The sequence below is a fragment of the Melospiza melodia genome, chromosome 3 (assembly GCF_035770615.1).
Source record: "Melospiza melodia melodia isolate bMelMel2 chromosome 3, bMelMel2.pri, whole genome shotgun sequence".
Classification (NCBI taxonomy): domain Eukaryota; kingdom Metazoa; phylum Chordata; class Aves; order Passeriformes; family Passerellidae; genus Melospiza; species Melospiza melodia.
The window spans coordinates 136,144,252-136,213,404 of NC_086196.1; the positions used below are offsets into that span (position 1 = coordinate 136,144,252).

At 44.7% G+C, this 69,153-nt stretch overlaps 6 protein-coding genes, 1 long non-coding RNA gene, 5 other non-coding genes and 1 pseudogene across 12 annotated transcripts in view; 5 read left to right on the forward strand and 8 right to left on the reverse strand.

The window, feature by feature from the left end:
• Positions 1-2,111: 2,111 nt before the first annotated feature.
• Positions 2,112-4,867, reverse strand: LOC134416864 (gallinacin-2-like; annotated as a pseudogene).
• Positions 4,868-8,772: 3,905 nt separating this feature from the next.
• On the reverse strand, positions 8,773-10,446 carry LOC134416865 (gallinacin-7-like). Its single transcript, XM_063153543.1, has 4 exons — positions 10,410-10,446; positions 9,453-9,542; positions 9,243-9,366; positions 8,773-9,009 (listed from the first exon to the last, which is right to left on the reverse strand). Exons 2-4 carry the CDS (start codon positions 9,508-9,510, stop codon positions 8,994-8,996), a joined length of 198 nt encoding a protein of 65 aa, XP_063009613.1. The 5' UTR covers positions 9,511-9,542; positions 10,410-10,446; the 3' UTR covers positions 8,773-8,993.
• Positions 10,447-11,088: 642 nt separating this feature from the next.
• LOC134416632 (gallinacin-8-like) lies at positions 11,089-18,954 on the forward strand. The gene is given in 6 exon segments (XM_063153387.1): positions 11,089-11,133; positions 11,704-11,770; positions 11,773-11,786; positions 16,489-16,579; positions 17,058-17,191; positions 18,455-18,954. Coding segments are annotated over 6 exon segments (360 nt in total). The 3' UTR covers positions 18,464-18,954.
• A 1,875-nt stretch (positions 18,955-20,829) lies between these two features.
• LOC134416473 (gallinacin-9) lies at positions 20,830-23,702 on the reverse strand. The gene is made up of 2 exons (XM_063153160.1): positions 23,543-23,702; positions 20,830-20,963 (listed from the first exon to the last, which is right to left on the reverse strand). Exons 1-2 carry the CDS (start codon positions 23,598-23,600, stop codon positions 20,830-20,832), a joined length of 192 nt encoding a protein of 63 aa, XP_063009230.1. The 5' UTR covers positions 23,601-23,702.
• Positions 23,703-32,160: 8,458 nt separating this feature from the next.
• On the reverse strand, positions 32,161-34,748 carry LOC134416474 (uncharacterized). Its single transcript, XR_010027275.1, has 2 exons — positions 34,610-34,748; positions 32,161-32,544 (listed from the first exon to the last, which is right to left on the reverse strand). It is a non-coding gene; the product is annotated as an uncharacterized LOC134416474 (long non-coding RNA).
• A 12,845-nt stretch (positions 34,749-47,593) lies between these two features.
• Positions 47,594-47,665, reverse strand: TRNAW-CCA (transfer RNA tryptophan (anticodon CCA)). The gene has a single exon. It is a non-coding gene; the product is annotated as a tRNA-Trp (tRNA).
• Positions 47,666-49,364: 1,699 nt separating this feature from the next.
• TRNAR-ACG (transfer RNA arginine (anticodon ACG)) lies at positions 49,365-49,437 on the forward strand. The gene has a single exon. It is a non-coding gene; the product is annotated as a tRNA-Arg (tRNA).
• Positions 49,438-50,857: 1,420 nt separating this feature from the next.
• TRNAR-ACG (transfer RNA arginine (anticodon ACG)) lies at positions 50,858-50,930 on the reverse strand. The gene has a single exon. It is a non-coding gene; the product is annotated as a tRNA-Arg (tRNA).
• Positions 50,931-52,232: 1,302 nt separating this feature from the next.
• On the reverse strand, positions 52,233-52,305 carry TRNAR-ACG (transfer RNA arginine (anticodon ACG)). The gene has a single exon. It is a non-coding gene; the product is annotated as a tRNA-Arg (tRNA).
• Positions 52,306-53,957: 1,652 nt separating this feature from the next.
• On the reverse strand, positions 53,958-54,029 carry TRNAW-CCA (transfer RNA tryptophan (anticodon CCA)). The gene has a single exon. It is a non-coding gene; the product is annotated as a tRNA-Trp (tRNA).
• Positions 54,030-58,221: 4,192 nt separating this feature from the next.
• Positions 58,222-61,357, forward strand: LOC134416633 (gallinacin-11-like). Its single transcript, XM_063153389.1, has 3 exons — positions 58,222-58,279; positions 59,861-59,989; positions 61,230-61,357. Exons 1-3 carry the CDS (start codon positions 58,222-58,224, stop codon positions 61,355-61,357), a joined length of 315 nt encoding a protein of 104 aa, XP_063009459.1.
• Positions 61,358-62,600: 1,243 nt separating this feature from the next.
• On the forward strand, positions 62,601-63,991 carry LOC134416476 (gallinacin-12-like). Its single transcript, XM_063153163.1, has 2 exons — positions 62,601-63,036; positions 63,546-63,991. Exons 1-2 carry the CDS (start codon positions 62,904-62,906, stop codon positions 63,692-63,694), a joined length of 282 nt encoding a protein of 93 aa, XP_063009233.1. The 5' UTR covers positions 62,601-62,903; the 3' UTR covers positions 63,695-63,991.
• Positions 63,992-64,050: 59 nt separating this feature from the next.
• Positions 64,051-69,153, forward strand: part of LOC134416475 (gallinacin-13-like) — an 8,591-nt gene continuing 3,488 nt past the window's right edge. The window contains exon 1 of the mRNA XM_063153162.1: positions 64,051-64,185. The gene's annotated coding sequence lies outside the window, so the exon portion shown is untranslated. The remainder of the gene's footprint in view (positions 64,186-69,153) is intronic.

Below are 69,153 nucleotides of genomic sequence, written 5' to 3' on the forward strand. Positions count from 1 at the left end.
AGTTTCTCCTTTTTGGTGTTGCTCCAGACCCTGGCCCAAAGTCCTTCTCCAGCTCTTTTGTATCTCCTTGAGGAGATGGGATCCAAGGTCTCCCCAACCCCTTCTCTTCTCCAGGCTCGACACCCCCAGATATCTCAATCTCTAGAGTTTATGTCTTGATTTGTATGAGCCTGCTTTTTGAGTAAAGCAAAAAATGAAAAACCCTTTTGGGCCTTCTGCTTCATAACTCCATCACTGGGCAGAGTTTTGCTGCCAAAACCATTGCCCTGAGAGAAATATGAAATATTTGAAATATTAAGGATGAATATTGAATATTGAATAATAATTAAATATTAAGGATGTCATGTGTTTTGGAGAAAGACATTTGCAGGATAAGAGGCATCTTCGTAGGAAGTGGGAGGTGGATGAAGTTCCCCAGTGAAACAGGATGGTTGTAAATCCCAATAAGCAGCAGCCTGGCATCTCTGCCATGTGCTTCATACCTAGCTGGAAATTTGGAATTGGCCAGGGTGGCATCCTGGGATAGAGAAATCTTTACCAGTAGAACCAGAGGCACTCGTTATGCACACACGTGTTCATGGATCATGATCATGGAGGCATTTTCCACAGAGAGTGAGGTCAGCCTCAGCAGAGGAAAGCCATTCCAACCTCCAGTTGTGTCCAGGTGAGTGGAGAGGAGAAGACCCCCAGCTCCCACCCTGCAGGGCTACCCAGGTTACCCATCTGATCCAGAGGCCCCTTTGGGATGTCACCTGGACAGCTCCCCTGGGAAATCTATTTTACTCCAAGGTCCACAAAGGTGTCCTTGAGGTGCCCCCATGGGATCATCCCAGGTGCTCATGAGGGCCAGGGAGTCCCTCACTGCCATGTGGTGGGATGGGGTGGGAGCAGCACAGCTCCCAGCTCCTGGCAAGGAGGGTTGCACCGGGCCCAGGGTCTCCAGGTGGGGAATGAGGGGTTTTAACCATTCCTGTTTTCCCAAGAAAATATTTCTGCACAGTAAGAAATAAGGGGTTTTGGCATCTGAACACATTCTGACAAAGGGAAGCTGAGTTCTTTTAGCCAGCCTTTCTCCTGGCACTGTAGGTTAAGGGCTGGGTAGACCTGTGTAGAAGTCCATCCGAAAATCCTTCATTTTTTGCCTCACAATTGTCATGAGAAAAGACTGCCGAAGGGTTAAAACTGCTGAACCAGTTGGGAAAGAAAGTCTCCTGCTTATCTAGTGTGTTCACAAGTGATGTTTGCAGAACATGCCATGCTGTACTCGAAGGGGGCATGCTGCCCTTTTCTGGACAATTGAACTGGACTTTCTTCCAAACTCCTGACCTGGCTGGACTGAGCTCTGGGGTGGCTCCTCCCCACTCCATGAGAAGACACCTCTTGCCTGTCTTCAACCACCGTGACGGACCAACAGAGATGCGAATCCCCTCATCAAGGAACCAAGAACCCCTCTGGCACCCTATTGGTACCCCCATGGCACTCCCATGGCACCCCCCTGGCAAACTCCTTCCAGAGACTGGGACTGTACTCCCTCCCAACTCAGGGAGGGGGAAAAACCTAATGTACCTGTGAGCATTTGGCCATGAAAACAATGGAACTGTCTCACCCCCTCCTCCTGCTCCTATTCTTCTCCCCTCCATGGAAACTTAATTTCAGCCACCCTTCCCCCAACCAAGGACAGCGTATATATTGGGGTTCGGTTCGACTGCCCTTTTGAGTACTCCCCAAGACATGTACCAGCGAGTTTTGGCGGCGGGACCCCGAAGACATCACGTTTTGGTAGCTATACCCCATTCCCTGACCTTCTTTCCTCCCTTTTTCCTTGTCTTACCCTTCTCTTCCCCGGATCCCTTAACCAAACGCATATTCAGCTGTGGTTATAATCAATAAAATTGCACCTTGTTGATTTGTTACTGCAAAACCCCTGTGCCTTTTGTTGGTTATTTTTGCACCCAAAAATCATTCGTCACCCGTTCATTTCGGGCGGACCTTCACAACCTGGAGAGCTGTATGGCTCAGAAAAACTCAAATTAAAGGGCAGTTTGCACCATCAATTGTTGCCCTCTGGGGTTTGTGTCAAACCCAAGGCAGAATCATCACACAAGTTTCAATGACCAATGCTAACCAACAATTTATTTAGAAGGAAGAATAGCAATGCAGAACACATTTGGATTTACTCTATATTTTAAAGCCTTTTGCATAGGTAGTGAAAGGAGTGTGAGGCTTTGCAGCAGGATCCAGTGGGTTTAGGAGTAAGGAGATTCCAATCAAATTTGTAGGCTTAGAAGAAATTTTCATTACTCTTCAATGAATGGCTCGTCAACTTCTCTTACATTCCATGGCCTGCAGAAAGGAAAAAAAAAATCAAATTTTCTTTCTGCTTATATTCCCTCCCCACTCACTCTCAGCCCATGCTTTTTTTCCTCCTGGACACAAATTTTTCCCAAAATAGTTCATGTCATTTTTAGTCATGTTGCAACATGCTCTATGCAATCATACCTGTGAGTAAGGAGACTGTTTCCCCATTGTTTAGGAAAAGCAGTCAATTAAATTGATATCCCCAGATTTTGAGGTGAGCTCATTCACTCCTGAGTAAAAATAAGAGGCTGTTTTTCACATGATAATTTAATTTTACAAAAAATTGTACAACAGAAACCTCACCCTGTGCCTGAGAGCATTCTCCAAATGCTTCTTGGGCAACATGTAACACTTGAGTCAACACAGAACACCTGACTGTGCTCATGGCATAATAGCTTTTTTTTTTCCTTATAACCTAGTGTAAATATTCAAGAACACCTTGGGGTTTAGGAGACAGGCAAACTATTTACTACTTCTCTGCTCATCCTGCAGATGAGCCTTGGTGAACACCAAACTCACGGTTTGCAGCAGGAGCGGAACCCAAAGCATTTTCCAACTTTCACCAGGTGGAAGGGACATCCTCCAAAGTGACAGCTCCCTCCTCTGCAGAAAAGCATTTCCCTCCGGGGTGAAGACAAACCTGCAACAAGAACCAAATATTTCCTTCCTCCTTCCTCTGCAGGGCAGGGAATTGCAGTGGAAGGGTTTCTCATTCTCAGGTTACAAAGCAGGTCTAGCACAAGCACTGGGCTAATTGATTAATTCCTGACTGGCTTCTAGCAATTTGGAACAGAAGTGGTTAAAACATGCTGGGGATTTTTCTTCAGGTGCACAAAAATCCCTTTCTATCATCCCTTTCCCATCTTACCTGGAGAGACTTGGAGAGCCAAGAAGAGGAGAGAAAAGAGCAGGCAAAGGGTCTTCATGGCTGAGGATGCGCTGTGGCACTGTTGGAAAAGGACCGAGGAAGATGTAAGAGACAGTCCCTGAGATTAATAAAAATTACATTTATGTTAATTAATTTATTTTTAATCTTCAAGTTTTCAAAAAAATCAGTAAAACTCTGACTATTGTGTGGGACAAAATGTTTTCTGGACATGGGATCATTAAGTTACTTTAATAGTTTTGTTGCTCAGATTTTTTTTCCATCTTGCAAAACTTCCTTAGCCATAACAGAATCCCAGAATGGTTTGGATTGGAAGGACCATTGAAATTCATCTTGTTCCAGCCCCTGGGGCTGAAACACCTTCCACTAGACCAGATTGTTCAAAGTCCAATCCAACCTGGTTTTAAATTCTTCCATAACTTTATTTTTAGCTAAATTATTTTATCTAGTAAATAAGCAACATAAAGCAAAATTAGGTGATAATACTAAAAATACTAAAAATTACAAACTTCAGGGAAAAAAAGTTCATTTTGTAATGTTTAAATTTATCAAGAGGTCAATTTGCTCAGCATCTCCAGTCTTGGTCTACAGCAACAGTTCTAGAATGGAAATGTACAATCAAATAATCAATTCCCATTTGAAAAGAAATTTTTAAAAGTAAATATATGATACTTTCATTGGAAGAGTTTCAACTAATATTAGGATTAACTTTATAGGATAAGATAGTCTAGAAGGGTGCTTATGGATAAAGAAGTGGCAGTTAATGTTTCATATTAGGAATTATTAGGAATTAAGAATGTTCTGATCTGTCACAAATGATGGTCTCTCAAGCAAGGAATGGGAATGAGACTGTGCTGAAATGTCGTACTGCTGAGAACAGAATTTATAGAGGGTGACCCAAAACTGTTTCAAAATTAATATTAGAAATTTACACAAGTTCTTATACATTTGAAAGTATCAGGAGAAATGAGGAGATGAAGTGAACAATTCTGAAATTGAAATAAGGATTTTAATGTAGACACATAAATAAAAAATACAATACATAAAATATGTATTATATACTATACTAAATATATAAATATACAAGTAATATCTTACACCTATTATGCATTACAAAAATATTGTATAACTATTTATAATATGTTTCTATTAAAAGTCTATATATTTAATGGAAATATATAGATTTAGACATGTAGCTTTCTGCTGAGAGGTCACCAATTTCTCTGGACCACAGACATCTCTAAAGCAACCTGAACCAATCAAACATTTATTTTTCCTAGAACTTAGGAGGCAGAAAAAATTATTAAAGCATTCTAGGTATTAGCATATATTTGAATCACTTATTCAACATGTTCAATTTTCTGAAATCTTAGGTTTACTATTTTAGTTACATACAAATTAAAGTTAATAACACAGAGGTTTGGGAGTTGGATTTTTGAGGAAAAAACAAAAGCTGACATTGAAAGAAAAGAACTGAGACATTACCAGGTATTAGGTGAGCCCTGAAGCCAAACAAGACTTGCTCTTGGTCCCTTCCCTCCTGAAGACTTTGGCTCTGGCACTGGGATGCTCTTTTATAAGGTGAATCCCAAAAGAGACTGACAAGGGCTTTCTCTTCTTAGCCATTAATTGAGCCAATCGAAAAATTGCTGGTTTTTTCCTGATGGCTTCTAATCCAACCAGAAACCAGCTGCTTTTCATTTCTCAATGATAAAATAGGGTTTGAGCTTTTTTCCTGGAAAATCCCATGTTTTTCATGCAATACCTCTTGTGACACTCCAGTTTCTGTAAGATACGTTAACCCACCATGGTATGTCTCAAACATCTTGCACATAGGTTGAACTGTCCCTGCCAAGAAGCAACGTAAAACCTTGCAAAGACAAAGCATCTGTGTGTTCCCTGCAATCCCAGTTCGTTTTCTGTTCCATAAATATAATATAAGAGCACAGAATGGATATATGGAACTAAAACAAATGCCCATTGGCTTCCTGGCCAGTGGCCACTGGAGATGGCAGAGTGAAGCAAGATGTACCCAATTAAAGTGAATTCATTATGGTTATGTCCCTGGACACCCTTCCAGCTGGTGGAAAATATGTAAATCTAGGCAAATGCAGTGCCAGAGGATGTCTTTGGGCCCTTGGGCCCCAGAACTCTTGCTTTGGGCTTGAGTTTTTCACCCAGGACTCTGGTTGATTTTTTTGATTCTTCTGCCTTCCACAGGCCTTCAGCTGATCATTCTAAAACCAGATTATGCCTTAGATGAGCATTCAGGTTTTGGTTATCTGCTCCAGTCTGCCAGCTGTTGACCTCTGCTTCTTCTTTTCTGCCATGGGAAGCAGCACTCAGCTTCTGCATGGATGGAGCACCTCTGCTGTGAAGAGATGGAGAGAGCTGGGGGTGTTCATCCTGGAAAAGAAAAGGCTCCAGAGCGACCTTAGACTCCATGTTAGTATCTAAAGTAGTATCTAAAGGGGTATTATGAAAAGGAGGGAGAGGGATTTTTTTATATGGAAAAAAAGTTACAAGACAGGGGGAAATGGTTTTAATCTGACAAATGCAGGTTTGCATTAGATGTTAAGAAGAAATTGTTCCCTGTGAGGGTGGTGAGGCCCTGGCACTGCCCAGAGAAGCAGTGACTGCCCCATTCCTGGAAGTGTTCAAAACCAGGTTGGATGGAGCTTGGAGCAATCTGAGATGGTGGAAGGTGTCGCTGTCTGCACTGGGGAGGTTGGAATGAAATAGTCTTTAAGGTCTCTTAGAATCCAAACCATGCCATGTTTCTATGATTCTAGGATATGAAATGCTTTCTCAGATCATATTTTACTTTAAATCTCCATTCAATCAGCAAAAAAATATTGTTCAAGTATTTTAAAATAATACATGAAGCACATCATAATAGGTAATGATACATTTGCTAATCTGAATGAATGGTGTTTCTAATTGACCAAGATCTCTGTAAATTACATCATATCTTACAGACACTTCAATGCCATTTACCGAGGTCTTGGTCAATTGGAGGTCTTGGTCAACTAGCATCTAAAGGTAAAACCAAAATTAAACTGAAATATTTCCATTGCTGACTGGCAGTTTACCTCCTATTCATGTAATTTTTTCATTTCTTTGATATGAAGTTCTTAACTAGAACCATAGAATAGTCTGAATTTGAAGGGACTTTTGAAAGGTGAATAAGTCCAAGATCTCTGCAATGAGCAGGGACATCTTCAACTGGATCAGGTCACCCCGAGCTAGCTCAGAGCCCTGTCCAAGTAAACACATGCACAGGAGTGTACAGAAATTACCTATAAGCATGTGAAAACATGACCACAAACCATTTCCCTTACAAGCATACCCTGTCACATCTTTCTATTCTCTAGATAATTTCGTATGTGAACTGTTTCTGCAAGAGGAAAAAATGGTAAGTGGATTTCTGGTTTGTCTGCCAACATCTGGCCACAAAACTGAAAAATGGGGAGAATAAGATTGCAAAAGTTGCAGTTGCTTCACCTCTTGCCACGTGTTGGTGGTTAACTTGCCAACTGTTACTCTTACCCAACACAATTCCTCAAGGAAACAAAGGTGCATCGCTAATTTTTATGGTCTGTAAGATTTTATGTGCAAGTACTCTCAAGGGCTTGGCTTTAACACTGGGAATTCTTGGCCCTGTTTAATATAAATTTCACATGGTCACAGTCCCATCCAGGCCATCAGAAAACCTCTGCCTGGACAAGGGGAAGGGAGAAGCAGAGGAGGGGTGGAGCACCTTTGGAAGAACTCAGAAAGATTTTTGGGTTGTGGCTCTTAGGGTGGACAATTTTTCCATCCCCATCTGCAGCTCCTGTTCTTTTGAGCAAGAGGCAAACAAACACTTTCAATTATTATGGTGGGGTCAGCATTTTGTGCAATAATCCAGTGCTGAGGAGCTGCTGCACCTGAAGCAGGTGGGATATATTTCAAAGGGAAATGTCCTCAAAGGAGGCTGCATAGTGTCTGGAGCAGAAATGTCTTTCACCCTTTTAAAATCACAATGTTTGAGTGATTTTACCAAGTTCACCTTCCAGAGAAGAAGGAGGATCTTATCTCCACCTTAGGAGTTTGTATCTAGCACAGAGGATGAAGCAATTAGGAGCAAAAAGGAGAACCTTAAACTCTGCTCCTAGTAGTTTTTTCTTGAAAATAAAAAAGGAAATTTAGGCACGTCTTTCACTAGTGTTACCTTTAATTAAAGTGCTTCAAAATGTACACAAAATGTATTTAATCAAGCTCAATGCTTTATTGATTATGCAGTTAACTTGAGTAAATTATGAGATTAACATCTGCATGAACAATTCTGGCTCCATCTTTTGATCTGACAGCTAATTAAAAATACTGGGGTACACGCAGAGTCCCCTTTCTTTTTTGAGAACCACAATATGACTAGCAGTGATATGTGTGTGATCAAAGCTCCTTGGCACAGACCAGGTATCCCAAAGTTTCTCAAATTCAAAGAACTTCTGTAAACCAAATGAAATTTTCTAGAGAAAAATGGCAGGAGTAATCTCACCAAATTTCAGATATCCTAAAAGGAAATATCCAAGTAGCAACTATTTTCACTGCTCTTCCTTTATGGATAATGGAAAGAGACTGTTCTACAGACTTTTAATATACATTTGCAAAAAGGATTGTTAGAAATAAAACATAGAAGTAACAGTAGGGATAGAAGAAACCCAGAAACTTTGCAGGAGGTGGTATTTTGCAACAAGAGCCGTGAGCACTAATTCTGCAGAACAACATAAGTGGCAGCTGTGTCTCTCACAGAGCCAGAATTTGCTCTTCAGAGGGTTTTTTAAAATACATTGTCACCTCTCCAAATCCACCCATAAAGTCATTAGGAGTCCAAACCATCCAAGTTTGGTAACACATTTCACTGGGCACTGTTGTGACTGTTCAGCAACTGCTTTTGAAGAGAAAACAACGAAATCACTACATTGAACACCCATAACTCTGGGGAATATATTTTTTTACTCTTTCCCTTTTTTTATACTTTTTCCCCCCTGTTTTGTGTTGCTGATAGGATTCCAAATGTTCCTGGTTTTCCTTTGCATAAGGTCCACTCAGAAAATTTCTCAGATGCCTCCAGGCCCTCTGAAGGAAACATCTGGAGGTGTCCTGGCTTTATTCACTGCCAGGCCATGAGGGCAAGGAAAAGAGACAGAAGCACAGATTCCAGGCTGTATTTTGTTTCTTGCAATGAGAAAGGAAGGATCACTTTGCAACAGCAATGACTGCTCCTTTTGGTACTGAGGGCTCCTTATTTGTTTAATTGCAGAGTGGTTTGGGTTGGAAGGGACCTTAAAAATCATCTCAACCCAAGAGCAAGGATACCTTTCACTATCCCAGGTTGCTCCAAGCCCTGTCCAGCCTGGCCTTGGACACTTTTAGGAATGGAACAGGCACAGCTTCTCTGAGAAACCAGTGCCAGGACCTCACCACCCTCACAGGGAAAATGTTTCCCTCTTTCCCTACAAAGAATCACCAGAGGCTCAACCACATGAATGCCACCATAACTGATTTTATTAAAGGAAAGGAAAGAAATAGTTTCCACAGTGTTGCCTGCTTCATGTTTGTGGTGTTTGCTTCACTGCAAGGGAGTATTGTGACAGCTTTTCATTGGAGCAGGAGCTGGTGCCACCAGGAGCGATGGGATCAGGGTGACTCCCAGGAACATTCCAGTAGAAGCAGGAAGGATTTCCAAGGTGAATCCAGGGACTCTTCAGCTACTCCACCCCCTGTATGAAGAAGAGAGAGTCTCTCTACCCACCTGTAGGTTTTCTGCAGTGATGTTCTCCTCGTCTCATGACATCAGAGCAGAGGCTGCCATGGGATGTGAATTCCCCCTCCATGCCAGGAGGTTTGGCACCAGAGAAGTGAGACAGGTGGAAGGAGCTGTGCCATGTTGCTCTGGAGAAAAAACAATGAGGATATGAGCCATTCCCATAGAGATTCCTGCATTTCTACTCACATTCTGCAGCAAGAATATCCATTGCTGCACGTTCCAATCCAGTAATAAGGGCGACGACAAATCCCTGGGAAGCAGCGTCCGTTTTGGATCAAACAAGAATTGTCTAGCCTAGGAAACACTTGTCCTGCACAGCACAAAGAGAAGAGTCATTTACCATGAAAGTAATCAAAAGAAAATACAGTCTTCTTCTTTACTCCCCTCTCTCCTTACCTGCAGCCCCTTGGAGCATCAGGAAGAGGACAGCCAGGAGCACGTGAAGGATCCTCATGGCCACAGCTGGATGTGGATTCTTTACCTGCACTGAGCAGAGAGCACAAGGTTGAACAACACTGGACAGAGGATTCCCTCCTGACCAGGAGATGATGATTAAAAAATGTGCCTGGAAACACCAAAGCCAAAATTTTTGTCCAGTGGATTTGGACAAAGAACAGAGTGAAAACCTCATCCTTGGAGGTATTAGTAATTTCAAGGAATGCATCTCTAAAAAACCTGACCTAATTAGTACTACTTTAAGCACAGATTCAGACTAGAAGCTCCTGGATTATCACAAAACCTAGTTATTCTGGGTTTCTATGCTGTTTTGGTGCTGGTTTTCCTTTTTTTTTTTTTTTTCTTTTTTTCCTTCTTTTAATTTTGGTATTACTGCAGTGAAAAAAAGATATCACAGATCTCTTCAGCACCAGGCAAGCTACTCTTGTACCAGCATAGGCCCACAAATTATCCCCCTTGAAGTACAAAAGGATTCAGAGAATGAGCTAGTCTTAATCCTTAGGAAAGTCTAAAAACAGACATCTCTATCTTTTCAATATTAATTAAGGTAGCAACTCAAAATGTTACTGCATTCAGGCAAGACATGTGGCTCAAAATGCAAAGCTCATCTGCTGTGCTGGCTGGGTGTCTGCTTCTGGAGTAAAACAGACATTTCTGTCTCTGATGTCTCAAGGGAAGGTTCCCAGGTCTCTGTTCCTCTTAGAGAGCAGCAAATCCAGTGCCCTCCTGGAACCCCTGCAAGCAACCAATTCATGGTTCTTTGTATACACAGGAGGCACTTGCTGGGCCAAAGAGAGGGAAGGGGTTAATCAAAGCAGAAACCTGAGACTGATGAAAGGAAAGGTTAATAAAAATGGAGAGGTGAGAGAGTGGCTCTCCAGAACCAGGCAGAATTACCTGAGGAGAAGGTGGAGGACTGCTGCAGCTTCTGTTCTCCTGTAGATACACCAAGACCCAAACACGGCTATAAAGAGTTGGGGATGAGCCAATGCAGTCACTGGCCAATGAAAAAAAAAGCCTTTTCCAGCCTGTATTTTGTTTCTTCCAATGAGAAAGGAAGGTCCAGTTTGAAACTGCTTTCACCACAGAGCCCCTGATCTTTGTGCAACCCATCCCAGTTTGTGTAAGGCACGTTAGACCACAGGGTGATGTAAAATACTTGGGACATACTGAGTGCTCCTGATCCTGAGGGCTCCTCACCTGAATCCCAGAATGGTTTGGGCTGGAAGGAACCTTCAAAATCATCCAGTTCCACCCCCTACCATGGGCAGGGACACCTCCCATTATCCCAGGTTGCTCAGAGCCCTTTCCATCCTGGACTTGAACACCATCAGGGATGGGGCAGCCACAGCTTCTCTGGGCAACCTGTGCCAGGGTCTCACAGCCCTCACTTGGAAAAATTTCCTCTCCTTCCTTGGAAAATAATCACTGGTAATGTCACCAGCTTCTCCTGGTGACAGCTGTGGTGCTTTACAGATCTTCTGCACCAAGTGGCCAGGACAACCAGAAACCTTGATGCCTAGGAGGGATCTCAAAATTACATGAGGAAGAGGACAAGGGTGTCCTGTGGGAATCTATGTGGATTTTAAGAAATCTCAGTGCTAAGAATATCTTCCTCAAGGTATATCTGCTTTACAGCTGCTTGAGTGTCCTGAAGGAAAAGGCAGCTCAGATGTTCACCTTCAGGTTAGGAAAATGTAGGGTTTGTTCCCGGATAGGCCAAGTCCCCCATGGGATAAATCACAGTTTTACAATGCAGTCAGGGAAGCACAGATGAATATTACTGATGCTTTAGAGATGCAAAGCTCAATTTCTGCTCTCTGGATCCCAAGCAGCACTTTTATCCTCATATTTCCACGGTTTTGGAAGCAGCTGGCAAACCCTATTTGCTTGTGCCTTCCCTGGGCTGAGGGGTCTTTTCTGTGGGAGAGGTGCAATTCCCAAAGGGAGCAGGGGCAGCTCACTCCACATCACTGCTCAAAATCCCCAGCAGCAGATGGGATTTCCAGGCAGGGTTTGGCCAAGTCAGACCTGGGCAGTTTTCCACAGGGCTGTCCAAGGTCAGTGCATGGACAGCAGCGCTGTTCCCACATGGGTTTTGTGCCATTTTTTGCCAGGTGTAGAGGTGCTGTGAGGACAAATGTTGGGCAATCATACCAAAGGTCTGTAATCCTTGCTGTCATTTGCACAGAGGACGCTGGAGGAAGAGGATGGCAGAGAGAAGGTGAAGGATCCTCGTTGCTTCACGTGTCTGGGGACATCCCATTGTCACAGGTAAGCCGAGGTGACATGCGGACACACAGGGGTTAACCCAGTGCCCTTCACAGCAGCTCCTAGAGTGATTTAGGGTGCTCTGGGCTGGCTGAGATCTCCTCCTGGGATTCATGGAAAAGGGTCGGGAGAGAGGAGAGCAAGCCAGGGAGGAGGGATGGGACACAGGGACATCTCAGACAACACCGGTCTAAGTGTGGGCAAAGTAACTGGGACCAGAATGTTTACAGGGAACAAAGTCTGTGGTGTGCTGAGTGATAAAAAATCAGCTGGGATTTGGAGGACTCCTATTGTTAAAATGACATACTAATTTTAACAATATTTTATGTATAAATATATCTAGGTTAGTGTGAATTTGCTAGGAGGGCTGTAGAGAAACAGTAGAGTAAGAAATATCATTACAAAATTTGTCTATGTTTAAATAAACAATTACCAAAATTAATATCCTGACTATTCCTGAGTAAATCATAAGTTAGAATATCCAGATTATTCTTCTCTATTTGCATGTTCTTCAGCAAAAATAAAATATAAAGCAGTTGAGTATATTTGGCCTTTGTTTCTCTTGGAGTATTTAAAGATTATATGCACAGGCATACAAATATACATTTATGCTTGGAAAACATAATTTTGGGGGCTCCACACAATGTCCTTTGCAGTATCCCAGAAAAAGGGAACTGAGTAAGACATTTAGCCATCAAAATGCTTTCAGGTTGCAACATTAATTGATTTGCAATAATCGTTCTTTAATTGCATGTGTTTAACTGCCAGGAAAAAGGTGAAATGTATCACTTTTGTAATCATGAGTGGCCAAAACAATGCTTAAATAACAGTATATTGCAATTAAGAGTTAAATTATAGTAATTAAGATATTTAAAGGAAGTTTTCCATCAATCATAAGAACAAATAAAATTAATTAGTTAAAGATCTTATCCAAACCCTGATATTTGAGCTTGGCTCTGTTTTGTTCCACTTTGGGCAGGTGGTACATGCACAAAGTGGAAAAATAGGAAGAAAGAATAATTTTATCCTAATTTAACCTCCTTTTCAGAAGGCTACCCAAAAATCTCAGAGCTCTATGTCTCTAAAAACTCATTTATACATTTAGTATTCACAGTGTCCATTTCTCCTTCTTTACATTTCATCACTTGAATTATTTAAAAAAAACCAAAAGTTTTGAGTTGTTTAAAAAACAAAATCAAAATCCAAATAACAGAAACAAATGGTCTTCCACACTGTAAAGCAAACATACACATTCTTCCAATTAAATTATACAGGAATGGGATTTTAGATAGCTATCTTTTTCTGGGGAGCCTGTTCAGTGACCAGCCACCCTCTGGGCGAAGAACTTTTTCTGATATCCAACCTAAACCTCCCCCAACTCAGCTTCATTCCATTTCTTCAAGTCCTGTCAATTTGATTTTGAGAGCAGTGAGTGGTTTCTTGTCCATCGCAGGGCTCCACAGCAGACTGCAGAGCAGGGAGGGCTTTGAGTCTGGCCTGTCAGAAAACATCATTCACTCACATATCAGCACTGGGAATCAAAAGACATCAGTATAATTAAGGAGAAAAAAAAATCCATAAACCCCCGCTGTCAGAATAATTTTTGTACTCTTCACTGAAGAAGGTTGCTGGAGGGGAATTTCAGCTTTAGCTCTTCATTGCCATCTTCTGGGAGAGACCCGAGTTGGCAAATCATCTTTGAAGTATACAAATGTTGGGGGCTTTTTCCTGGTTTCTCAGTGATATGACAATGAAAACACAACATCTGGGCTCACAGGTGCCTTCAGGGTTCAGGTTAAACCAGTGCTGCCCCAGTTTCTGTAGTCCAGATCTTCTGAGGGCACATCTTTGACAAAAATATTTTTGTGAAAGTTGTTTCCTTTGGCCACCTGGAATCAGAAAGGCTGTGTGGAGATGGGCACTTCTATTGTATTTGTGGGGTTCCCAGAGGAAGGAGGGAATGATTAATCTGATTCCACGTTCTTAGAAGGTTAATTTATTATTTTATGATACTATATTATATTAAAGAATACTATACTAAACTATACTAAATAATACAGAAAGGATACTTAGAGAAGGCTAAAAAGATAATAATGAAAACTCGTGACTCTTTCCAGAGCTTCAACACAGCTTGACCTTGATTAGCAAATAAGTCAGAACAATTCACATGAATCCAATGAAACAACCATTCCAAAACAGCAAAACACAGGAGAAGCAAATCAGATAATTATTGTTTTCCTTTTTCTCTGAGACTTCTCATCTTCCCAGGAGAAGAATCCTGGGCAGAGGGATTTCTCCAGAAAACATGACTGTGACATGCTTCCCTGGAATCAATTATCCAAACATAAACATTTCCTGTGGGACAATCAGAACACAAATGTGGCAAATCCATGAGAATGAAAGAGGGACCAACAGATCAAGGGAGGGCAATTTGCTCCTGTGATGTCCTGCCTGGGGTCCCCAACATAAGGACATGGAGCTCCTGTTGAGAGTCCAGAGGAGACCAAGGAGATGCTCCAAGGGCTGGAGCCCCTCTGCTCTGGATCCAGGCTGGGAGAGCTGGGGTTGTTCATCTGGAGAAGGCTCCAGGAAGACCTTAGAGACCCTTCCAGGGCCCAAAGGGCCTCCAGCAGAGCTGGAGAGGGACTTGGGACAAGGGCCTGGAGGGACAGAACACAGGGAATGGCTTCCCGCTGCCAGAGGACAGGGTCAGATGGGATACTGGAATCCTCCCCAATGAGGACGGTGAGGCCTTGGCACAGGGTGCCCAGAGAAGCTGTGGCTGCCCCTGGATCCCTGGAAGTGTCCAAGGCCAGGCTGGACAGGCCTTGGAGCAACCTGGGATAATGGAAGGTGTCCCTGCCCATGGCAGAGGGTGGAACTGGATGAGTTTTAAGGTCCCTTCCAACCCAAACCATTCTGGGATTCTATGAACACAGAGGGCTTTCACCTGTATTTCATACAGGAGAGTCATTGCAAAATCTGAGCTTCCCCAATTCAGCTGTTCTGGGGCTGTGGATGCATTTCCAGGCTCCAGACAGAGCCCTGCAGGGTGAGGTCCCCCTTGGATCCCAACCTGTGTGTCCCAGGCCATCATTTTCTGTGGGAAATGGATCTGTAGAGAGTTCTTAGGGCCTCACAGAAGGCCTACACAATATGCATCCATATGCAAACTTTGAAATAAGAAATGCTGACTTAGAAATGCAATGGAATGGGACAGATATTGTTGAGAGAGAAGTGGAGCTAGAAAAAAATTTCAAACGATGGCCTTGCAAATAAGACTAGATACTTTGGAGAAATAGAACTATGAAAGGTGCATTGTAGTAGGACCCACAAGGGGTAATTTTAGATGATTGGCTTTAAGGCATCTACAGCATGGTGTGGCAAAAAGCTGATAGGCCAAGAAACACTTATAGTGTATTGTAATTAGGAAATTGATGGTTTCTGATTGTGATGTCATGAATAACAACATCTGTATTGTCTCACCCTTCACATGAGACTGAAAATTGAATATAAGTTTTTTAAAAGCCTCTCAGTTGCCCCTTTTCTGGGTCAGAAAAGGAGATTGTCTGACAGTTTCCCACTGCCCACAAGGGATTGATGTGTTTGGCACACACTGGGGCGGTGTGAGGTGTTTTTGGGGAGGGCCAACTCATGTCCCAGGGAAAGGGGAGGGAGCTCACAAGAGGTCACTGTCCCCCACCAGCTGCTGGGAAGTGACATTTCAGCTGCTGGGAATTGCTGTGGCAAGTCCATGTCCTTGGCCAGCTAGTCTGTGGCAGCTCTGTCACCCACAGAATGTATAAAAACAGCTGTTCTGGGGTGAGACATCACTCTGTGAAGATCCCCTACAGTGGAACCAGGTAGGACCCACTGGCCCCTCTCTCCTCAGGTCCTCTTGGACGAGCTAAAGGTGCAGTTTTCGCACCAATTTCAACCAAAGAGGAGAAAAACACCTAATTTTTGATAAAATTTGTTGCTTCCCTAAAAAGAAATTAATCATACAAGATGTAGAATATTGCAGCTTAATTAAATCCCCATGAAAATCTGAAATGGTCAGTGCTTGGTGTTTCAGTAATGCATTTGGTTGATTGTTATATTCAATGATGGTGATTCTTTATTATTAAATTAGTTGGTATTATTTTCCAAAGGTAGCTGGAATCTTCAGTGAGAAATGATGGTGGAGAGACAACCCAGGGCCTCCAGGATGGATAGATGGCTGTTTAGATTTTCTGTAAAGATATTTCAAGGAGTAATGATTGGCTTGTCATCTAAAAATTACCATTATTTGAGTAATTAAAGCTTTTGAGTGTTTATATTCAAATAAATAGGAAAGGCTTAATTTATTAATTAAATAAAATGGATATTTTAGTCATGAAGTAACTTGCTTTGAACATGAAGCACTGCATGGTATGGGCTGCCATGATTAAAGTTAACTCCATCCCAGCCAGATTCAGCAAAATAGCTCAAATAAAAAAATTAATAAAAAAATTATAGTCATAAATACATTTTATCAATCTTATACAGGATGCTTTCAAATTTACTTTTCCTTAATAACTGCTATTTCAATAGATTCATTCTAGAACTTTTACTCTATTACATAAATGCCAATAAAAAATTGAAGCTAATTTGTCATTAATGCTGTTTGTGGTGGGTGATGACAAATGCAGGTTAAATTCATTACTTCTTTCTGTTTCTTTCTTAGCATCTGTTGTATTTGGTGGCACTGAATTTGGACATGAAGATCTTTTCTTTTTTCTTTGCTGTTCTCCTCTTAATGCTCCAGGGCACTTCAGGTAAGAGTTAAATAAACTTTAAGGTAATGCAGAGGAAAAATTGTGAGAATGAAAAAAAATAGGAATAAAAATAAAACCAGAAAAAATAGAAATAGAAATAGAAATAGAAATAGAAATAGAAATAGAAATAGAAATAGAAATAGAAATAGAAATAGAAATAGAAATAGAAATAGAAATAGAAATAGAAATAGAAATAGAAATAGAAATAGAAATAGAAATAGAAATAGAAATAGGTTTAGTCCCTTTTGCCTAAAGTGCTGCCAGGGTGTTTGGCACATTTTTAGCAGTGACCAGATGCCAAATGAGTCCATTGGATGCATTGAACCCTCCCAGTTTGGAAAATAAGGGAATTTAACGGTATGGAAGTGGCCAGCCTGCAGGGAAACTTCAAGACTGCTTCCATGCTATAACCTGGATTGCTCTTGGTCTTTGGGAAGGAAATCACGACTCTGCATTGTTTATTTTCCATCGTGCCCAGGTTTCCTGCGTGCCCCCAGCACCGAGGGGCAGTGCAGACAGGCTGGGGGTGTCTGTTCCAGCCCCCGCTGCCCCTTGCCCCACACGAGACCCTTTGGAAGCTGCCAGCAGGGAATTCCCTGCTGCAGGACCGTGGTGAGTCCAGCATGTGATGGATCACACACCCACAGAAGGGCTTGGGTTGGACAGGGCCTGCCAAGGTCATTTGTTCCACCCCCATGGTCATGGACACCTTCAACAAGATCCGGTTGCTTCAAGCCATGACCATCCTGTCCTTGAACATTTCCTGGGATTTCTTGGGGTTTATTACTAATTTATTACTCATTTTTGGACATCTGCTCTGGCCTTTAGATGGAAAATTCCTCCAGCACAAGCAGAGACTCTGCACACTCAGATTTCCTGAGGATTTCCTCACTGCTTCCCTCTGTAGCATTAATGGTGCAGCTCAAGTGCCTCATGGGGAAGATCACAGTGAAACTTCTTTGGCAGAGAGAATTAATTAGCCAGAAATTAATTCTTTTTGCTGCTGTTCCCATTGGCTGGTTCAAGTTGCTCATGATGAGTAGTACTGGCTTCAAAGGACACATCTCTCGATGTGCTTGCTGTCCTGAAACCTGGGATTTTTGGGTCAGATTCATAGAAAACCTGCATCTTCCACCTTGCAAAGGCTGCCTGGTCCCATATTCAGAATAACAGCCTGAAAGTCATGTTGTTCTCCGAGATTTTTTTCCTCCAGTTCCATAAACTTCCTCTTCTAGACAAAATCAAAATATCTGGTCTAGTGAAAGGTGTCTCTGCCCATGGCTTGGAGTTGAAACCAGATGATCTTTTAGGTCCCTTCAAATCAAAATTATTCTTTAATTCTGTGATTAATTTATTCTTTTTTCCCTCAAATTCCTTACTGGAATCCTGAAGTTTACCCCATATATTTATTCATGTTTATAATGTGAAACTGCAGCAACAAATATCCCTGAATATTTACACTCTGAGTCCACTGATTCTAACATTTAATTTTCTGTTTCTTTCATTCTTTGTAAAATGCTGCAGACTATTTTATTTTTGGAGGCCCTTACTTAAACTTTGTTCAATATTAGTAGCAAGAGATGTTAAAAACAAAACTTTAGCAGAAGAAACACTTTTCCATGCTAAAAATTCCAAGAGGAAGAGGAAGAGGAAGCTTCAGGCAAAGATTGTGGTCAATTCATCATTAATTAAAATAGAAAAGCAATTCATGATTAAAATTCAGCAGCAGCAGGACTGTGAATATCCTGAAGAGTTAGATTCAGGAATATCAGCCCTTGGTGTTTATTCAGTCCCTTCTGTGCATTTTATTTAATTTCTTTCCTGGTTGTAAGCACAAAATCTGAAAGTTTCTTACTTTTTTTTTTTTTTTTGCAGTATGATTAGCGACCACTGATATCAGAGGTGGGCTAACCAAAGCTTCTGGCAACTTAAGGGATGTATCATCTCACTGGAAAATCTGGAATTCTGAGCAGAAAATATTCATTTGACACATGCAGGCACATGGCACAATGTGAACAACAGAAAGAGAACAAACCCCTCCACATGCAGCCTTAATGACCCAAAGAAACTCCAAAACAATTCCTATAAAAAATCAATATTTTTCATTTAAAAAATGTTTTGTTGCTGAAATTTCATTGTGCCAACCAACATCTGTCCCATAGAGGTCACCAGCATGCAGGAGTCTGTGCCTGTGAGATGATGCAAAGTTCTTCCTTTGGCCCTCAGAACAGTTATTATTTTAAATTTTTTATTATTATTATTTTATTTTCCTTTTGGAGTCAGCAATAATGTGAGTAATGCCAGAATGCTCAGCTAAGGTGTTTATATTTCACAGTCTATACATCTCAATAAATTTTAATAGACTTGCCCTGGAAGATCTGTGTTTGATCCTTATCCCTGTGAGAAGGAACAATCTCCTTATTCCTGTGAGGAATTCTCTTGCTGTGAGCTTTTGTTGGAGGGTCTCACCTGGAATCAGTGTGAGATGTGCCTTGTGGTAAACTTTTCCAAGAAAAGGGGAGGAAACCAAACCCATGTGACAGGAATATGTCCTTGTCCTAATCATTATTAATTTGACCAAGAATAACTTCAAGGCCAGGTTGGGCAGGACTTGGAACAACCTGGGACAGTGGAAGGTGTCCCTGCCCGTGGCTGAAGTGGAACTGGATATCTTTAAAGTCCTTCCCCACCCAAACCATTCCATGATTCTGTGACTCTCCAAACCCAGAGTGATGAGGCCACTGCAGAGCTGGCACAAACTGATCAGGCTGAGCACCCATGGAAGCCCTGAATCCCTCCAGGAGCTCCTGGCAAGGACACCTTGAGTCACCCCCTGTCCCAAATCCTTGTGGCCTTTGCACTGGGGGTGTTGGGGATGGGGAAGGGAAGGAGGGGATGAGTCCTGGTGATGAGAATCCAGGCTGATGGACACACAGCCCACTGTTTGAGGTACAGAGAAATTAAATTCCATGGACATGATGCTTGTCTACGCTAAATAGAGACAGCAGGAACAGAATTTTGTGAATGTGGTCACGCAGCTTCAAGCCCTTCTGCCACCCCGAAATTCCAAATATTTCAGGTTGGGCTGGCAGATGCAGCCCTGGACAGGAGTAGAGGACTGATCCTGCCTCCTGAATCCCAGTTCTGGGCTGGAATGGCAGCTGGAATGGGCTCTAATGCTTTTCCAATTATTAATATAATTGTTGCCACATAAATCATTGCAACACAGGGTGATTTAACAGGACTTGATGACACATGAACTTAAGGTAGTTAAATAAAATTCATTTATAGGCTGATTTTTACAGACAACAAAACCAACAAAATCCACCCTGACATACATGAGTAAGTATCAGCAACATGGTTTCACAAGAACTTGTTTTTATTAGAATTGAAACTGCAAATATCTTTATTGGACAAGAACTCCTCCTCAGATGTCGTTGTGCTCCTGAGGGCCTCCACCCCCATGGGAAAGGCTCCTCAGGGCTCTGAGGAGAGGATCCATCGATGTCCAGAGATGGGAGATGTCCCAGATGTCCAGAGCTCTTGTCTGAGTGGTGTCAGTGAGGTGTCAGATTTAGGAGCTGGGGGTCCTGCAGAGAAAATTCAGATGCTTAGGTCATCCACCAAACAAATAAATTATACCTTGATACCTCAGACTGCTGGAGACATGGGGACCCCATGAGGGTAAAGACAGCTGGAGACTGAGCTGGACCTGTGTTTCTGGCCGTAAGACAACCAGATAAAGTAGAGAATGGAGTCACCTCTCAGCACACCCCACAGCTGCTCACTTGTGGCTGCTGATGCCCCAGAATACCAGGGACACCTTCCACTGTCCCAGAATACCAGGGACACCTTCCACTATCCCAGGTTGCTCCAAGCCCCATCCAACATGGCCTTGAACATTTCCAGGGATGGGGCAGCCACAGCTTCTCTGAGCACCCTGTGCCAGAGCCTCACCACCCTCACAGGGACAAATTTCTTCCTAACATCTAATCCAGATCTGTTCTCTGCCAGATTGAAACCATTGCCCCTTGTCCTTTCACTCTTGCAAACAATTTCTCTTTTTCTCTGGAATATTCCAACACCACAAAAACTCTGTTTTGTTTTCACCACACATCAACCCCAGCAATCAGCAGGTACTTTTCGGATTTTGTAGGGGGCTGGAGAAGGGGCTTTGATGCTGAAAAGGGGAAAAGCACAGTGATTCTTCTTGCTTTTGTTGCATCAGCCCTTCCCTGGAGGAATTTCTCTTACCATTTGCAGCATTTTAGCTTCCCACCGCGGCAGGTCCCGATGTCAACCAGAGGAGCAGAGCAGGGCACGAAGGAGCAGGAGCCCCGGCTCTGCCTGCAGGCCAGAGTGTCAGCGGCTTCCTGGCTGTAGGCTGCAGAAAAATAGGGAAAATTCATGTTTGATTGTCCTGGCAGAGGGCTGGGGACTTGAGGCATGACATTTACCTGGCACTGTGTTAAGCTTTTGTCATCAAATTGGATTCCATCCCTAATTTGGAAGGCATCACAGCTTTATTCTAAATCAGGGCTCTAACATTTCAACCACTTTGTCCCAGTGGTTCTTGAGTCCTTGCTCTTAATCACATATTGTTCAAGGATTACATGTTTTTGATGTCACTCAGCTGATTTTACCTTGTTTTCCCTTAAGTTAAAAAGCTCTGTAGTGTTTTATATAATCTTATGAAGATTATAGTGTTTTATATAATCTATTAATATAAAATATATTACATATTATATATTATATATTATATATTGTAAATAATTATTAATATAATAATTACATTGTTAAATATACTTATATATTTTATATATTTATATATTTATAATTATATTTATATATTATATATTTATATATTGAATATATTTTATATTCTTTTTATATATTATATATTTTTCTATTTTTCTATTATATATTATATTTAATTATTAATATAATAATATATACACTTTTATAGTGGTTAATATAATCTTTATGAAGAGATAGAAAATAACTGGTGGCCCTTCCCCAAAGATTCTACTGGAATTGTGCCATTCCTGCAGCCATCTCAGGGGTCACAAGGTGTTTTGATATAAATAATACACTTTGTGGTGCATGAAGTAGGAAAAGCCCATGAAGGCCATCCCAAAACATGTAGTAGAGATTTTGTCTCAATGGTTCTACATTTTTTTCTTTCTTGATGGTCTAAGAAAGATGGGGCAAATTTGAGACTACTGCAAATCAAACTGAGACAACTTGAGCTGATTCAAAGACACCCAAATAGCCTGGAATGATACAGGGGCTCCAAAACCACTTGATGCATGCGGCCAATATGAAATTCAGGCAAGAGACAACAGTCAAGATAAGATTTTTCCCAAAACCAGATGAGGTTTCTTAATCTAGAGTACACAGTCAAGGACATGTGGGTCAGAATATGAGAACAGAAATCTCTCATGTTGCTGGGTTACATCTTTAGTATTATTCTAACGATTGCCTCGATAAAATCCTCAGGGAATTGTTCAGGTTGGAAAAGGGTCCTTGGATCCTCCATGACCAGTGAGTCCAACCATCTCCAGCAAAGCCAAGGCCCCCACTGACCCATGTCCCCAAGTGCTACATCCATATGCCTTTTAAATCCCTGCAGGGATGGGGAATCCACTGTCCTGGACAGCTTTGCCAGGGTTGGAGAACTTCTGGTTAACAAATATTTCCTAATATCCAATCTAAACCTCCCCAGGTACAACTTGACATCATTTTATCTTGTCCTGTCCCTGTTCCCTGGGAGCAGAGCAGACCCCCCTGGCTGTCCCCTCCTGTCAGGGAGTTGTGCAGAGCCACAAGGTCCCCCCTGAGCCTCCTTTTCTCCAGGCTGAGCCCCTTTCCCAGCTCCCTCAGCCCCTCCTGGTGCTCCAGCCCCTTCCTCAGCTCCATTCCCTTCCCTGGAGATGCTCCGTCCCCTCAGTGTCCCTCTTGTCCCAGAGCTCCCCAGCACTAGAGGTGCCCCAGCAGTGCCAGCACAGGGGACAGCACTGCCCTGGCCCTGCTGCCACCCCAGAGCTGGGACAGCCCAGGTGCCTTTGGCCTCTTGCCCACCTGGGCACACCTGGCTCATGTCCAGCTGCTGCCATAGCACCCCCAGGGCCTTTTCCAGTTTTTGAGCCACTCTGCCCTGGCTTGGAGCTGCAGGGGTTGACGTGAACAGCAGTTGGCCTTCTTGACCCTCACACAATTTGTCTCATCCCATGGGTCCAGCCTGTCCAGGCCCCTCTGCAGAGCCTTCCTGCCCTCCAGCTGATGAACACTCCCACCTGACTTTGTGTAATTTGCAAATTTGCTGAGGTTTCCCTCAGTCCCCTCATCTGGATCATTAATTAAGATATTAAACAGGACCAGCCCCAGTACTGAGCCCTGGGGAGCACCACTGGTATCAGCCTCAGTTGGACTGAACACCATTCCCCACACCTCTCTAGGCCATCCTGACAGTTTTTAACTCAGTGAACAGTGCACCCATCCAAGCCAGGAGCAGCCAATTTCTCCAAGAGAACTCTGTGGGAAATGGTGTCAAGGATTTAACAAAATTCAGCTAGGTATCTAAACCACTAGATGGGACACCTTGTCATAGAGGTCAAGCAGGATCAGCTTTTCATAGAGCAACTCTGGCTGTGCCCTGGGTATTCTGTATGTGCCACATGAAGCCACTTGAGTTGCTCCAAAACATTTTCTGGCACCAAGGTCAATACAGGACCATCCTTTTTTCTCATTTTGTCATCACATACTAGAAACCATCGGTATGACTATCAAGAACCTTGAATTTAAAGCTTGAAAATTAGGACAATGACCAGGGAAAGGGAATTCTAACAGGAAAGTGATGGATTCCAGGAGCAGAGAGGTAATCTGACTGTGAGCACTGGGATCTAATGAACTTCTCTGCATCCTCGCCCTTTGAGCCTCCATCTCATCTCTTTTCAGCCTTACCTGGAGCAGCCTGGAAGAGGAAGAAGAGAACAGCAACGAGGAAGAAGAGGATTCTCATGACTGGAGCTGGCAGCTAGGCAGCTTTGGCAGGGATGGAGACAACACCAGTGTGAACAGAAGCTGTCCGAGACCGAGCACAGGTGGTGCCTCTGCATATAAAGGCTCTGGGACAGAATAGGGGGGTGGAGGAGTGGCTGCCTGGGGAACAGAGAGTTCACTGCCCTGTTCCCATGGAGACTGGTGAGGTAGGGAGGTGTTGCAACCTCTCACGTTAGGAGATGCCCGACCTGAGCTGTGACCACGTCTGGCTGGCTGACCCGTGCCAGCTGGTGGGCTGTGCCCAGGGAGGGCAGGGGATTGGAGCAGGAGGGAGGTGGGTTCCTGGGATCTGCAGGGCTGTAAACCATGCAGAACTGATGGTGCCCTGTGGCTCTTGGCCATGGTCTTGTGCCAGCTTGTCCACCCCTCAGCCACCAGGCAGGGTGAGCAAAGGAGAAAACGCCTTCTTGGAGGCAAGAGCATGGAGTGGCAGGGCAAGGGGCAATGGCTTCAAGCTGAAAGAGCAAGTTTAGGTGAGATATTGGGGAAAACTCCTTCATTGTGAGGGTGGTGAGACAATGGAACAGGTTGTTCTGAAAAGCTGTGGCTGCCCCATCCCTGGAAGTGTTCAAGTACAGGTTAGACAGGGCTTGGAGCAACCTGGGATAGTGGAAAATATTCCTACCCAGGCAGAGGCCTGGAATGGGATGATCTTTAAGGTCCTTTCCAACCCAAACCATTCTGTGATGATGGAGACAAATGCAGGAAAGGATCAGAGATTTAATCCTTGCTTGGTTGGAGTTGTAAGGCTGTAACAGGAGACAGAGCAGGGCTGAAAGGATCATGAATATTCCCCCTCCTGGCTATCAAACTGGCACTCCCAGGAGTTTTCCAACATGGTTCACTCAGCTCAGTCACTCTCTGTACCTTTTATTTGTGACTTTAGCCATGGATTGGTACCAAATGCCACAGAAGTCATTAAACAGAAAGGACTGAAAGGAGCACTGCTGTGTGTTGCGCCATGCTATCATAGGAGACAGATCCTAGTTCCCTCCAGCAACTCCTAAGATCTGTCTGAAATCAATGATATCATAGTCTGAATCTTCTTCCCATATCTAGTCTGCATGGAATGCCTAAAATTACTCATTCTTGCCCAAATGGTCTTGGTTTAATGACATTTTCCCTTGCTGTCAATCACTTTGCTGAATGGGGTATGAAGAGGCTCACATCTCTGATTTCACAGATTCAACATATCAAAGCCACTTCTGTGCGGTATCTCCATCTCTCTTATCACCTTGTAACTTATTTCTGTATCTGAAAATGAAATCTAATCTTTTTTTTTCATGCATGTGAAGGTCCAGCCTTATCTAAAATGGATCAGAAGTGTCACCAGAACTCTGTAAAGGTCTCTTAAACCCTTGTACCTGTCACTAAAAAATGCCACTCCTGTGACATACAGGAACTTTAAGTGAACTTTTTTTTTTTTTTCAGACAAACAAGACAAACCACAAATCATCAGTGAAACAAAGTCACGAGGGTGATTAATTATTTACAGCTTCAGCCAGAGCAGCAAACTGAGACAAGGGAGGGCAAGAACAGGGGTCAGCTCTGACTGCTCACAGAGGGCAGAAGGTCTGTGCCTGCTGAACCAGCTGCTGCAAGTTGCTGCAAGTTGGAAAGGGCTTCAGGTTTATTAAGAAACCCCATTAATTCAGTATATCAGGGCTAGAAACAAGCAAAAATCTTCTTGTGGATGGACGAGGAGGTTGAGGAGGGGCAACAGGACAGAGATGGCAAAGAAAACGAATTGCCACTCATAACTTCATTGAGCCCACATCCTTGAGGAACATGGTGAGGAAATTATCCTTCAGACCTCTGCCAGGAGCTGTGAGAGCTGGGGTGGGCAGTGATGGTTTAGGGAAAGGCTCTGTATTTTCACACACATGAAAATGCACATCTGTATTTTCACACACACATTTAGAGCCTGAGCCAGTGGCACAAGATGAGGCTGTTGCTGTCACTTCTCCTCCATCTCCCCCCTGGATATAGAAGTTTCAAGGAGTCAGTCATTTATATTAAATCACTCTGTGTCCCTGTGTGCCTGGAATTTTATTTAAAGGGAGTCATAGGGAACACTGACCATCTCCCTGATGCCTGATTTGTGTTCCAGGACATGGACACAACCCCACAACCCAAACCACGCTGAGCACCTGCACAAGGTTTCAGACAGGCAGCACTGTCACAGACAACTTTTATGAAAAATCCTTTCCTTGGGAGTTTTCCTCCTGAGAATCTGAGAGGCCTCAGGAACAAAATGTAAACAGTGATTATCTGCTGCTGTGGAATGCAACAGGTGGGTCTGTGATTGGTCTCATGTGGTTGTTTCTAATTAATGGCCAATCACAGACCAGCTGGCTCGGGCTCTCTGTCCGAGCCACAAGGTTTTGTTATCATTCTTTCTTTTCTATTCTTAGCTAGCCTTCTGATGAAAACCTTTTCTTCTATTCCTTTAGTATAGTTTTAATGTAATATATATCATAAAATAATAAATCAAGCCTTCTGAAATATGGAGTCAGATCCTCGTCTCTTCCCTCATCCAAGAACCCCTGTGAACACTGTCACACAGCACATCCACCTGCACCCTCAATTTCACTTCTGGAAAGACAAAAAGGAAGAAAAAAAGTGGAATCTGTGATCTTAAAACACAGCCAACTGTAAGGAAACCATCAAGTGTGAAACTTGTAGAAATAACAGAATTTATTGGAAAAGAGAAAAGTGCTTTTCTATTCCTTGCATAATTCCCCTCCTGCCTGTCCCAGGCAGCACAAGGGGCAGGGGTGTTTAATTTGGGGAGTGAGGCTGCTGAGCAAACCTTGCTGGGCCATGATGTCACAGATGGCTCAATGCTCTTTGGAAGCAAACAATGCCAGGGAGAGGGAAGGAAAGGGAGAATGGCTCCAGCCTCCTCAACTCCCTCCTCCAACTCCAGCTGGAGAGTGGCAGCAGTGCCTGTCCCAGGTCCAGGCTCCCTCCATGGAAACATAAATTTACCTGGGGTGATAACAGCCCCCTTGAAGACTGCTTGGCACCAGGGAAAGGGAGCTTGGACACAGTGCTCCACTTCTTTCTTCTTCTTGAGGACCAGGAAAAGATGATCCCAACAGTCTCCAGAGAAATCATTGAGGCTGTGACTGACAGGAAGCTGTTGATCTTGAGGTCTCTGTTAGAGACATTATTGTAATATTTGACCTGGCAGCCAAGTAGTGGGTGGTGGATTTTGTATGGGACCTGTCCTTTTGAAGGAAAATAATTTTGCCACTCAGAGAGAGAAAATTCATCTGTTTGGCTTGTTGGTTCTTCAGGGAGCTTGGGAAATTAATCTTTATACCTTGCGAAATCACCACCTGTGGTCTGTATTGTGGACTGTGGGGAAACCAGTGCAAAAACCTTTGGCTCTGAAAGAATTTCCCTGCTTTTAATTACAACTGATGAGCTGCTAATCTGCCTGATCAGAAAGGGAGAATTAATTTAGTGACAATTTCCTCTGTTCCAGCAATAAATAAACAGGCAGAGGCAGGAAGAGATGTTGAGTTCCCCTGTCCTGAAGTTAAGGGCATGGAACAAGTGACAGAGAGAGGGACCAGTGTTTGCAGCCACAGTGAAGGTGGCAGTGGGCAGAGGGTACACGATGTTTGTTCTCCTTGACAGAGCACTCAATAAAGGCTGCTCATGCATAAAACTAATTTTCAGTGGGAAACTCCAGTTCCAAGTGACTAAAGTGTCTGTCCAAGGCCAGTCATGGGACCACCTCCAGTCTGTGTCCTGGCCATGGACCAGAGCAGAGAGGGGGATAAGTCACTGATTGATAGCAGAATTTTGGAAAGCTCTGTTCCAATCATAATTTTGAAAACTGATCTGTTCTTCAGGCCACCAAGGATGAGTTTTTCTGAGGTCCAGCATCAGCTTTGGAAGGGGAATATCAACCAAAACAATCCTTTTCTCCCATAACTTGAACACTATCAGAGAGTTTGGTTTGAGCTGCTGCCCAGACAGCCCTCCATGGGGAAACACAAATGGTGTCCTAGGAGACAAGTTCTGAATAGACACGGAATGAGAAAATCCTTGGGGAAAAACTCTCAGTGGTTACTGCAGGAGAGAAACAGGGCAGGGAACTGGGATGGGAGAAGCAGATCCCTGTAGGGCCATCAACAGAGGAGAGCAGTGGGAGCTGTCTCACATGAGGCCAAGGCCAGGTTCCACTCAGGCTCATGGAGGGGGCAGAGGTGAGATGGGCACTCAAGGGGCTCCATAGAAATTGGGCACAAAAGGAAGAATGAGCCTGGAGTGAGGGTGGCTGTCGGAACCCAGGAAATTCCTCTGGCTGCCCTGGAGGATTCGAGCCCCTCCCTGGGGGGGCTCAGAGACCCTGGCATAGAGCCCAAGACCCCTGTGCCTTGGATTTAGTCCTTGGAAAAAACAATCACCAACCTTTATATGAAGGATTACAAGCCACTAAAGTTTCAGTAGAACCGTAGTGAATTTATGACAGGGTGAAAAATAGATTTTTGGGGTTTTTAGAATGGGGGTTCAGGGGGCAAGATGAAGGAATATGGGTGTGTCCAGCCTTTCTCCTTCTTCTTCTTGGCCTCCATCTTCTGCTGTGATGTTGGCACTTTTGGATTGATTTAGAGTAGAAGCTCACTGTCTAACATAGGTGAGGATGTATCAGTGTTGGAAGAAGGGTCAGGTCTCTGAGGAAGTATTCAAGAAGGCTGCTAGAGCATGCAGAAAAAAAATTAGGGAGGCCAAAGCTCAGTTTGAACTTAGAATGGCGACTTCTGTAACGGATAATAAAAAATGTTTTAATAAATACATTAATGGTAGAAAGAAAGGCAAGACCAGCCTTTGTTCTTTTGGACAAAGGAGTGAACTTAGTATTTGCAGAGAGGAAAAGGCAGAAGAGCTTAATGCCTATTTTGCCTCAGTTTTTAGTGGGAAGATGACTCGCCCTCAAGACACCTGCCCGCCTGGGCTGGTTGATGGTGTCAGGGAGCAGAATGGACCCCACATTATCTAAGAGGAAGCTGTCATAGAATTACTGAAATGCTTGGATATTCATAAGTCTATGGGACCAGACGGGATCCACCCCAGGGTAATGAGAGAGCTGGCAAATTAGTTTGCAAAGCCACTCTCCATCATTTACCAACAGTCATGGCTCACTGGTGAGGTTCCGGATGACTGGAAGCTGGCCAATGTGATACCCATTCACAAAAAAGGTGCAAAGGAGGATCCTGGTAATTATAGACCAGTCAGCCTGACCTCAGTACCTGGCAAAATAATGGAACCGTTTATATTATGCGCCATTACGCAAAATTTACAGGATGGCCAGGGTATCAGACCCAGCCAGCATGGATTTAGGAGGGGTAGATCATGTTTGACCAACCTGGTCACCTTTTATGACCAGGTAACCCTGGTGGATGCAGGGAAGGCTGTAGATGTTGTTTACCTGGATTTCAGCAAGGCCTTTGACACTGTCTCCTACAGCATTCTCCCAGACAAACTCGCAGGCCGTGGCTTGGACAGGAGCACTCTTTGCTGGGTTCAGAACTGGCTGCATGGCCGGGCCCAGAGAGTGGTGGTGAATGGTGCTGCATCCAGCTGGCGACCAGTCACCAGTGGTGTCCCTCAGGGGTCTGTGCTGGGGCCAGTTCTGTTTAATATTTTTATTGATGACATGGATGAGGGTTTAGAGTCTTTTATCAGCAAATTTGCAGACGACACTAAGCTGGGAACATGTGTTGATCTGTTAGAGGGACATAGGGCTTTGCAGAGGGACTTGGAACGGTTGGATGGATGGGGCAGAATCAAATGGGATGAATTTCAATAAATCCAAGTGCCGAGTCCTGCACTTTGGCCGCAATAACCCCCTGCAATGATACAAGCTAGGGACGGTGTGGCTGGAGAGTGTTCAGGTGGAAAGGGACCTGGGGGTGCTGGTTGACAGTCGGCTGAACATGAGCCAGCAGTGTGCCCAGGTGGCTAAGAAGGCCAATGGCATCCCAGCCAGCATCAGGAACGGTGTGGCCAGCAGGAGCAGGGAGGTCATTCTCCCCCTGTACTCGGCACTGGTGAGGCCTCACCTGGAGTATTGCGTCCAGTTCTGGGCCCCTCACTTTAGGAGGGACGTTGAGATGCTTGAGCGTGTCCAAAGGAGAGCAACGAGGCTGGTGAGGGGCTTGGAGCACAAGCCGTATGAAGAATGACTGAGGGAGCTGGGGTTGTTCAGCCTGGAGAAAAGGAGACTCAGGGGTGACATTATCACTCTCTTCAACTTCTTGAAGGGTAGCTGTGATGAGCTGGGGGTCGGTCTCTTTCTCCAGGCAACAACAGACAGAACACGAGGACACGTCTCAAGCTGCGCCAAGGGAGATGCAAGCTAGAATTAAGGAGGAAGTATTTTACAGAAAGAGTGGTCAAATACTGGAATCATCTACCCAGGGGGGTGGTGGAGTCATCATCCCTCGAAGAGTTTAAAAAAAGACTGGATATGGCACTTGGTGCCATGATCTAGTTGAGGTGTTAGAACATGGGTTGGACTCGATGATCTTACAGGTCTCTTCCAGCCTAGAATTTCTGTGATTCTGTGTGATTCTGTGATTCTGTGATAGGTATTGGGAAGTTATGGTAAATATTGTACACGTAGTTTTTAGTATAAAAAGATAACACCACCTCTGAGGCGGGCAGAGTGCCTCTGACTTTCCTGCTGAGTGGATCTCGACTGGACGGGAGAAAAAATTTTATAGATAAGATACAATAAACAACCTTGAGACCGAGAAATGAAGAGCCCTGACTCCTTCTTCAACCACTAGGCTGGGAAAAGAGACTTTCTGACGTATCTCAGGGTCACTCTGACCAGCTAGAGATCCCAAGAGGCGGCTGCTGGGCTGAAATGAGACCTTGATGGGCATAAGGTCCAGTACTCAGAGACAGAAATGGAGACAATCCCTTTTGGAATAACGCCTCTGTGATTTACACACCAGAGATGGGTTTCATTGAAGTAACAGGGAAATCTGAGGCTCAGTCTGTTCTGAATTTATCCAGATTTAATAGCAGAGATTTTCTTCAGGATGTTGTGGCTTCACCCAAGCCAGAAATTCAGCTTCAGGCAGCTCTTGCTCACTTCTGCCCTGGTGGAATGGGAAGGAATTCAGAAGAATGAAAGTGAAAATCTTGTGGGTTGAGATAGAGACAGATTAACAGCCAAAACAAAATCTGTGCAAGCAAAGCAGAACAAGGAATTTATTCACCACTTCCCATGAGCAGGCAGGTGTGCAGCCACCCCCAGGAATCCACCACAGGTAAAAGTGTCTTGGGAAGAAACACTCCATCACTCCAAGTGTCCCTTCCTTCCTTCCTTGTTCTTCCTGCAAGTTTTATTGAGCATGACCCCACATGGTCTGGAAGATCCCTTGGGTCACCTGGGGCCAGGTCTCCTGGCTCTGTCCCCTCCCAAATCCTTGTCACCCCCAGCCCTCTCGTAGGTGGGGTGAGGAGCAGAAAGGAGCAAAAAAGCCATAGCAAAAAACATCCCTGAATTATCAGCACCATTCCCAGCACAAACCCAAACCATTCCATACTGGGAAGTAAATTAAATCCACCCCGGCCAAAACCAGCGTACAGAAGGAACTTGAGGGATGTAGAGAAAATCATCAATGTCTGTTTTGTAAGTTGGTCGTGTCTGGGCTGTGGGCAGTGAGATGTCCTTGCTACAGCGTGTTCTTTAAACACTGAATTTTGTGACTATTATTAAAAACAGATCTGATGTTTTAAAACCCAGTCTATACATCATCCAAAATCTTGTCTCTGTGGAGGGATAGTTCAGACCCCATCGTTGTGTTAATAAATTTAGGTGTAGGTGTGTGTGGTTTTTTAATGCTCATATATCATCTATTATATATGTTATGTTATATGTTTTATGTTATATGTTATATGTTATATGTTATGTGTTATGTGTTATATGTTATGTGTTATGTGTTATATGTTATGTGTTATGTGTTATATGTTATGTGTTATGTATCATATATTATATATTATATATTATATATTATATATTATATATTATATATTATATATTATATATTATATATTATATTATATAATATACATTATATATTATATTATATATTATATTATATATATTGTATATTGTATATTATGTATTGTATATTGTATATTTTATATATTTATTTATTTATATATATATATATCGCATATTGCAATACTGCTCGTGTTTATTGGTTGCCATGCAATTACCCTCTGTGTCAAGAGCTGCCTGTAAAGTTCTTCCCACTCAGCTTTCATTCCTGTCATCCTAAATTACCCATTTTTATCACCATCACCAAAACTGGTTGCTTTTAGTCATTCCCTTTCCCAAATCCTTTGTGAATATGTGAGACTGCACAGACTCCCTTCTTTAAAAAAATACTTTTAAAGAATTTAAAAATTCTTTAAAAAATCACTCTGAGCCTTGAGTCAAAACCAGAGAGGAAATTACTCTGAGTAACAACAAAGATCACAGGTTTTGGTTCAAGAAAACCTTTATTTTCATGTGCGAATAAAATAATAATATATATATTGCTTCACATCCTCCAAGAGCTGCATGAACCTGAAGCGATTGAACCTCCAAACACCCCTGTGAGGTAGGCTGGAATAGGTGGCCAAGGAGCCAAAGTGGCTTGAGTATTAAAAGCAAAAAGGGAGTGACTTCAGCGAGGAAAAACCCGGATCTCCAGAAGCGGTGTGCTAACAGGACATGCCCTCTGGAAGCTTCTTTTAAAGCTCATTTGCAGGAGGCTTTAGACAGAGGAGGAATCCGTGAAAATCAGCTCCTCAAGGCAGTGGAAATGTTGCTGGTCCAAGGGCTCTGATCCAGGAAAGCCTTTTCTTCTTATTCTGCCAAAACCCTGCAAGGATGCAAAGGGTCTTGTTATTGTGCTGCAATTCCACCTCAGTTCATTCCCCAAAAGCCCCAACACCTTCTAATTACCTTTCAAAATGAACCTACAGGGTGGGTCCAGCCTGCAGGTTTAAAAACCTACATCCCTGTATATGTTGGGTGTCCAGCTCTGCAAATTACCAGTGTATAAAACTGTGGCCACTGGGAAATTAGTTATGTGACCACTTGTAATGACATTTTTTATTCAGTTTGCACCAAAATAAAAACTGGGGATTTGATGTAATTGCTGAACACACAAGTTTAGTGCCATCTGAAGTGGTCTGGGATATCTGCTTGGCCTCCAGACATCTATCTTTTCTGAAAATCAATGTTTTCCCTCAGAATTAACTCAGCCAAATAAATCGATATGATTTAAATACTCCAAGGCACCTCAAATGCCACTAAACATCTCGGTGTATCCTGCTGAATCAAGCCCTTCATGTCTAAATTCAAAGATTTCTTTTCAAGCAACCTGAGCTGGAAAAAAATATTTATATTGTACTTCAGAATACCCTGTTGGTTTTAACTTCTACTCTTGTATTGGTCAGCTCAGCTGAAAATCTGCCAATATAAGAACTTTAATCCTGAACATTAACATCCATCAGTATCAGGTATATTTTTAAAGAAAGAGTATTTCTGTAGGAAAATTACACCTGAAACCAGACTTGAGAGCTCTTGTTCCTCTCCCAGGCTCAGTTTTCTTTGTGTCAGGTCTAGCAGATGTTCTGACAGAAATTTGATGTTGGAGTTCTCCCACCGGCACCTCCCAGTCCCTTTGCTATCAGTGGAAATTGCTTCTCAAAGAGGATGAGTGGTCACAGAAACTGAGGGATCACATCACTGCTTTGTAAATTAATCTAATATCAGGTTCCTTCTGTTCCATTTGCTTTTCTGAATTCCCAAATGCATCCTTAGCATCTTATTCCTTAGCATCTTATTCTCCTGGTAACAAACCTGCCCTGTTATTGGAATTACTTGGGTTTCCTGAAACCACTGAGGATCCCCATTTGCTGAAAAAATGTATAAAACTTATTTTCTAGAACCACCTCATCAGATTTCTTCAGTTTCGGGGAACCTTTAAACCATGACAATTCTATAAGTAATGGAATCACACAATAAGGAGTTCTGGGAAATTCAGACATCACAGATCTGAGCTCTCCCTTTGTTTTGAGCCAAGGTCTGTCCTGTCACATCAGTGGCTGGGGATCTGCCTGAACATCATGGCTGGGATAAATTTTATCATCACACCAGTCCTCTTCATCAAAGGTAATGGAACATTTCCTAATCTGTCTCTGAATTTGGGGTTGTCAATGTCACTGCAGCTGGCAGGGATCATCTCGTGGCCATTAATGGAACAAAGTTATTCTAAGAATTAAGTAGATGGAGAATGTGTTTTATTTTAAGCTGAAAAGCATTCCCCAAAAGTATGTCCAAAACCTTAAGGAAATAAAAAATATCTGGCTATCAGGGAAACTCCAGACATTATTTGAAAGTGGTTTCCAAGGTCAAAGTGAAATGCACACCTAAGTCTCCACTCACTGACAAATTCACTCCGCTTCACCTTTCTAAGAGTTGTGCAGTGATGGAAGGAAGGAGAGATGGGGAGAGGTTGAGAAGCAAAGTTCTGTGAACACTTTCCCCCCTTTAAATGTACATTTTCTAGGTAAATTTTAAAATGAAACCAGAGAGATGATAAAAAACTTTCCCTGATGGGTATAAATGCTGTGAAGTATTTTCCTAATAATTTCTTGAAAATCTTCCTTTCTTTTCCCATAAAAATTCAAAATAAAGTGAAAAATACTTGGAATTCTTGGACATTTTGACCCTTCTGATCCCTTTCTCCCATACATAACTTCCATTCAAATGAATTTTCTCCCTAAACACACATCAACATTATGCACGTGTTTCTCCTCTCTCTGGACCTTCCGCCGAGGGCTGCCCTGCAAGCCCCACTAAAGTTTTGCTGATTATTCAGAGAAACAGGGGATAAAACAGGGGACCTTCTGATGCCCCTGAGATGTTTTGTCACCTACTTGGAGCAGCAGTTCATCAGCCCCCCGTGGCAGGTCCCCGTGGCAGCGAAGGTGGGTGGGCACGCCCCGGCGCGGCAGAAGCTTCCCTGTGCGCTCCGGCACGCGGTGGTGTCAGCAAAAAGAGGGTCTGCAGAACCTGTGGGGAGTGGCAGGAGTTAAAATCTCAGCTTTCTGCCTGAAATGATGAGAGGTAAATGCTCAACAAGTCACGTGTTGTCTTTTTTAAGCAAGAGGGGTACCCTGAGCCCAGATGCTCCTGGTCCCACCGCTGCACCATCAGATTTTGCCTTTCAGCTGATGGTGGCTTTTTGCCCCCCTCTGAACACTCTTCTGCTTACAAACCCTTTTGCTCTTTATAGGAGTTTTGCTTCTCACCTGAAGTGGCCTGGAAGAGGAGGAGGAAGACAGCGAAGAGCAGGTAGAGGATCTTCATGGCTGTCAGCTGCTTGTGGATTGTGAGGTCCTGCAGAGCACCTGAAGGCCCAGTGGTGGCTGTAGCTGGCTTGAGCAAGGGCTGGGACAGACACCCGGTACTTATAGGGCCCTTGGGGTCGTGCAAGTGTGACAAGTCAATGAGTAACTGCCATGAACTTTCTGGAGAACTAGACCCCTTATCACAGGTGGCAGTGAATGTGTTGCAATCCCCCAAGGGTGAATTTCCACCCCATGGGTCAGTTATATAATCTGACTATCAGCCAAGCCTGACTGAGCTGCACCAATTTTCATGGCTTTTGGAAACCTCTTCCCAACACAGGCACCAGGATGGGTCAGGGGGACTTGGAAGTCATAGAATCACAGAATCACAGAATCACAGAATGATGAAGTTGGAAGAGACCTTTAAGATCATCGAGTCCAACCTATGCCCTAATGTCTCAACTAGACTATAGCACCAAGTGCCATGTCCAGTCTTTTTTTAAACACACCCAGAATGGTGATTCTATCACCTCCCTGGGAAGAGCATTCCAGCACTTTATTATTCTTTCAGTGAAAAATTTCTTCCTAATATCCAACCTATACCTTCCCTGACATAGCTTGACCATTGGAGTGGAGACCCAGCTTTGACCCTGGGTTTGTCACTCGCTGGCAGTTCATGTAACATTTTGTCTCCGTCTCCCCATCCCTGTAGCCAGGTGGATGATGTCAAAGGCAGAGGAAAGCATTGGGAAAGACTTGAGGTGATGCAACTGTTCTCTGTCACTTTTTGGGCAGGTCTCAGGACAACCTCACCCACTGCAGGGGGCTGACACAAAGCTCTCCCCCTCCTTCACTCCTCACTTGTATCACAGAATCACAGAACAGTTTGGGTTGGAAGGGACCCTAAAAATCATCTCATTCCAACACCTCTGCCATGAGCAGGAACATTTTTACTGGAACAGGTTGCTCCAAGCCCCATTCAGCCTGGCATTTCATCCCACATCATTGCCACTGCTCTACCTTCAGCCTTAGGGGGCAAATTCTGACCTCATTGCATTCAGTTTGTTTGTCCAGATAAAAAACCGCAGGAGTTAAGAGTTCTACATTCACTAAAAATATAATTTCCTTTAAAGGAAATAAACTACTTCATATACATGCACAAGTTTGTGATGCAATGCCAACTATTTCCCCTCTTATTGCCCTGAAAGGTCGGGAGAATGTGCTGATTCCACAAGAATTGTGTCTGACACAATGCTTTGAAGGGCAGCATCTTCTGGGGCTTCACTTCAGAGCATGATCCCTGTGGCTGTACATTTTCTTAGAAGGAGATCAATGCAGGGAAGGTTCTTCTTCACAAAATCCTGGGCTAATAAACAGCTTAAACACTGTCACAGCCCAAGTGTTCCTGCAGTTCCTACCTCTGACATTCTGGTTCAGTGGTTTGCTTCCTTATTACCTCATTCATTATATTTAACTCGGAGTTAATGGCATTTTTGTTCCAAGAATTGTTAGAAGGATGAAAACATTACCGAGGTTTATGTTTAATTTGCACAGTAATGGGCCAGATCAAGCAGCTGAGAGAGAGGCAACAAAGTGAGTTTATGCAGCAAAGACCAGCAAGATAAACACTGATTTCCCTCTTCCACTCATAAAATCTAATTAACCAAGAAATGCCAAGTGCTCCTTTTTTGTCCCTCTTTTTTTTTGTACCCTTGCCTTAAAAATGATCTTTTCCTTTGCCAGCAACTCTTCAGCTTTCCCCATTTCTAATGGAGAAGAAATTTAATTTGCCACCCCTCTCTTTTCTCTTTAGTGGGATACAGAGGGGCAAATGCCTGACCTGCAAAACCAGCATGAATAAACCAAAAAATAAACCCCCCCTTTTTTTTTTTTTCTCAAGACCCTTTGAAATGTGAATTCCTCTCACCTGTCTTTCACACAGACAGAACAGTGTGGGAATGTTGTGCAAATGGAAGCACTTATCCATAAGACATCCAAGTTGGGGAGGAGGAGTGTTTTTCCCAAATAAAATCAGAGTGTGTCACTGGGGAAGGCTGTAATTACTTTTTGTTATTTGAAAAAGCTCCACTCACTTCCATGGCTTTATTTTCCCTCCTGTGGAACAGAGTCAATCTATTATTAAAGTTAAATTATATAATTTCATTGATATGGATTGCCACAGCACTCAGATTTTGCTGAACAGATTTTGCAGAAGGAAAACAGCCCTCTAGGCAACAGAGAAGAAGATTTTTGCAATGAGGGTGGCAAAACCCTGGCACAGGTTGCCCAGGGAGGGAGGTGGTGGATGTCTCTGGAAACAACCAAAGATGGGGCTTGGAACAATCTGGCCCAGGGGAAGGTGTCCCTGCCCATGGCAGGGGGTTGAAATGAGATGGGCTTTAAGGTCCTTTCCAACCCAAACTCTTCAAGGATTCCATGATTCTATGGAAGTGACCAACTCTTTGAGCCCTGCTAGCACAGGCAACCTGAAAATGTCACTCAGAGCAAGAGGAAAATTCCATGACTTTGAGTGCTAACAAAAACAAAGACAGGAGCAAACTGGTTTGCTTAAAACCAGGCAAAACTCGTATAAAACAGGCAAGGAGCAGAACAATTCGTGCAGCACAGCAGTGACCTGAGGCTGGAACGTGGAAGTGTGTGCATGGAACTCTATCCCACAGTACCCAGGGCCAGGATGAAGTCCTGGAGATCTCTGTTGAACATTAACTCCCACACAAGAGCTGGGAGTTCAAGGAGCTGCAAGTACCTCTCCCAGAGAAATCCAGCTCTCTAAGCAAAGAGGAGCTGGGGGGACTTTGCAATTCAATTTTCCTGAATTTTGCCCCAGCAGCTCCTTTCCAAAGATGATACTACAAGGAAAATCTGAAATGTTGAGTGGGGAAAACCTTTGAAAACAGCTTTTCAAGCTGATTTTTCAGTCTTCTGCAAAACGGGGTTTTTTCTTCTCTTGTTCCCTCCTTGGGTAACAAACTGCCCCCATAATAATTCACAGCAAGCACCATACATGATATTATATAGGAGGGGGGGTTTGCCTCAGTGTTTTCTCTTAAGTGTGACTCATCAGCTAATGGCAAATGAAAAGTCTAAAAACTACTATGCTTTTGAGAAACTTTGTTTAAAACAGGGTAAAAGTATTTGGATGGTGGCAAAACTTCCTTTTACCATTGTAAATATAAATATGCCTTAAAATCTCGTAGGCACAGGGTTATTTAAGAAATCATGTGCTTATGTTCCATTAAAACTAAATGCATGTTAAAACATAATCTGGTATTCTCCTGGCTTTCCTAATGATAGCACAAATCATTATTATTGAATCATGAAAAGATTTGGGTTGGAAGGGACCTTAAAAATCACCCAGTTCCACCTTTGCCATGGGCAGGAACACCTTCCACTACCCCAGGTTGCTCCACCTGGAACAGCCTGCTCTAATGGAAGGTGGAACATCCTTGGAACTGTTCAAAACCAGGCTGGATCAGACTTTGAGGAACCTAGAGCAATGGAAGGTCTCCCTGCCCATTGCAGAGGGTTGAAACTGGATTATCTTTAAGCTCCCTTCCAGCCCAAACCATTCTGTGATTCCATGTTTCTACCCTTCGACATCATCCTGCTAAGGGCATGTGGAAGAGCTTTTACAGTGACTTCTGTGAGCCAGAGAGAAGTTTGAGAAGAAGATCCATGTTTACCCCGAAGGAATTTTCTACCAAGGTCATTGATGTAGAAACCAAGAAAGAAAGAAGGATAAAGAAGAGAAACTTGCAACTGCCTATTCCAATGTCCACTTTGTCTTTTGTGATCAATGAGTAAAATGAAAACTTATGAGTTTTGTAAGAATGTATAAAAAGTGTGCATGCTATAATAAAATCAGTTTGAAGCCTTCTGAAAATGGAGTGTGCTGCTTTGTATTGTCTCTGTCTCAACTATGACAAGGGCACAATGAGAATAGGAAAATGAGGGCCAAGGTTGCTTTGTCCACGAAAATTTACCAGTGGACATCCTCTAATGGATGCATTTGGCTTTCACACACAATATTCCTACACATCAATTGTCATTAGAGTGGTTTGTGCCATTTCCCATGGGCTAAATAGGTGCACAGGGCAGGTTTCACCTCTGTTTCTCCATCAGTCCTCACTGCGCTTGGCAACAACCACAAAGGTCTCTTATTAAAGAAATATCCTAAAATTTTCAGATGAGGAGAAATACAGCTGCTGAGTTAATGAATCCTGGTGTGTGAGACATTGGCTGGAGTCACTGAAAGGGCACAAGGGGAGGCCCCTGTACATTTCAGGTTCAGGGATGTTGCTGTGCTGAGGTCTGGGAGCCTGGTCAATCATTACCTGCCCTTGGCTGCTTCAATCTCAGCTGCTTGTGCCCTCCTGCTGCAATCCAGACACTGAGTCAACATTAAACAGAAATTCAGATGACAGCTGGGAGAATGTACAGTCCTCTGTGCCTCTCAGCTGAAGGGGAATTCCTCTGTGGAGGGGAGGGTGAGAAGGAATAATAATGAGTTTTTGAGAGGAAGGAGGAAGGCAGGATCTCCTTTAGGCTGTGGAGAAAAGATTGGTGCTTCTCTGGTCCTGATGAGGAATTCCTTGATCTGTCACACAGCCCTAGTGCTGATGCTTTTCCTGAAAAATACTGAGACTTCTGTGTGGATGGTATTCTACAGAATAACACAGAAGCCTTAATTTTAAAGAGTTATAGTACAGTTGATGACAAGCTAAAACGCCAGAACTGTCTTTATTAGACAGTGAGCAGGGTCTAAATGCTTCCCTCTGTGCATCATTTAAATGTCTACTTCTGTGGTGGCATCATTTAAATGTCTACTCCTGTGGTGTATTTGATAGTTTCTGTTGCCTTTGGCATCATCATCATAATCGTCATCATCATCAAAAACAGAATCATGAAACTCCACTTGTTCTTGTTTGCCACCATGATATTTTATGAAAAATCCCTTTGCCAAGATTTCTTCTCCTGGGAAGGTGGGAAGCTTCAGCTTCTCCCTGTTTTGCTGCTATGGAATTGGAGATTTGTTGTGATTTGGAGAATTGTTTACCCAGCATGTAAATTGTTTTTAATCAAGGACCAATCACAGCCAGCTGAATCTCTGAGTCTGTCGCAGGTTTTTATTATCATTCTTGTCTAGTCTTCTGATGTATCCTTTCTCTTTCTTTAGTATTGTTTTAGTATATAATTTCTTATAACATAATATCATATCATATCATATCATAATCAGTGTTCTGAGAACATGGAGTCAAATTCTCATCTCTCACCTTGTCCTGGGGACCCCTCACAACACCACAACACTTTTTAGGTAGGAAGCTGCTAATGCTGCAGCCACAAGAATTGGATTAATATAAATTTATATCTGTAATCAGTCAGGTCAGCATGACGTTGACCTTCTGCTTGTTCTCATCTGTAGTAGACAACTCCCTTGTGCCTGCTACATCCAAGATCACATTGCAATTTATTGAGCTGCAGCTAATTCAGGCAGCAGAGTGTGAGCAGTGATTCAGGATGTGACCACGGAAAACTCATCATCAGCAATATTCAATTATTAGAACAGCCCTGGCAGTTTTGTCCTCGGCTAGCCCTGTGCCAAAAATTCCTGGGCTGTTTCAATGATTAGTCCTGGCTAGGAACAATTCCAGCAGGCACCTGGTGTGGTCATCTTGCACTGGAAGCCAAGAATTGCACAATATGGGTATGGTCAAATGATGTCATCTCAGAACCCAGAGAAGGGCACTGTTATGAGTCCAGAAGGTTTCCAGACTGTATTTGCAGCTAATCATATTATAATTATTACATAATGCAATCGACAGAATGAGAGGACACAGTCTTAAGCTGCACCAAGGGAAATATTTACTGATATTAGGAAAAGGTTTTTAACAGAAAGAATGATAAAGTTCGGGAATGTTCTGCCCAGGGATGTGGTGGAGTCACCATCCCTGGATGTGTTTAACAAAGATTGGATGTGGCCCTTGGTGCCATGGTTTAGTTGAGTTGTTAGAGCATGGGTAGGACTTGATGATCTTGAAGGTCTCTTCCAACACAATGATTCTGTAATTCTGTAAATTATTCATGTTTGTCTGGTTTGGCACCAGCTGCAAATGAGCCTTTTATAAGATGCTTCATCAATTGTCCTTCTCCCCTTCCTCATGGTTGAGTTGTCTTGAATTCCTCTGTCCTGCTGCTAGCAATCTTTCTTCTGCTATAAATGACAACTAATAACAATAATTTTTTTTGAGATCTAAATATCTGTCTTCTGCACAGGTCAATGTCCTGATCAAAGTTTGGAATTGCACAGAGTTTCATTCCTGTCTCTGCTTGGATGCCACTGTCTCCAAGAGAAATCACAGTGATTATGGATGTGTAAATCTCGCTCTGAGTCAACCACTGCAGATCTCCACTTGTACAGATGGCACACAGTGAGCGATAACACTAAAAGAAAAGGTATCACTAATCTAACAAAAAAGTTTGACCATTCAGTTATAAAAGATGTCTTGAAATATCGTATCAAGGATAGTTTGGGTTGGAAGGACCTTAAAGAACATCCAGTTCCACCTCCTGCCATGGGCAGGGACACCTTCCACTTTTCCTGGTTGCTCCATGCCCCATCCAACCTGGCCTTTGACACTTTTGAAGAACAGAGAAAACCAGCTGGAGGAGTCACCCAAAATAATTGGATACTTTGATTTACTCAGTTACCTCATTTCTAGCCCTCTGTAAAGCAGCCCACAGCTTCAAAGGTCAACATCAGGGACAAAACCCAGTTGTGCAAGCCATGACATCATCAAGCACGTCACCAATTTCCAATGAGCCAATCAGGGCATTGTGTAATGCAGGGGCCAGAGCTGGGAGTGGAGTTTGCTTTCTCCCACCCAATGGGCCACATCTGCTGGGGATGAGAAGTGGCAGTGCCTGGCTCTTCACTTGTTCCTACATCACCCAGTTGTTTGCTTCCCATGTTCTAGTTTAAATTCGAGTTAATGTTTTTTCTTACACTTTTCTCCCTGAAATTAATTTTTCCTAGAACTATACCATTTGTTGTTTGAAAGCACTTTTTAGGCTATAATATTTCTTAGGAGTCATAGAGACAGGACTCTGAGCATTTCCTTGATATCTGATATCCTTTAAATATCTCCTTGAGATAAGCATAAGGGTGGTGAGGCCCTGGCACAGGGTGCCCAGAAAAGCTGTGGCTGCCCCTGGATCTCTGGAAGTGTCCAAGGCCAGGTTGGACAGGGCTTGGAGCAACCTGGGATAGCGGAAGGTGTCCCTGCCCATGGCACAGGATGGAACTGGATGATCTTTAAGGTCCCATCCAACACAAAAGTTCCATTCTGTGGTCTATCTGGGAGCACCACATAAATATACTTTCTGCCTCTCCTTTCATTTAATCTCTTTTATTTCATCTCTCTACTCACAGATATTTTTCCCCACCATGCTGGTCTCCATGCTCCAATTTCAGTTGGGAGGATTTCAGGGCAGACATTGCAGCAGCTGTACAGTTCCAGCATGGAAAAATCCCTTAAAATGCAGGGAAGTCACAGAGTTGTTAATTTTTTAACTTCCTCACAGACATGTTGACATGGCATAAACCGTCCTGACTCTCATCTGCTGAAGTTTACAAAATGTTTGAGATTATTTCAATGACCCCAAGCCCCCTCTGCACGGAGGTCTCCACAGACCCACGCAGGGCCAATATTTCCTGCTCCCCTGTGCATGAATTTCCTGGGAAACCACGTCTTGAGCAGCAGCACCTCACCCCCTCCTTCACGGATGGGATTCCCCCTGGGTAATGAGCCACACACTTCTAGGAAACTTTGGAAAGGCCAAGATTTCCTAGCAGTGTTAAGGGCTTCATGTCTCAAGTCATCTGCACATTTTCACTCCCACGCCTTTGCTGGGGGGATAAAATAAAGTTTAACCCATCTTTTACTCCATCTCCAGCCCTCCAGAGGGGCAGTGAGGTTGAGTTTGTGGGTGTGGGTGCAAAGGTCCTTTCCAGCCCAAACCATTCTGTGATTTTGGGGCAACAAATGTGGCTGGCCACATCCGTACTGTTAAATTCCTTCAGCTTCAGGAACAGATGTCTGGATTAAAACTATCCACAGGAAGTGGTTCCTAACCCACACCAGCGCCCCTATACAGTTGTTCTGGGCCCAAACTGAGCCAGTTTAGCCAATATTACAGAGCCAGGCCCTGTACCTCTGTCCCTACACTGCTTTAATGCCAGCATGGACATGGTGCTGCTCCAGGACATTTTGAGATGCATGTTCTCACAGGAGAGGGTAGACAGAGCTTTTCCTTCCCTCCCTCCCCTCCACTCACTCCTCCTGCCCCAGGACACTCAGCAGTTTTTCTGTTACATTATTTGGACCCAAGCTGTTGCAATCACACCATAAGTAAGTGAAATCTCTGGCTTTTACCCTAAAATTTAATTGGCCTTTCAGATTACAGCAGTTCTGTATTTAATCAGCCATTTCCACCATGTAAAGGATAAAGGTCTTGTGGAGTGATTTAGTTGCAAGAACAGTTTTGGTTACAGGAATATGATATAAAATCTCAGAAGGAAGGAAGGAAGGAAGGAAGGAAGGAAGGAAGGAAGGAAGGAAGGAAGGAAGGAAGGAAGGAAGGAAGGAAGGAAGGAAGGAAGGAAGGAAGGAAGGAAGGAAGGAAGGAAGGAAGGAAGGAAGGAAGGAAGGAAGGAAGGAAGGAAGGAAGGAAGGAAGGAGCAAGCCAAGCATTGGATCAAATCCTGTTTGCAGACAGCTCCTTACATAAGGGACAGTTCTTACATAAGGGACAAAATCCCAAGGGAAAACTCAGGGAAAGGAAAGAAATTTGGTTGATTTTCCATGCTCAAAAGTCTTAGAGCTATATTATTTCTCTATCAGCCTTGGAGATGGGGAGTGATATGCTCAGGAAGGCCATCTGCTCCAGCCTCATCTTGCCTTTTTTTCCTTGGCAAAAATTCCCACCATGACCTTTGCACTGCAAATATAAGGCACAAAAAGTGTCTAACACACTTTTGGGGCTTTGAAAAGCAAATGGACTGTGATAGAGCAGGGAATGAAATTAGAATGGTGGGTACTGATGAGCTCTGGCTTGCATTCATTTAGACATTTATTCATTTTTAAAATCTACTCTTGATTACATCTCACTGCCAGCATTGGTGTCTGCTTACAAGGGTGGTCCCTGTGCTTTGTCCAGGTTTTCTTGGAATTTGTTCTAATATTCACCCAGTTTCTAAGACAACAAACTGGAAATCATTCATGAGTACATTCTGGGTCTGCACCTGGCAAAACAGCTGAAAAACTAGAAAAAAAGAGTTTACAAGAAATTAATTATGAACTAAAGTCTGAAATCTGATGGCAAAGAAGCTTGATGATTTTCAGGCTTGGGTATTGCAACAGAGATAGAGATAAGAAATTGCTTTGAGCCTTTTTTTATTGTTGTTTTTCCATGAAATAAATCCAAGGAAATATTTCTCTCTGAAGATTCTTAGCTGATAATCCATCCCATACTGGTTTATGGCCTGATTTTAAAGATATCAGTGTACAAACTGAAAACCCTTCTGCCTCCTGATTGCAGAGAAAGATAAATATCAACCACACGCTGTCAACAAAATGTACATTGGGAAATAAATTACCCAGTGTCACAACCTGGGTTATTTTCCCCTAAATCCATTACCCCCAAGTACTTCTGTTATATATTTTCCCACTTGGTCCATTTTATGAAGTTCCCTGCTGTCAATGGGGCTTTTAAATAGCTGGAATAAAATTGCCAAAACCCTACTCTTAGGGGTTTTTTTCCATGCCATTGCTGAAGATATTTATAAAAATTCATCCCCACATGGAAGACTGAGCAATCACAGCCCTGACACCCCCATCCTGCTGCACACTAAGGCAGGAGTGAGATGTAGATGTAAACAGGGAATGGATGACAGCACCAGGGACAGGCTTGGCCAGAGGAAATGGGAGACACAAAATCTGTTAGAATCACAGAATTACTGAATTATTTAGGTTGGAAAAGATGTCCCAGACCACCGAGTCTAACCAGTGACCTATCCCCACCTTGTCAGAGCACTGAGTGCCATGTCCAGTAATTCCATGGACACTTCCAGGGATGGAAACTCCACCACCTCCCTGGGCAGCCCATCCCAACTCCTGCGCATCCGTTCCATGAAGAAATTCCTCCTGGTGTCTAAATGTTAATAGGTTCCTCCATCAGTTCTCCATCAGTCTCTTCATTGATTGGTTCAAGTGCTGAGGGAATAGAGGCTAAAGATCTCTCTTTTGGCATGAAATTATCCTCTCTCCACAAACAGGAGGACCTATAAGTTGCCCAGAGAGGAGGTAGAATCTCCCTCACTAGAGATATTCCAGAATTGTCTGGACACAATCCTGAGCAATGTCTTCTAGGATGAGCCTGCTGGAGCAGGAAGGTTGGGCCAAATGACCTCCAGTGGTGCCTTCCAACCTTTTCCATTCTGTGTTTCTGTGGTCTTTACCCATAGGAAGGTGCAGCAGACCAAACCCAACCTTTCCTTGGTCACTCACAGGGAGATGTGGCCTTGTCCTCAACTTGGACACTGAGACTTGAACCAACAGGGTGGAGAGAAATGAAAACAAAACTTCAGCTTCCAAAACAGTCATGGGATCATTCTAGAAGGAAGCCTGGTGACACAAGAGTGACCCTGTTGCTTATACAGACATAAAAAAAAAGCAAAAGAAAACAAACCAACCTTGCTGCCTAACAAAATATACTTCAACTTTCTACAGAAAAACATTTCCACCGGACACAAAAAGTCCAGAATTGAACCCAATCTCTCACTGTGTGGAGTGCCCGCTTCAGGTTTCACATCCTCCTCTGGTCAAGCTATTTCTAAGACAATATTCAGAGTAAACAACTTTGTGTAACAGACCTCGATAGGACTGATCATAATTCTCTGAGAACTGGATTTTCACTGGAAAATAAAGTTATATAGGAAAGAGGACTTGTTACAGGAATTTACAGCAATATGGAATATTTTAAGCTTTTCCCCCTCACATTTCCCATTTGATATGGCCTCAAAGATTTCCTTGTTTATGCAAGACAGAGTATTTTAACTGGAAACATTTGGAGAGTCTCAAAATTATTAAATTATCTTGGTTATTAAGTAGCTTGTGACAACTTTCCTTGAATGGGAGACACAAAGTTCTACTCTCTGCTAAAGTGTCCCTTTGATTAAATCTCATCACCAGGCTCTTCATAGAATCATCAAAAGGTTTGTGTTGAAAGGGGACCTTGAAGATCCTCCTGTTCCAACCCCTCTGTCATGGGCAGGGACACCTTCCCTAGATTGTGACTCAAAATGCTCCTGCTTAAAAGGAAAAAAAAGGCTTTCAGAAATCTTAAGAGTTTGGCCCTTTGAAAAGTGAGAATAGTTGTGAACTCAGCATTTTTTATGAAATGTAAAACTGTTCCCATTGCCTGCAGTGAAAATACTTTTGATGAGAAGTCTACAAGAATAATGCTTCCTACCAAATATCCTTTCAAGAGAATGCCAGTTGTCCCAACAACAGCATCTTGAAAATTGTGCTATCTGGGGCTTTTTCATCTGTGGAAGATTTACAAAACGAAATGCCTGAGTTTCTTTCCATTCTGAGAAGTCAAAGAGACAGAAAATCACATTATGGAGACAGAGCCATAAGGACAAGGACATTTGGTTTAATGATCTTGGTGGTCTTTTCCAACCTCGATGATTCTGTGACATTGAAAGCAGTGAGGCAGCGACATCTTGAGGAAATCCCTGCTCACTCAACCCTTTGGTGGCACTCCAGGAGTTGTGGAATAAGGGATCTTAGGTTCTTGTCTTTCTTATTGATCCATTGTCTTATCTCAGTATTTCTCCTGTTAATATATTTTTTAATTCACCTTGAAAGAGCCCTTAAAGGAATTCAACTACTTTTTATGAATAATGACTCATATAAGGTCCTTCAAGCCTTTTTTCCAGCCTTCCATCCCCTCTGTCCATCTCACCATGGAGAATCAAGAGAAGACTAAGAAGAGAGTTAAGGATCCTGATGACCAGTCCTGATGGCTCAGCTTAGGCTCCCCACTGCCAGATGTTTCAACAGAATCAACAAAAAAACTCACTGACACAGTGAAGCAAATTCAGTGAGCGCCATCAAGGTGGTGGGGAAGTTGGATATGAGGGATGTGGAGAGAGATGGGGAGAAATTGGCATTATTCCATCTGAGGAAGAACATACTAAAGGATTTTAACCCCCCTAACAGTTCCTTGCCTTTCCAAAGGGATTTTGGGACCAGAAGAATTGATATCCAGACACGAAGCCAGATCTGAGGTCCCCTCTATTCCTATCAGCTTTTCAAACATAGAGAAAGGGAAAGCTGAAGTGATACTTTGAAGAAACTTTTAACACTCATCCAGCAAGGAAAGACCACTCTGCCATGGTCATCCACTGCCCTTCTGAAGGGATTTGGGATACAGAGTTATGGAGTGGGAGGGCAAAAGGGAGCATCTGGGAGATGCAAGGGGACATGACCCCGGTGTGATTTGAACACACAGCCTTCTGATCTGGAGTCAGACGCGCTACCATTGTGCCACGAGGTCAGGGTGGAGCCCTTCATACTCAAATATCATTGTGCAATGTGGGGCATTCTTTGAGGGAACGGGAGTTTTACTTCACCTGGCAGAGGAGTGGCACCATTGTTGCCTGCCTTGCCTTGCAAAGCAAAATATTCTAGGTATTTAGAATATCTAAATGAGATGCTGAAGAGGAAGAAGGCTAAAAATGGCCCCTGCCCAGAGCAGCCCTGCAGAGCTTCTCCCAGGAGACACACTCCTGGATGTGGTGTCTCCAGAAGGACAGGAAAAAGGGTGGCCCAGTGTTGGAACCCTGGTTACTAAGGATTCTAGACTTTCTGTGCTGTCAGGCACTGATCCCCAAGAGAACACTGCATTTGACCTGAAGCTGTGGAGAAAGCTTCCAAAATTTCCATAGAACTGGGATTATGGGTGTGGACTTTGAATAGAAGAGTGTAATATCACATAGTAGAAAACTTAGAGTTTAAAGTCCTAGAATATAGTAATATATATGAAACAAAATAGAAGTTTTAGAGCAGAAGCTAGTCCTTCTTCTTCACCTTCTTCTTTTTAAGTTTGAGTAGTATTGTGTAATTGATTTTAAAAATTCCCATTGCAAGCCAAAAGTAGTTAGTTATAAAATATAAATAAAAATAAAAATAATTTGTGTCATTTCTTAATTAAACAGTTATCCTTAAAAAAACCTTATATAGGGAGAGATACAACTCCATTTTTATTTTGTTAAAATAAAATACTGTAGAACTCACAGTTTGTAAAACTATAATATAGATAAGAACTAATAAACATCTGAGTCCAAACATGAAATTCCATCTCACTCATTTAAGCCCAGCGTTAACAAAAAAAAGACAAAAACTCCACAGCTCAGCACCTCCCTGGGGACTGAAACCCCATTCACCTGGAAGATGTATGAATATCAAACCCATAATTCACAGGGAACAGGCCATAACCAAAGTGCAGGACAAAGCAGGGAGGTGTGGTGGGTGAGTAGGTGTCTGCTGCACTTTGCCTCATGAGGAAGCTGAAGGGAGGGAAGGCTTTCTCTGAAAAGAGGAAAGAGCTTCACAACTGCAGACTCAGTCGCTCCTGGGGGATCTGGACTTACCTCCACGTGATATTTCCCTGGAACACCAGTGTGGGCTGGTACAGTCAATCAGGGGACTCCTGGAGTGTTTAAGGACAATGGTTCAGTGTAATATGATGGAAATAGAGAGAGGTTTCTGATGAACACCATGATGAGTTTTTCTCAAGAAAAAAGTAAAAAAGAAGAGTCTGGTCCATCCCACCTCAGAGGCCAGGTGAGAATATTCCTGAAATGAAGGAAAAATGTGATGATGGCTGGAGACAGGGACCATGGACTTCCCAAAGGCAGAACACTCTGGGATGATACAATTCCTTCCTTGATGGCCAAATGGACACTGAGGAACATCATTTATCTTGACTTTGGTTTCACCTCTGACAAGGTCTCCCAGATGTGTCCCTGCAGCAGGACACGCACACAGAGCAGCTGAGCTCAATCCAAAGGCAAAGCAAAGGGCCAGGACCAGGCACTGAGCAGGTTGGGGTCAGGGGCTGGGGGTCCAGGGGACCCTTCACTGCTGGATGCTGAACTGGGTGTGCTTTGGGGTCTCTGTGGTAGGAGCAGAGGTGTTCCACACAAGGAAGGACACGGCCAGCCTGGCAGGGACATGGGGGTGACCAGGGGACAGGGCCAGTGGCGCAATGGACAACGCGCCTGACTACGGATCAGGAGATTGCAGGTTCGACTCCTGCCTGGCTCAACACTTTTAGCCCAGGCAAATTCCTCCTGCTCCCTTCTCTCTGAGCACCTTCCTTCTCCCGACCATCATCCATCCTCCCTCAAGCTCCTCATGTCCTGTCCCACACTCCAAAAGGAGCAGGGATGGAGCCCACACCAGAGCCAGGGACACCACAGCAAATCCCACAGCAAAATGCAGGTGCCTCCTGGCAATGCAGGTGCCTCCAGAACTGCTGTCCCACAGCCAGGACAGAGCCAGCACTCCCAGGATGTCCTGGCACCTCATGTGCCCTGGTAACAAGCCCCTTCCAAGGCTCACACTGGTCCTGCTGCCCTTTGTCAGTGCCTTGACAAATTCTGCTCTGGGAGCAGTGCCCTGCTCACAGCTTTGATGTCACAAAATGATGTTCCTGTGATGGTGATATTGGAGAGATGGGAGAAAAAGCCTGGAAGGTTAAGGACCTCAGGAAGACAGCTGTCCCTTGTCACCTCCATCACCAGCTTCAGGGTGATCCAGGCAGGGCTTGAACCTGCAGACTCCTGATCCATAGTTGGATGTGTTCATTGAGAAACTGGTCCCAGCCTCTGATCCCACCTGCTGTCCTCACTTCAGGAACACCTGGATTTATTGGTGGTTAAAGGGAAGTGGCAGGATCTCACCTTGCTCCCACCTGCCCATTCCATTCAGCTTTGTCCTCCTCACCTGTGGTACCCCCGGTTCCACCACCCAGGAGAAGAGGTGCCTGTACTGAGCTCCAGGCTCAGCTCAGCTGCTCTAGAGGGTTGGAGGGCACATCTTGCCTTCCTATGGGATGTGTGGTTAAACTTCCCAGGCCTTATAGAACTGTCTGGAGCTGTGGTGCCCACTGGAGGGGAAAGCTTAGCCCAAGGCCATCTCCACTTGTTCCAGCCTGGTGACAGAGGGGTGGGCACGTGAGCTGTAGTGGGATCTTGCTTGATGGCCAATTAGTCTGGGCTTCCCTACACATGGGCAACTTCAACCTTCCTGGCCCAAGCCACAGACACAGTGAAGGTACGAAACAGTGATGACAGAACCACGAGTGTGCAAATGTTGGATGAAGCAACAAAAGAACACAGAAATGGGAATTTTACATCAAATAACAGTGATTCATGTAGAAATGATACATGGCGGTCTCCAGTCCAGACTTCTGCTTAATTTATGATGTGCAGATGAGGACTGCATGCTCAGACTCTGGATATTTCCAAGGATGTAGAGGGTACAGCCTCTCTGGGCTCCTCTCTTGGTGATTTGCCATCTCACAGAGAATTTTTTTCACCAGTATGTCCAGTCAGAGCCTGCCCTGATGAGAGGAAGTTTTGCTGTGCAGGAAGGGACAACACCAGGGAGAGGCGGGGCACCATGGGGGAAGATGTCCCATGTCGCCATCAATGTGACAGCCAGGCTGTGGGCAGGAAAATTGCGAGCCAGGCAGGAGTCGAACCTGCAATCTCCTGATCCGTAGTCAGGTGCGTTGTCCATTGCGCCACTGGCCCAGCCCTCATGGAGCTCTGGGTGGGCTTTGTGACAGAATTAATCAAGTATAGGAAAAAATAGATTTTAGGAGATCCCTGGGAAGCAGGTGATCTAATCCCTGCTCAGAGCACAATGGTCTTTGACATCAGGTTGTAGCCAAATTTTAAATAACTCCAAGACTGGAAACTCCAAAGCTTCTCTGAGATCTTCTCCTACTCTGAGACCATTGCTGTCACATGGAGAACTTGGCAAGAAAGGGTAGCAGGACCAGGGTGACCTGTGGAGGGGGCTGGGACCAGAGCACACAAGGACATTCTGGGAGTTCTGGCCCTGTCCTGGCTGTGGGACAGCCGTTCTGGAGGCACCTGCGTTCCACTGTGGGATTTGCTGTGGTGCCCCTGGTTCTGGGGTGGACTCCATTTCTGTCACCAGGCTGGAGCTTGAAGGAGGTGGTCTTGGGCTAAGCTTTCCCCTCCAGTGGGCACCACAGCTCCAGACAGTTCTATAAGGCCTGGGAAGTTTAACCACACATCACATAGGAAGGCAAGATGTGCCCTCCAACCCTCTAGAGCAGCTGAGCTGAGCCTGGAGCTCAGTACAGGCACCTCTTCTCCTGGGTGGTGGAACCTGTGGGACCACAGGTGAGGAGGACAAAGCTGAATGGAATGGGCAGGTGGGAGCAAGGTGAGATCCTGCCACTTCCCTTTAACCACCAATAAATCCAGGTGTTCCTGAAGTGAGGACAGCAGGTGGGATCAGAGGCTGGGACTAGTTTCTCAATGAACACATCCAACTATGGATCAGGAGTCTGCAGGTTCAAGCCCTGCCTGGATCACCCTGAAGCTGGTGATGGAGGTGACAAGGGACAGCTGTCTTCCTGAGGTCCTTAACCTTCCAGGCTTTTTCTCCCATCTCTCCAATATCACCATCACAGGAACATCATTTTGTGACATCAAAGCTGTGAGCAGGGCACTGCTCCCAGAGCAGAATTTGTCAAGGCACTGACAAAGGGCAGCAGGACCAGTGTGAGCCTTGGAAGGGGCTTGTTACCAGGGCACATGAGGTGCCAGGACATCCTGGGAGTGCTGGCTCTGTCCTGGCTGTGGGACAGCAGTTCTGGAGGCACCTGCATTGCCAGGAGGCACCTGCATTTTGCTGTGGGATTTGCTGTGGTGTCCCTGGCTCTGGTGTGGGCTCCATCCCTGCTCCTTTTGGAGTGTGGGACAGGACATGAGGAGCTTGAGGGAGGATGGATGATGGTCGGGAGAAGGAAGGTGCTCAGAGAGAAGGGGGCAGGAGGAATTTGCCTGGGCTAAAAGTGTTGAGCCAGGCAGGAGTCGAACCTGCAATCTCCTGATCCGTAGTCAGGCGCGTTGTCCATTGCGCCACTGGCCCTGTCCCCTGGTCACCCCCATGTCCCTGCCAGGCTGGCCGTGTCCTTCCTTGTGTGGAACACCTCTGCTCCTACCACAGAGACCCCAAAGCACACCCAGTTCAGCATCCAGCAGTGAAGGGTCCCCTGGACCCCCAGCCCCTGACCTCAACCTGCTCAGTGCCTGGTCCTGGCCCTTTGCTTTGCCTTTGGATTGAGCTCAGCTGCTCTGTGTGCGTGTCCTGCTGCAGGGACACGTCTGGGAGACCTTGTCAGAGGTGAAACCAAAGTCAAGATAAATGATTTTCCTCCGTGTCCACTTGACTACCAAAGAAATCATCTCTTCAAATAAATGTATTGGTTTGGTCTAGGATGGTCTGCATTTGGTCAATCCTTGGCCTTCCAGTTTTTTCACATCTTTCTTCCATTGGGCATGGATTATTAGGGGTTGTTTCCATAGTGTTCAGGCAGATCCCGAGCTGTGATTGCCCAGACTAGAGCTTTCCAGATAGTCTTTCTCACTATTCTTGAAAAAATTCTTTCCATGTTGTTCATCAGAAACTTGCTCCTTTTCCCATAATCCTACACAGTGTAATTGCTCTTGATTCCCCTCCAGACATCTCCAGATCCTTGGAGATATTCAGTCCCCTGGACTGACCCTACCACCCCATGTTAACATGCCAGGAAAGCATGTCCAGGTCCTCCAGTAGTGATTAAGACTGGAGTTAAAAAGTTTCCTGCATTTTTCTGAGGAAGGCATTAACTCCTTCTTGAGGTAAATTATGGCAGACACCCACCACAATGCAACCTGCCTGCTTGCATCCTGACCCATAATTTCCATCCAGCCCAGCTCCCTGCTCATAGGAGAGCTCTGGGCATCATGTTCCCCATATAGTCTAGACCATGTCCCTACACCCTGAGTCCTGCCCCTCTGTCTTGGTTTGAACAGACAGGTGTTGGCTATAGAAGGCAGGAGCCTTCCTTGAAATGGAAAATGCAAATCCCCTTCCTCTGAATTATCATAATTTTGAAATTAAGAGGCTCTCAGGCAAAGATAGGGGAAGAGCAGTAACAGTTCTTTACCAGGAAAATTAAAAATACAAATGCAATATTACAAAAAGAAAACAAACCACTGTCAGAGTCAGAATATGCCCTGACCCCCTGTGGGTCAGGATTTTGGCAGCAGTCCCACTAAATGGTGGTTGCAGCCCTCCAGCAGGGCTAGCTGTACTTCTTTTGGAGCAGGGATTCTGTAGGAGGGTGGAGTTTTCCTCTGAAGGTCCAGTGGTGCTGTAGATGGGCCTGGTCTTCCTCTGGGAATACAGAGGAGAAGTAAGCTGCTCCTCTGGGAATCCACTGCAAAAGGTTGCCTGTGGTGTTCCAAACCTCAGATTATATCCAGGTAGGAATGCTTGGCTCCTCCCTCTGGGCAGAGCATCTGCCAATGGGATGATGTAATTTTATCAGCCATGCAGGGACACTCACTGGCCCATTGACAGAAGATACCTACTGAAGGGAGGATTGATTGTGGAAGAGATAAAGAAAACTTCCCAACGAACAGAAGAAACTGTCCCACCTCTAACAGATGGAAATAGAATATACACCCCCAGGCTAAGATACCCTCCCACAGTACAGCCCCCCAGAAAAGCAGAGGGTCGCCAGTGGTGGCCCAGACTGACCCCGGTGTGATTTGAACACACAACCTTCTGATTTGGAGTCAGACGCGCTGCCCTTGCGCCACGAGGTCAGGGTGAAGGGGTCCTGGGGCCCCAGATTGCCCCCTGGGAATGTCCTCTCCATGGGGACCACCCTGGGGTGTCCCTGCACCCCGGGAGCAGAGCTGTGGCTGTGGAGGGGCAGCCTGAGGGGAGGGCGGCTGCTGAGACCAGCCCAGGCTGCAGGATGGAGGTGTGGGGTGGGATGAGGGGAACTACAGGGTCAGTGAGGGCTGGAACCAGGCTCAGGGATGCTCCAAGGGAGGATGGTTGTGATGGTGTTCACAGGGGGCTTAGGATGAGGGAAGAGATAGAGATCTGACTCAGAAGGCTTGATTTATTATTTTATGATATATGTTACATTAAAACTATACTAAAAGAATAGAAGAAAAGGTTTCATCTCAGAAGGCTAGCTGAGCTAAGAATAGAATAGAATAGAATAGAATAGAATAGAATAGAATAGAATAGAATAGAATAGAATAGAATAGAATAGAATAGAATAGAATAGAATAGAATAGAATAGAATAGAATAGAATAGAATAGAATAGAATAGAATAGTAACAAAGGCAGTTGCTTCAGACTCTGTCCGAGCTAGCTGAGCTGTGATTAGCCATTAATTATAAACATCTAAGATGGGCCAATCAAAGATCTTTCTGTTGATTTCTACAGCAACAGATAACTATTATTTACATTTTGTTCCTGAAGCCTCTCAGCTTCTCAAAAGGAAAAAAATTCTAAAGAAAGGATTTTCAAGAAAAGATGTCTGTGACTGATGGTGGCTCGGGGGGGGAACACATGACAGCCCAAGGTGGATTTTGGCTGTGAACTCAGAAATTATTTTGGCTGTGGACTCAGAAATGGTTTTGGCTGTGAACTCAGACATGTTTTTGGTAGAGTGGAGCATCCATGGCCTCAGACTACTCACAGCTCCTGATGTCCTGCCCCAGCCACAGCCCTGTGGTAGCTGGGAGAGGCACCTGGAGCTCCTGCAAGGAGGGCAGGATGCTCCCTTGTCCCCTTGTCCCACCACTGCAGCTGCCCAGTCCTTTCCCCATGGGTTCTTAAGGCAAAGCTGCCATGGACAACAGTATCAGAAAGGAGGTGAAGCCTTCCTTAGCCCTCTCCAATTCCATTCCCAGCTTCATTCCCACCCCATGGAGACATGCTGGAGACAGCCTGCTGGGTACCAGGGTGTCGGGAGAGGGGCAATACAGGCAGGGGCTGGGGCAGCAGTGCAATGGTCAAAGCACCAGGAAACTCCTCCCTGGCTCAGCCTAATCCTGGTAAGAGCAGAGCTGTCAGTATTGCTATAGTTACAGAGATTTCTGAAGTTGTAGAAATGTTATAAAATTCCATGAGGTTAGAAAATATTATAGTTAAATACTTACCCTGAATGTGACTCCCTCCAAAAGTTCGATTCCTCTCTAAAATTTGATGCCTGAAACCAAATCCCACCTCTGCTGTCCAAACATATTAATAATCACCATGCATTTATTCTGTGAATTACCACTGCTGAGGATGGAGCAAAGAGGCATTTCCTCTTGCTTTCACCTTTCCACCAGAGCAAATTCTGCGCCATGAGGTCCCTTCCTCCTACAGCTCCTTTTCCCACAAGAGGGAGCCAGGAACCAGCTCATGGGCTCCATGAGCTGTAAATCAGGCTCGAGATTAATTTTGTTCAGTGAAGAATCCTCCATCCCAAGTCCAAACTGGAAATTCAGCTTGTTTCCTTCCTGGAAATACAGTGTTTTTTCCTCCACAGCCCAAAGTTTTTGTCTGTTCAACCCCAATGGCTGCTATTAGATTTTTTTCCCCATATTTTTCCCTGCTGACCACCCCCAGTGGCGCCTCTCCTCATTCATCCCACTCTGTCACTTGCTCTTCACAATGTTGTAAATAAAGTCACGTTTTCAGCCAGCTTCAGGACCACTTCAGCCCAACTGCAGTCAAATCCTGCTGATTTACATTGCCATAACACAAATCTGGTTAAGCGCTTTGGGACAGCAGATGTTTCCCATAAATTTAGTGTCCCAGGTATTATTTTCAGAGCTATCCCATGACTGAAAACTTCAAAATGAATAAGTCTTCCCTTCTCATAAAAACTCCCTTACTCAAAGGGATGTGAGTCCCAGGCCAGATCAGCAAAACCCTCCAGGGATGGGGACTCCACCAGTGCCCTGGGCAGCTGTGCCAGGGCTGGACAGAGCTTTCTGTGAAGGGATTGTTCCTAATTTCCAATCTAAACCTCCCCTGGTGCAATTTGAGGTGCTCTGTCCCTTGTTTCTTGGGAGAAAATCCTGACCCACCCCTGGCTGTCCCCTCCTGTCAGGGAGTTGTGCAGAGCCACAAGGTCCCCTCTGAGCCTCCTTTTTTCCAGGCTGAGCCCCTTTCCAGCTCCCTCAGCATCTTCTCACATTAGATCCTTAGACAAGGGGCAGAACTTCCACTGTGTGTGAACATTTATTTTGTGATCCATATAAAACATGTCTCTGACCTGGAATAACCTGGGAAAGTAACCCGGGAAAGGAGGAGAACAAAAAAAGAGCAAACAAAGTGCAGAGGCATCAAGGCAGACTGAGATAGTCCTTGAATTTCAAAGAGTTGGGTTTTTTACTGGGGTAATTTCTGATCCTAATTTGAAGGGGACTGTGATTGTATCAGCACTTGTGGTCTGATAGTGAGGACATGCTGGAAATGATGGGGAGGGATTTTGTATGTGAAATTACTGGGCAATCACTCCTCTTCCACTATTGTTAACACACTTAAGGTTTTAAATTTGTACTTCACCTCCCATGGGAATAAAATTTTAAAAGGTAAACATTTCCAGGCCATCACTACAGAACAAGACCATATTTTTATGATTTAAAAATAATTGCTGAGAAAGCTGAGTGTCTGCTCCAGTCTGACAAAGTACAACGACAGATCCTGTCACAGAGCTGACATGAATATCTCAGCTAGGATATCCTTGGATTCAGAGGGAACCCGAGCCAGCTGAAAGGTTCTTGTTGCAGCCTTTGTTTCATCCCTGTCCCTGGAGTACCTGGAAATGGACACAAACACCTCTCCTCATCCAGGACTCGATGGCACCTGCAAATTTGCAATGGAGAGCAAACAAAGAAAGCAGGGAGGCAGTCAGAGAACAATGCACATGGCCCAGGGGGAGGTTTTATTGTTGATATCAAGGCTGCTGGGTCAGAACAACGTCAAAAAATACCTTGCACAGAAAGAGTCTGAAGTAAATGATGGAGGGAGAGCCTGAGCTGTCAGCTGCCACCTCCATTTGTCTGTTGGTATCATCCAAACTCTGTACAGACAAATGCGGAGGAAAACTCATTAATCTCACTTGCCACGTGCTCTTTGTGCACCTGCAAAGTTGAAGGTGCTGCTGGTGACACCTGAAAACTGATAATCTGCACCTCATTTATCATAGAAACATGCAGTGGCAGAAGGTTTTGGGATGAAAGGGATATGAAAAATCATCTCATTCCAAGCCCCTGGCATGGGCAGGAGAACTGTCCACTTTGTTTTTCTTCACAGAACCTTTCACGGGAAAAAAAACCCAACGATTTTATATGTTTGTGTACATTTAAAATGTACACACAAATTATCATTATAATTTATTTATTTATCTTGGGAACAGCTGTTGCATCACAGGACAAGCAGTAGGATCAGATATTCTCTGTTGTCCAGTGAAGCTTTGGCTGCCCCTGGATCCCTGGAAGTGTGCAAGGCCAGGTTGGATGGGGCTTGGAGTAACCTGGGATAGTGAAAGCTCTCCCTGCCCATGGCAGGGGGGTGGACTGGATGATCTCTAATGTCCTTTCCAACCCAAACTATTCTATTCCATGGTGATTCTATGATATTCCAGCTGCCTTCTCTCCCCCCAGACAATGGTTAATTTCCTCCAGACAATCCATTACCAACCACATTGACATTTCAAGTTAATGATGCTCTCTGGGTGGACCCATATTGACAAGGGGCCCTCCCAGTGGTCAGGCAGGCAGGCACAGCTATTTGTCCTCTTGTTTTTGTGCCCCTGAACCATTGTTCAGGTTTAGCCACATGCAGAGGTCAGGCTGTACCTGCTGCCTTCCCCTGCCAAGTATCCCCAGACAGCCCCAGCTGTTCCCACTGCCCTATAAATGCCAGAGTGCTCCTTCCTCCCCTGCTCAAAGGTTCTGGCATTGTGGCCCTGTCTCCAGGCTGCAGCTGAGATCTTCCACCATGAAGCTCTTCTCCTGCCTCATGGCTCTCCTGCTTTTCCTCCTCCAGGCTGTTCCAGGTAAGGGCCAAGCCCCACGCTGGGGTTTGCTGGGGTTTGCCTGTGCAGGAGGCACAGCTCGCTTGTGTGGTGGTGCAGAACGTTCTCCTCAGCTCCTTTCCTTAGAGCAGCTCCATTTATCTAAAAGCAGAAGTGAAAAGTTAACCTGTGGTGAGCAGGTGTCGCACCAGAACCTCCCCACACAAGCTTCTGCCAGGTGTTGGATCCTATGACTCTTTGAAATGTCTTTTGTGGCACTATTGGATGGTGGCACCATGGAAATCACCTCCTCTTCTAACCCCTGGGTTACAAATTGTCCTCTCTGTGTAGGTAGAAGAGAGCAGAGGTGCTCCCTGGTATTGTTCAGGTTGAACTGCACCACTGACTTCAGCTGTCTGAATATTCTTGTTTCCCCTTTCTCAGCCCTTCTGCTGCACTGACTCATTTTCTGATTGTGTTTTTATCCTACCTGTTCTTCATGCTTAATGAAACTCCTCACCTTGGAGAAAGGCTTCCAGAGAAAGAAGGGACTGGGCAAACTGCTTGTTCCTGTTAATTGAGCCAGATCCTGCTTTTGGGGGTTTTTAAAAGTCATAATTTTATATCCAGGGCATGTGATGACCTTGCATGTCCCTTGCATGTCCCTGCAGCAATGCAGTCGCAGAACTCAGAAGCTTCCAAGACTGGGCTGTCCCTTCCCATTATAGCACAAATTGCCAGGATATGTTCAGAAAATTTCCATCAAATTTCCTCTGTATTTCACTCCAGCTGTACAAAAACCTTCCTTTAAATGCTCTGAGGTCCCATGAGTTCCTCCACCTTCTGGGTTTTGGGGGTATTTGTGTCAAATCCCTAACTGGCGTTTGTGGGGTTTCAGCAGGAGGAATGGAGATGAGAATGGACTGATCCTGCAGCACAACTGGGAATCCCATTCCCCCTGTGTTGGGAAGGATGAAAGTTTGACAAGAAAGTCTCACAGATATGTATGCTTGGCAGAAAGATTTCTGAATGTAGAATCTGACAAAGGAATAGAGATGGAAGCAAGTTTTGATATAGAAGAAAAGAATTACTGAGTCTTCCTGGATAACCAAGGAGGCAAAATGTATGTTAGTTAGAAGGGTTTTCGTGACTTAGAGCAAAGGATAAACCCACCTCAAACAAGAAGATATTTTTACCAAGCAGAAAGATAGCACAGGCAAACAAGTCAGCAAATGTTGCAAGTAGAAAAAAGGCCTCAGAATTTTCCACTGCAAGAAAACTGAAAAACAACTTCTAGCTTAATCTGTAATACAATAACTTTTAGTGACTGAAGAATAATAACATGAATATGGTAATTATAGTAGTTATGATAGGCTATAGGTAAAAGTTAAGGTATAGATTGCCTCTACTGTATTAAGATGCTCAGCAAAGAAAAGTATATAATGCAATATAACCAAAACCAAAGGGTCTCCAGGCCTGCCTGCAGCTGGAGCTGACAGCTGTAGTTGTAGGCTCTGTCACCCACCACCCTGGACTGCTGTAACCTCTTGGAATAGAATAAACTGCATTTTGGAGAGCTCCTGGAATCCCATATCCCTCATTTAGGCTCTTACACCCCTATAGGTCTCGGCTTGCCCAGGGACACCTCACGTTGTTTGGAATACCACGGCTACTGCTTCCACCTGAAATCCTGCCCGGAGCCCTTCGCTGCCTTTGGGACCTGCTACCGGCGCCGCAGGACCTGCTGTGTTGGTACGTGTGGGAACCTGTACAGGAGGGAAATTAATTCATTTGGGGGAAAAATGGCTGAACTCAGCCAAACAGACTTTGCCTCCAAATCACAGAATCACAGAATGGGTTGGTTCGGAAGGAAGTTCAAAGTTCATTTCTTTCCACCCCCTGCTATGGGCAGAGACACCTTCCACTATCCCAGGTTGCTCCAAGGCCGTCCAACCTGGCCCTGGACACTTCCAGGTGTGGGTCTAAACCATCTCTTTCCATGTACAAAGAGGGACCTGTGTGTTCCTCCATTGACCTCAGTGTGGAGCCTTTGGGACTGGCCAAAATAAGCCAAAGCTCTACATCCAGCTGGGGAGATAAAATAAAATCTTGGCCCATAGAGAGTTCTCTTTCTGTGGTAAATCTTCCTGTGATTATCTGTTGGGGGACTGCTGGCTGCACCCACCCTTCTGTGCTTAACAGATGACAACTGACCCTGTTATTTTATCTGAATCTTCCCAGAATTGCTTGTTTTTTGTGCTCCTCAATAGATAATCCTCAACATAAATCATCCATGAATATATACTTTAGAAACAACTGTGCTAATCCTGAAGTTCCTCATCAGGATTCCTGATCCAGCATCCTGGCCACAAGTGGATATTTCCTTGCAGTTAGTCTATGTGTGTAAAGTGACCACAACCACATCATTTCATTATATTATATTATATTATGTTATGTTATGTTATGTTATGTTATGTTATGTTATGTTATGTTATGTTATGTTATGTTATATTATATTATATTATATTATATTATATTATATTATATTATATTATATTATATTATATTATATTATATTATATTTATATTATCCTGGATTTTGTGAAATTGCAACTCAGGATTTTTAGATTTAGGCATCCTTGTGTTTAAAAGTCCTTACTGGACTTTTCTCCCCAGGTTAGGAATTCCTTCCATTTCTTTTAAAACCTCATCCTTCACAATTTTATTAAGTACCACCTACTTGAAATGTAGTCATTCTGCATCCATCTTCTTCATAGCTTTACAATATCCCTCCCTCAGTTAATTCTTTTCCAAGCTGGTGGGTCACAAATTCCATCTTTTACAGAAGTGCTGTGATAAGCCCTGAAGTTCCTCTTTGTGTCTTTGCTTTTGGAGACTCCGTAAACACAACCTCCCAACAATTTTTGTGTATGAGATGGTTTGGATGGCTGTGTCAGGTTTCCTGGTTTGACTCAACCCCTCTGAATTGCAGACACCACATCCAACTTCCACATCTGCCAGGATGAGGGGGGCCATTGCGTGCCCCCAGAAATCAGATGTCTGCAGGAGCAGGAGGGGCTCTGCCCTCGCAGGGGATGGAAGTGCTGCACAGAAGCGTGACAAGGACCTCGTGGGACTGCAGAAAACCATGGGAAGGAACAGCCAAGAAGGCAAACAAGTTTTATTCCAAGTGTTGTAAACGTGCCTGCTGTTCTAAACATGCAAAGTGTGTAATTAACTAGAGGTGACATGTGTCTTTATGTAAAGAAGGCAATAAATGCTAAATAAACAGGTTTAACAGTCATTTATTTATGGAAAGAGGCAAAATGTCTCTCTATTACACCCACATGCAGAATTGCACAAAAATTTGCTGTTGTATCCTTGGAAACTCCATCCCCTAATCCTTCTTACCAGCATAATCTTATTTATGTTTGATTTTACACTTGGATGCTTTAGAGGACTGAGGACACTTAATCACAGAATCATTGAGGTTGGAAAAGATCTCCAATGTCTTCAAGTCCAACCTGTGACTGATTCCCATCTTGTCACACAGCCCAGAGCATTGTGTTCCATATCCTTGGACTCTCCAGGGAGCAGCTGAGGGAGCTGGGAAGGGGCTCAGCCTGGAGAAAAGGAGGCTCAGGAGGGACCTTGTGGCTCTGCACAACTCCTGACAGGAGGGGACAGCCAGGGGGGGTCTGCTCTGCTCCTAGGGAACAGGGACAGGAGGAGAGGAAATGGCCTCAAACTGCACCAGGGGAGGTTCAGGTTGGACATCAGGAGGAATTTCTGCATGGAAAGGGTGGTCAGGCATTAAAACAGGGTGCCCAGGGCTGTGATGGAGTCCCCATCCCTGAGGGATTTAAAAGAGAGATAGATGTGGCATTTGGGGACATGATTTAGTGGTGGCTTGGGAGAGCTGGGGAATGGTTGGACTCGATGACCTTGGAGGCATTTTCCAATTTAAATGACTGTATTGCTCTAATTACATTGTTCTGTTTGGGTATGTTTTAGGGAGAAAGGGGCTTTTAATTTTACTCCTTAGCCTGCCAGTTTGAGTTCACGGAGCAGTTTTATTGCCACAGCTGAAGGGACAGCAAACAGCAAGGCCATGCAGGGCAGCTGGAACATCACATTTTACAGCCAGAGCTGCACACCCACCGCAGATCTACCTCCATGAGGGGCACTGCTGAACTAACAGCTCTTCCAGCAGCACTGTGTGCTCATCACACTCAGGAACGAAGCCTCCCAAATTCCTTGGAAGCCAAAGCTGGGAAAAAAAACCAGCCAGGTTTCAGCTGGAGAAAATATTCACACGAGCTCAGATTAAAAATTAATCACTCCCAGCCTGCATCCTTCTTCTCCTTGCAGATCATCAGGACTCTTCCCTTTCAGGTTGCTTCCCTCCTCCCTGTCACTTCCAAGGGATTTTGCTCCAGGCAAAGAGCAGAGGATCTCCCTGAGCTTCTTTTTGTTTCTGCTGGAATTCTACCAGCTGCCAAGGAGAGGAATCAGGAAAGCCAGTAACCAGTGAATGTGAAAAAAGTCAACATTGTTTGGAGCAGCAGAGCTGGGTCAGAACGACACAAAAGGGTTTCTCAGCAGCAAATGTTACTTTGAGGACTGGAATATAATTAACTCCTGCCTACTCCTCCCCTCTTCCAGGATGCCATCCAGCATGCCAGCAGCACACAGAGGCTCCTGTGAAATGTCACTCCCAGCCCTGGGATTTTCCAGCAGAGCCAAAGGAATGGGGATCCTCGTGCTTGTTTTCATACTCATGTCCCTGACCCAGCACGGTAAGACCAGGAAGGGCCTGGGGTGGTGAACAGGATATCTGGGAACAGGGATAATCTTTCTTTACTGTGTCATAGGTACTGAGGAAAGGTTTTTTGGGTGAGAGAGTGGGTGAGGTACTTTGGGAAAATTCATTATTTAATCCCTTGGGGGAATACAAAAAAATGAGCAGGGAGGAGGCTGTGAAAATGGGGCACACACTGAGTTAGGAGAAGCCTTGTGCTCTGGGAAAATGTTCCTGCCTTTTCTCAGGCTGCAGTTGCCTCCTTGGCAGGGAGAGGACAGCCCCTCTGACCTCCCATGCACAGCCTTTGCCAACATCCTGCAAAAACAACTCCATGATAAAACATTCCCTGAGGGAGGTTGGCTCAGCAGCTTGGGATTTCTAACAGGGATATCCGAACCTGTCCCTGGGTGTGCTCAAGGTGCCCAGGCTCTCTTGGCTGGCTGGGAACATGGAGAAAAGGAACCCCACTAATTTTATCCATGAATTTGCTGCTCCCTTGTCCAGGAGATGCCTATGGACCTGACAGCTGTAACCAGGGAGGGGGCCTGTGCAGAGTGGGAAGCTGTGCTTCTGGTGAATACCTGGCTCAGTTCTGCTTTGAACCTGTCATTCTCTGCTGCAAAAATCTGTCACCTGCTGCCACAGAGAGGTGAAGGTTTCCAGACGAGCCCCTGCAGCACATGGAGAGCTGCAGGCTCCACTGGCACGGCATGAGCAGCTGCTGGGAAGGAGATTTTGTGGTTTCTGTGGCTGTGGATTCACTCATGGACTCCTGAACACTTTGGTTTTGCTGTAACCTTTTTAGGAAACATTGTGTGACAAGAAAAAACTGGGGCCACTCATATCTGTGGTCCTTTGGGGACTCTTATTGTTATCTGACATGCCCAGGTGAAAAATTGCCTTTCTGCTTTATCTGAAAACAATAAACCTGAGGTTTAACAAAGCAGAAAGTGCCCACCTGTGAGTCAGCAACGCTGCCAGTGGTGGGATGGCACTGAGCAGGAGTGGCCACAGCATTCCTCACCTCCCCAGAACACCAGGGGGACTCTGTGCCTTTATTTCCCTTCCCAGACAAAACAGCTACAATGGGGAAAGTCGTTTTGGCATCACTTTTGGTGCAAAAGGCATCTGGTTTGACATAAAGGTGAGTGTGGTCTGTGCTTCTCAGGCAGGATCCACCCCCATCCACTTCTCCTTTCCAGGCACTGCCAGGTTCTCAAGGCAGTCATGGAATCCCAGAATGGATTGGGTTGGAAGGGACATTAAAGATCATCTCATTGCCATGGGCAGGGACACCTTCCACTATCCCAGGGTGTTCAAAACCCTGTCCAACCTGGCCTGGGACACTTCCAGGCATGGGGTCTAAGCCGTCCTAAGACGGCTCTTTCCATGTGCAACCTGTGTGTTCCTCCTCTGACATCAGTGTAGAGCCTTTGGGGCTGGACAGAATAACCCAAAGCTCTACGTCCAACTGGGGAAATAAAATAAAAGTTTTGGCCCATAGAGAGTTCTCTTTCAGTGGTAAATCGTCCTATGATTATCTGTTGGGGGACTGCTTGCTGGACCCACCCTGCTGTGCTTCATAGGTGCCAACTGACCCTGTTATTTTATCTGAATCTTCCCAGAATTGCTTGGTTTTGGTGCTCCTCAATAAATAATCCTCAGCATAAATCATTAGAGATCACCCAGTCCAACCCTCTGCCATGGGCAGGGACACTTCCCACTATCCCAGGTTGCTCCAAGCCCTGTCCAGCCTGGCCGTGGACACTTCCAGGGATCCAGGGGCAGCCACAGCTTCTCTGGGCACCCTGTGCCAGGGCCTCCCCACCCTCACAGGGAATAATTTTTTCCCCTAAGATCCTAGTTTTACTTGTTTTAAACATGGTGAGGAGGGCATCTGAAAGCTGTGTCCCATTGCCCTGACAGGCTGCCCTCTCCACCCACGGACTGCATTTCTGGTGCAACTCCTTTCCCTTTTGGTCACCCAGCTCCAAGGAAATCAGCCTCTTTGTCCCTCACATCTTTCTTCCTACAAGCTCCCTCAACCTAAATTAATTTTCTGTCCAAATCCCCTCTCACCCCTTCTGTGTCTTTTCAACACAAAACTTTGACACTTCCCTGCCTTTGCCAGCTCCTGGTCTCCCTTTCCAGGTAAAATATTTCTCTCTGGGTCAATCATTTCTGTGAAAGCAAGGAAACAATGATGTAATCAGAGAGCCATGCCAACCAGCTGAGGCACTGGTCAGACAGAGCCAGGGAAAAGTCCTCTCTGGGAGATGAAATTCTTGTTCTGATGAATCAAACAGGAAAATTCCCTCTGACCTCAGCAGGGTCAGGCCCCACTGCCAGAGGGATGACAATTCATTCATCCAAGAGCCTCCATTCATCCAAGAACCTCCATTTATCCAAGAGTCTCCATTCACTGATGAGCAGCTCAGTTACTCTCCTCGAGTCATCACTGGCACTCCAGTGATGCCAGTGCTCTCCTGCAGCTGGATGAACCCTCAGGAGAGCCAGACAACCCAGAGCAGGCTGTTGGATTGGGAATTGATTCTGAAAAGAGGGACAGGGCTGAATCCAGAGGCAAATTCCTGCCCGTGTCCAGCCCATGCCTCTGACGCACAGGGATGGACGAGGACAGCACGGAAAGGGCTTGGGATCAAGGCACCTCTCCAAAGCAAACAGTTTATTTCTCACATTCATACACGGGGTCCATTGTTCCTGCCCCTCATCTGGGAATGCTCAGCCATCCTGGTTACAGCCTGGTTTTCCAGGAAAATGAGGAGTGGGCTCTTGCAGCTCACCTTGCACGTTTCTCTCATAATCACTGGGCATCCTGACCCTGATATGCTTCAGACCTACTGGCCAGTCCACCAGGAAAGGTGGAAAAGCTCAGTTTATAGGGAATATTGTCCCTCTGGTGCTAATGGGCATGCTCACAGTCATGATCCTGCTGTCCCACTGCTGTGTGTTCCCTTGTTTGCTGATCTGGATGGAAATAACCTTAAAAAACACCAAATCACAACCCAACAACAACAACAACAAAAAAAAAAACCCCAAAAAACAAAACAAAAACAAAAACAAAAAACCAAAAACCCCAAACAAACAAACAAACAAACAAACAGAAACCATACACACACACACACACAAAAAAAAAAAAACCCACATTAAAAAAAAAAAAAAAAACCAAACAGAAAAAAACCCAAAAATCCATCATTATTTCTGCCCAATGGATAAGATGAACTGAATTCCCTTCCAGTCTTACAGAGAGGGAGGAGAGAGAAACCACCAAGGACAGGGTGGATGAATGGCACTTCCAGACTTTATAAAACTCTTTCTTGATGTAGTTTCTTTACCCCTGAACTCACCTGGGGCAAAGCAGCCAGCTCAGCTCATGGGGAGTTGTCACTATATGACATGAAACAACACAACACGGACACATTGCTGTTCTTAAGGTAAAAAGGGAAGTTCATTTTCTGACTCTAACATTTATAGATTTCCAAAAGTGACAGTGGATTGGAAGGTGACAGTGCCACCTCTCCAATGACATTGGACAAACCAACAGCCCATCAAATTTCTCCTCCTCCATAAAAGAATGCAAAACAATAAGGTATTAACAGAAAGTGTGTGAGAAAGTTTGTTACAAGAATGTAAACTTGAGAGTGCTTAGAAAATCTTAAAAAATCAGGGTGACAGGGAGTTGCTTGAACAGCAGCATGAGCTGCTTTGGTGTAAGTGTATCACAGGGAATGCTGCTCAGATTAATCAAACCCTAGCTGGAGTACCCTGTAACCCTGGGGAGGAGGAAGAATCATAAAATCATCACAGAATCCCAGGATGGTTTGGGTTGGAAGGGACCTTAAAGATCATCCAGTTCCGACACCCTGCCATGGTCAGGTGAAAGCCAAATTAAGAAGAAGATTTTAGTAAGAAATTATTGATTGAGCTTTGAACTCCAGCTGTCTGTGCCTGATAGAGCTCTGAAAAAGGTTCTTTAGTACTACCTCAGCACACCTATACCTAAAGGAGATGCAAAAATCATCCAGACATTTTGGGATGTTTATTTGGGATCTCTGCAGCCACACAGAGCCAGGACAGAGCTCTACCTTCGTGCCAGCTCTGTCAGCCAGCACAAGCCTCCTGCATAACTGGGGATTTCAGTCCATCAAAGCACGGCATGGATTCCCTCAGCAGGATTTGTTTGCTGTTCCCAGGCAACAGGCCAGTGTTTGTTTGGCAGAGAGAGCCAAATCCTCCTCTCCTGCCCTAAAAACGTCCCTGTGATGTGCAATCAGGAGCAGGATGGGGCTGGGTGGGCTCCTGCTTGGGGAAGATGAGGCGCCACAGCCGTGGGCAGCCCCTTGGATCCAGGGTGTCCCTCACATCCCTGCCACACAAACCAGTGCAACCCCCTGCGTGCCCAGATCTTCCTACATAAAGAGAAAAGGGGTCACATTCCAACATTCCACCCTCTCACCTGGAGCTCTTCCCAGTCCTGTGGGGTGAAAGGAATCACCTGAGCACAGCCCAGCTCCAGGGTATGCTGGGGAGATAAGACAGGCCAGGATACTGAGGCTGCTCCTACACGAGTAAACCAAATCACATGAGGCTCAGAAGTCAATGGCTGCTCAAATGTGCTGCCAGAAAATGAACTGTTTTCCCCTCTGTTCCTTGGCACGGTTTGGAGGTGGGCACACACCAGGAATGATCAATAATTCACACCTGGATGTGGCCCTGCACTGGAAAGGAGAAGTTGATTGCACAAGGTGTGCTCTGGCCATTTTCTGTGGGGCAAAAAACATAATTTCTTGCAGTATCCATCTCTGGGGCCTCTACTTGAGACAGACATGGACCTGTTGAAGAGAGTTCTGAGAAGGCCATGAAGAGTGTCTGGAAAGAGAGCCATGGAGGGTTTCTGGGCTAGGGCTGAGCCCAGAGCTGAGCCCACAATAATTTCTTCACAGGTTGAATTGCAGGGTTCTATCAGTGCTTGCTTGTTTGGCAAAATGCTCTCAGTGGGATTGCGAGTAGGAGGTGGCATCACAAGCTGGCAAAAGGGTTTATTCACTTCAGGAATTGCTCCTGCTGGCAAAACCTTATCCCAGTTTGCATTTAAAATAAGAACTTATCCCAGATGCATTTAAAAATCAGCCTGCTCAGGTCCTGGCCTGAAGGCAATGAAGTCAGTGGAAACATCCCTCCCATTTGGGGCCAGGGAGCAGATATAGATTGATTCAGCTCCTCCCAGCCCCAAAACCTCTCAAGCACCTAGGAGCCCATTCCTGTGCCACGTGTCTGAGCACAGATCAGCCTTTGTGCATGGTGAGCTCTGAGAAAAGACATCTGCTGGCAGGTTGGGGAGCAGGGGAGGCTGGGAGGCTGCTGGGCCAGCCCCGGTGGGCTCACCAGACGCTGGGGCCAACACAGCAGCAGGACCATGCCAAGGGGAGCCAGACCAGCTGTTGTACAAGCAGTTGCCCATGGGACAGAGGTTTCCTGCCCCTGATTTCTGGAGGAAATCTGGTTTTTGTTGGTATTGGATAGTCCTGGATTTCTTTCCCAAGGCACGTTCTGCAGCGTAGTGGTGCAGAGGATGCAGCCTGGTCCCCATGGAGCCTGCAGCATCCAAACAGCTCCAGGCACAAATCCCCCTCTGCAGTGGTGCTGCTCCCAGCACGGGAGAGCAGCTGAGCTGGAGACAGACAAACACCTGGACCTTTGCCATCCAACATTGGGAACACCGTGGCCACGTGGTACCCTAGCCCCGTGCTCCACATCCTCTCTGGAGAGCACCAAACCATCTGCACACACATGTTCAGACACTGCATGTCACACACTCAGAGCAGGACACTCACAGGAGCATCCACACATTCCTTCCTGCTTGGACTGCAGCTCAAGGACTGCTGTCTCCTTTCTGCTGGATGAGCTCTGCCCAAATTCTTTGCTTTGGAGCTGCTTCCCTGAGAGGGTGGGGAGGCCCTGGCAGAGGTTACTCAGAGAAGCTGTGGCTGTCTCTGGATCCCTGGAAGTGCCCAGGGCCAGATTGGACAGGACTTGGAGCAGCCTGAGATAGTGGAAGGTGTCCCTGCCCATGGCAGGGAGTGGAACTGGA

Excerpts from the sequence above, each read along its gene's own strand:
- LOC134416865 (XM_063153543.1), bottom strand. The coding sequence starts at position 9,510 with ATGAGGATCCTTCACGTGCTCCTGGCTGTCCTCTTCCTGATGCTCCAA. Across the intron at positions 9,367-9,452 it reads GATGCTCCAAGGGGCTGCAG|GACAAGTGTTTCCTAGGCTA; the intron begins GTAAGGAGAGAG and ends TGTGCTGTGCAG.
- LOC134416473 (XM_063153160.1), bottom strand. The coding sequence starts at position 23,600 with ATGAGAATCCTCTTCTTCCTCGTTGCTGTTCTCTTCTTCCTCTTCCAG. Across the intron at positions 20,964-23,542 it reads CCTCTTCCAGGCTGCTCCAG|CCTACAGCCAGGAAGCCGCT; the intron begins GTAAGGCTGAAA and ends ATTTTTCTGCAG.
- LOC134416633 (XM_063153389.1), top strand. The coding sequence starts at position 58,222 with ATGAAGCTCTTCTCCTGCCTCATGGCTCTCCTGCTTTTCCTCCTCCAG. Across the intron at positions 58,280-59,860 it reads CCTCCTCCAGGCTGTTCCAG|GTCTCGGCTTGCCCAGGGAC; the intron begins GTAAGGGCCAAG and ends ACACCCCTATAG. Across the intron at positions 59,990-61,229 it reads CCGCAGGACCTGCTGTGTTG|ACACCACATCCAACTTCCAC; the intron begins GTACGTGTGGGA and ends TCTGAATTGCAG.
- LOC134416476 (XM_063153163.1), top strand. The coding sequence starts at position 62,904 with ATGCCATCCAGCATGCCAGCAGCACACAGAGGCTCCTGTGAAATGTCA. Across the intron at positions 63,037-63,545 it reads CATGTCCCTGACCCAGCACG|GAGATGCCTATGGACCTGAC; the intron begins GTAAGACCAGGA and ends TCCCTTGTCCAG.